This window comes from Chiloscyllium plagiosum, unplaced genomic scaffold, assembly GCF_037043375.1.
Source record: "Chiloscyllium plagiosum isolate Xiang-an unplaced genomic scaffold, Cpla_swu_hap1 HiC_scaffold_27, whole genome shotgun sequence".
Classification (NCBI taxonomy): domain Eukaryota; kingdom Metazoa; phylum Chordata; class Chondrichthyes; order Orectolobiformes; family Hemiscylliidae; genus Chiloscyllium; species Chiloscyllium plagiosum.
The window spans coordinates 41,868,850-41,940,938 of NW_028270165.1; the positions used below are offsets into that span (position 1 = coordinate 41,868,850).

General features: G+C 45.6%; 1 protein-coding gene, 2 non-coding genes and 1 pseudogene across 3 annotated transcripts; all 4 read right to left on the bottom strand.

The window, feature by feature from the left end:
* Nucleotides 1-7,680: 7,680 nt before the first annotated feature.
* On the bottom strand, nt 7,681-7,752 carry trnae-cuc (transfer RNA glutamic acid (anticodon CUC)). The gene has a single exon. It is a non-coding gene; the product is annotated as a tRNA-Glu (tRNA).
* Nucleotides 7,753-25,658: 17,906 nt separating this feature from the next.
* Nucleotides 25,659-25,730, bottom strand: trnae-cuc (transfer RNA glutamic acid (anticodon CUC)). Its single transcript has one exon. It is a non-coding gene; the product is annotated as a tRNA-Glu (tRNA).
* Nucleotides 25,731-32,432: 6,702 nt separating this feature from the next.
* LOC148143762 (uncharacterized) lies at nt 32,433-37,347 on the bottom strand (annotated as a pseudogene).
* Nucleotides 37,348-56,800: 19,453 nt separating this feature from the next.
* LOC148143763 (uncharacterized) lies at nt 56,801-57,983 on the bottom strand. The gene has a single exon (XM_087974477.1). It carries the CDS (start codon nt 57,981-57,983, stop codon nt 57,111-57,113), a length of 873 nt encoding a protein of 290 aa, XP_087830603.1. The 3' UTR covers nt 56,801-57,110.
* Nucleotides 57,984-72,089: the final 14,106 nt, after the last annotated feature.

The window sequence follows — 72,089 nt, forward strand, 5'->3', positions numbered from 1 at the left end:
ACTCTGTTGACAGCTTTCTTGTCACATTTAAACTAGGATCGATAGATTCATGAACAGTCGGGGGATGAACAGTTACAGGAAAAGGGCAGGAAAGTGGATGTGGTAAATGTCAGATCAGCCACGATCCTACTGAATGGAGGAGCAGGCTCAAGGGGCTGAATGGCGTATTCCTGTTCCTATTTCTTATGGTTCCCGAGCCCTTACCTCTGATACAGGGCCATGGTTTCAGTATGTGCCATTACTGAGAGTGCTGATGTTCCCTTGTGTAATATCAACAACTTAGCAGCTGCTGAAACCTCTTGCTCCTTTGTCACCTCTGAACGCAATATGCCAATGTGTTCAGGGGAGGCGATGGTCATCAGCCCATTCACCCAGCTAATGTTCTGGGGACTTGGGTTCAAAACCTGCCACGGCAGATGGTGGATTCTGAATTCAATGTAAATCTGAAATGAAGAATCTAATGATGAAATCGTTGTGGTTTGTTGTAAAAACTTATCTGGTTTCCTGCTGTCCAAACCCCTGTGGGGTTGTTTTCATTGGAGAAAAGAAGGTTTAGGGGTGACTTGATAGAGGTGGACAAGATGATTAGGGGTTTAGATAGGGTTGACCGTGAGAACCTTTTTCCACGTATGGAGTCAGCTATTACGAGGGGGCATAGCTTTAAATTAAGAGGTGGTAGCTATAGGACAGATGTTCGGGGTAGGTTGTTTACTCAGCGAGTCGTGAGTTCATGGAATGCCCTGCCAGTAGCAGTGGTGGACTCTCCCTCTTTATGGGCATTTAAGCGGGCAGATAGGCATATGGAGGATAGTGGGCTAGTGTAGGTTAGTTGGGCTTGGATCAGCGCAACATCGAGGGCCAAAGGGCTTGCAGTGCGCTGTATTCTTCTATGTTCTATGTTCTAAACCTGGTCAGATCGACATGTGATTCAGATCCACTGTCAGCTGGTTGAATCTTCACTGCACTTTCAATCAAAACCTCCAGGCGGAGGTTCACTATAACCTCCCTACTTTTGTACTCCGTTTAAAGGCCAATCTCCCTTTTGCATTCCCTATTACTCACTGAACTTGGATGAAGAGTTCATGTCATCCTTACCACTGGCATTCTAATCAACTGCCTCTCCTGCAGTCTTGGCAATAGTACATTCACTTTACTAATCCAAGTAATTCATATACATATTGTAAATATTTTTTGCTCCAGCACTGATCTCTGTGGCACGTTGCTAGTTATAAGTTGCGATCCTAAACATGCCCCTTATTGCTCCTGTATCATTGGTTAGCCAATCATCTATCCATACGATTAGACTATTTCCAATATCATGTGCATATCATTGGCTCTGCCAGCAAGTCTTGCCAAACTGTCCTTGAAAAAGTGGTGGTGAGCTGCCTCTTAAATTGCTTCACAAATATGATGTGGTCTATAATAAAATTTCAGGAGCGAGTTCCAGGATTTTGATCAATAACATCGAAGCAATGCGTATAAGTCACAGTCGGAATGTGGTGTTCACACTTATCTCCTCTTGCTGGTTGAAGTGATGGAGTGGAAGTTGCTCTTGAAGAGCCGCCACTCATATAATCAAGCCAGACAGATCAATTGTGGCCAGAGACTCTGCCATTTTCACTTCTCATCAATCTACATTCTTTCCATCCAAGGTTTAGTCACATCAAACTGCCGCGCAATGCTGTTATGGCCACAGTAAACTATAATAACGTGAAGATCGCTGGGATGATTTTCGACAACCGACTGCAATTATAACACAGATCATTGTTTGCAGTTTTGGTGGAACAAAAGACATTATATTGGTGGATAATTACAGTTAGTGCAAACACAGCTATCCATCGATATATATTAATCCTGATCACTTCAATGGCCAAATTTCAATTCAGAAACCAAGTGCACTCGGCTGCTTGTAACATAGACAACATGACAAAATGGCTCAGAGGAGGAGAAATGGGGCATTGAGGAGGAGTGAAATGTTTGCTTTTGGTCACCTCCACAATTGTTAGAAAAACAGGGTGAAAGGATTCTTAAAAGGTGTCTGAAGTAATAATGTGGCAGCACATTTCAGACAGCGCAAAGTGGAAGATCACTTTCTAGTGGAAGAAAAAGACATTCCTTATTTCTGAAAGAACTGGGAAACAGAAGAGGGAATGAAATCTGACTTGGGAGCTATTTCCTATTTGTTGAGGATGTTGCTTCATCACAGTCTTGGTTTAGAGCAGAAGCTCATCATCAGGAATAAAGGGTGGCCCAAGGGTGCTGAGAGATAAATGGGAAGGAAGTGGGGCTGGAGGGAAGGCAGCCGGGAGTGCAATAGATAGACAGAGGTAGGGATTGATGGTGATCGGTCAGAGATGAGGGTGGAGCAAATAGGTGAGAGGCAAGGTGGGCAGGTATGACAGGTCAAGAGGTTGGTGTCGAATTGGAAGGTTGGATCTGGGACAAGGTGGGGGAGAGGAAATGAGGAAACTGATGAAATCTGCATTGATACCATGTAGTTGGAGGGTCCCAAGTCAGAAGGTGAGGTGTTTTTCCTACAAGCGTCAGGTAGCAAGAGTTTAGCAGTGGAGGAGGCCCAGGACTTGCATGTCCTTGGCGGAATGGGAGGGGGAGTTAAAGCGTTCAGCCACAGGTCGTTTAGTTTTATTGTCCCAGAGTTGTTCCCTGAAACGTTCCGTTAGTTGGCGTCCAGTTTCCCCAATGTTGATGAGACCATATTGCGAGCAATGGACATAATCTTATAAATACATTGCATCAATCTTAGCCTGCCAGAGTTATTTTCTTTAACTAAATTAAAGAAAACGTTAATTAAATTGGGTGACTGCATGAAACGGTTTGTTGGTTAGATTTGAATCATCACTCCCAAATGAGACAATGCCATGAATATCAGTGAACTGCTCTTTTTCTTAAAAACCACAAGTTCTTGATGTATTTTCACAACTTACTGGTATTCACATCTGCACATTCAATGTCAACCTCTGACATGAGAAATGAAATTACACCATTAATTTTGACTTACAATTTTCGAAGAAACAAATTAATTGCACACAGTCAATACAAAGTCTTATTAATATGAAATGAAAATTGACCAAAAAAATATAAAATCAAGCTGGGAGATAAGAAATGGGGGAAGGGCATAAGGCAAGAAATGCAGCATCATAGAAGGTGCTCCTCCAGAGAGTGTATTTTACCAACTGCCACTGCTAAATATAAACACTCTGATATGATCCTCCGGTTTTAATGTAAAACATAGCCCCATACAGGAGGCACCATTTAAATGAGTTAAAAATACAAGCCTTGAGCAAATCCAGTCTCCAGCCTTACCCTCTGCTTCTTGGAGCTCGGACCTTCTTCCAGCTCCGGGGGATTGATGCCACTACCACTCCTCCACTGAAGAAGCTTTGGGAAGCAGATGCAAAGGCAAGATACAGAACAGAGCACCTTTGCAAATGAAAGCAGCTTATAGAGACATTGAGCAATAGCATCACACGGTTTTGACCAATTGACCTCTTGTTACGTGCACAGCACACTCACGCAGCACTACTCTGCTTCTGGGCACCCAGCAGCTGAATTGTGCATCAGTTTAAAGTAGGTCCTATATCTCTGACAACATCGGTACACAAGGCAATAGAACATAGAACATAGAACAATACAGCACAGAACAGGCCCTTCGGCCCACGATGTTGTGCCGAACATTTGTCCTAGCTTAAGCACCCATCCATGTACCTATCCAATTGCCACTTAAAGGTCACCAAGGACTCTGACTCTACCACCCCCACAGGCAGCGCATTCCATGCCCCCACCACTCTCTGGGTAAAGACCCACCCCTGACATCTCCCCTATACCTTCCACCCTTCACCTTAAATTTATGTACCCTTGTATCGCTCTGTTGTACCCGGGGAAAAAGTTTCTGACTGTCTACTCTATCTATTCCTCTGATCATCTTATAAACCTCTATCAAGTCACCCCTCATCCTTCGCCGTTCCAATGAGAAAAGGCCTAGCACTCTCAACCTATCCTCGTACGACCTATACTCCATTCCAGGCAACATCCTGGTAAATCTTCTCTGCACCCTCTCCAAAGCTTGCACATCTTTCCTAAAGTGAGGCGACCAGAACTGCACACAGTACTCCAAATGTGGCCTAACCAAAGTCCTGTACAGTTGCAACATCACTTCACGACTCTTGAATTCAATCCCTCTGCGAATGAACGCTAATACACCATAGGCCTTCTTACAAGCTCTATCCACCTGAGTGGCAACTTTCAAAGACCTATGAACATAGACCCCAAGATCCCTCTGTTCCTCCTCCTCACTAAGAACCCTACCATTAACCCTGTATTCCGCATTCTTATTTGTCTTTCCAAAATGGACAACCTCACACTTGGCAGGGTTGAACCCCATCTGCCACTCCTCAGCCCAGCTCTGCATCATATCCAAGTCCCTTTGCAGCCGACAAGAAAGGTTTCAGCACACTGGCCTTCATCAATTAGAGAACTGAGTATAGATGTTGGCAAGTTATGTTGTAGTTATACACGACGTTGATGAGGTTGCACCTGGAATATTGTGATCAGTTTTGCTCCCCTTGGTGTTCTGACTTCTGACGTCTTCAACTCTGTGTTTATCTTGAACTTGATGGGATACTTTGTCCAACTCAGCATGTTTAAACAGTATCGCTCAGATGATTCATTTGAAACTTTTCAGGAAGTGAGCTCAATAAGATTGAACTATTCAAATTTACTTGGACTCTATTTTAAAATTACATCAGGACCAGTAGTCAAAGTCATTACAGCATGGAAACAGACCCTTCGGTCCAACTTGTCCATGCTGACCTGATATCCTAAATTAATCTTGTCCCATTTGACAGCACCTGACCCATATACTCTGGCAGCTCATTTCATATGTACCACCTCCTGCATGAAGACATTGTCCCTTTAATATATTTCGCCTCTCACCCTAAACCTATGCACTCTAGTTCTGGACTCCCCCACCCCAGAGAAAAGACCTTGTCTATTTCCCTGTTCATGCCCCTCAAGATTTTGTAACCTCTATTAGGTCACTCGTCTGCCTCCGATGCTCCAGTGAAAACAGCTCCAGCCTATTCAGCCTCTCCCTGGAGCTCAAACTCTACAACCCCCAGCATCATTTCCATAAATCGTTTCTCATGGAGAAGTCAAAGTTTCAGTCCTGAAGAAGAGTTAATACCCAACGCTGACTGCTCCATATGCTGGTGCTGCCTGGCTTGCTGTATTCTCCCAACCTCCTGCTTGCAACTTCGGGTTGCAATATGTAGTGGCTCAGTGGTTACCACTGCAGCCTCACAGCGCCCGGGATCCAGGTTTGATTCCAGCCTTGGATGGCTGTCTGTGAGGAGTTTGCACTTTCTCCCAGTGTCTGCATGGGTTTTCTCTGGGTGATCCTGTCTTCCTACATAAACCAAAGATGTACAGGTCATGTGGATTGGCCATGCTTAATTGCCCATAGAGTTAGGTACATTAGTTAGAGGCAAATGGGTCTGGATGGGTAACTCTTCGGAGGGTCGGTGTGGACTTGTTGGGACAAATGGCCTGTTTCCTGTAGCTAATCTCATCTGCACTAATTTTGTCTCTAACGAATGGCAGAGTAGACTCGACGGGCCCAATAGCCTAACTTCTGCTCCGATGGTCTTGCGGTCTTCGGTTTCTTTGGATCATTTCATTGGCAATGTGCAGTCGCTGGCTCAATGAGCAGCAGTGCCCCCGCTGGTGCTTCCGCAAGTTGCAAGAAAACTTGAACCTCTTCCCACACTCGGGCCAGCTGAAGGGCCTCCCACTGCTGAAGGACACACTGGTGTTTCAGCAGGGTGGAGGAATTGCTGAAGGCCTTCCCGCACTCAGGTCAGCAGAATGGCCTCCCACCCGCGCCTGTGTGGACCAGCTGGTGCTGAAGGAGCGGATAAAGCCCTTCCCACACTCGGGGCAGGAGAACGGCTTCTCCCCGGTGTGGACGCACTGGTGTCTCAGCAGGGTTTGAGGAATTGCTGAAGGCCTTGCTGCACTTAGGGCAACTGAACGACCTCTCTCCCATGTGGACCCCGCAATGGGCCAGCAGATCGGAGGGAAGAGCAAATCCCTTCCTGCACTCGGGGCAGAAGAACGGCCTCTCCTCAGTGTGGACCCACTGGTGTCTCAACAGGTGGGAAGAACTGCTGAAGGCCATCTCGCACTTGGGGCCGGAGAACAGCCTTCCACGGAGTGGACCAACTGGTGCGTCAGCAGGGCAGAGGAATCACTGAAGGCCTTCCCATACGCAGGGCAGCAGAAGGGCCTCTTCCCCTCTGTGGACCCACTGGTGCTTCAGAACCCTTTCAATTTTCACAGTATACTTCTGATGGGAAGGAGACCAGAATTGCACACAATATTCCAATAGTGGTCTAACCAATGACCTCTAAAGCCACAACATAACTTTCCAACTCCAATACTCAGACAGAGGATTGGGAAAGCTTTCAAAACCCACAAAAACCAAACAGGAAAGAATGGAGGGACAAACCGAATTTTTGAGAGCCAGCTTGGAAGCATCAATGAGAAATCGGCAGACTGCGTTTATTGGGTACCCGTTCTCCTTAATTACACTATATACGTATTTCTCTTGTGCTCTTCGTAGTTTCTCTGTGCTGCAGTGTGTAGTGGCTCGTTGAAATAATGTCCTGATGCAGCCTCGTTTGTGGGTGTTGGGACAATTGCTTCTGTGGTTCAGTATTTGTTTTGTGTGTGTTGTTTTTCTGTCGACGCCAGTTTGAAGTTCCCCATTGACTGTTCGCTCTACTGTAACATCTAAGAATGGCACTTTGTTGTTGTTCTCCTTTTCAAACCAGGAGCCCCCCTCAGGCCCACAGTCTCACTACTTGGAACACCAATATACAGACTAGTCAAAGGCCTCCACTGAAGACTAAAACACCAAGTCGAAGATTCACGCCACTCCATTTACTCCATCCAAGAATTCCTGAACACCAAACACACTAAGATAGAAGAGGATGGAATAATGATGTCCTTTGACATAACAGCCCTGTTCACATCCATTAACATCAACGTGGCGAAAGAAAACTGGAGACACTGCTCGAAGAACCAAAGACACAAACACAGCACCAATTTCATCAGCAAAGATAGCACTATCCAGCTCGTGGAACTGTGTCTTAGCACCCATTTCATATTCAGGAACAAGCCCTACAAACAAATCAACGAAATACCCATGAAACCACCAGTATCAGGATTCCTAGCAGAAGCAAAAATGCAGAGACTCGAACAAACAGCCCTTCCAAGGATCCAACCCAAACTTTGGGTCCGCTACAGTGATGACACTTTTGTCATCAAAAAATGAAACAAATGAGAGGAAACCTACAACACCATCAACAATATCCTCGCTGACAAAAAATTCACAAAAGAGGAGAACAACAACAAAGTGCCATTTCTAGATGTCACAGTGGAGCGAACAGTCAATGGTAAATTCAAAACAGCGTCTACAGGAAAACAACCCGCACGAACCAAGAACTTAACTACAGAAGTAATCATCCCTGCACATACAAACAAATCTGAATCAGGACACTATTTCAACGAGCCACGAAACACTGCAGCACCCAGAAACTACTATAAATAATTGCATAGCGCATTTAAGAAGAATGGGTAGCCTGCACCCCTGAAAATGGCTTCCCTGACCGGGAATCGAACCCGGGCCGCGGCGGTGAGAGCGCCGAATCCTAACCACTAGACCACCAGGGAGATGCGGGTGCATGCTGTCAGCTCTACTAAAAATTATTTCCCTGCCCGGAAATCGAACCTCGACCGCGGTCGTCAGCAAGCTTTCACCTGTGCATCCAACAATGTCATTTCTTGTATCCATTGCTCCCGATGCGGTCTCCTCTACATTGGGGAGGCTGGACACTCCTCACAGTGTCAAGTCACGGCGCTTGAGGGGATATCTCCAGGACACCCGTAACAATCAACCCCATCGCTCTATGGCCCAACATTTCAACACCCCCCACCCCACCCCCCCCAACCCACTCTGCCGAGGACATGCAGGTCCTGGGCCTCCTCCATCGCCGCTCCCTCCCCACCCGATGCCTGGAGGAAGAATGCCCCATCTTCCGCCTCGGATAAATTCAATCCCAGGACATGAATGTGGACTTCACCAGTTTCCACATTTCCCCTCCCCCCACCTTGCTTCAGTTCAAACCTTCCAGCTGACCTGTCCTACCTGCCAATCTCCCTTCCCATCTATCCGCTCCACGCTCCTCTCTGACCTGTCACCTCCATCCCCACCCCATTCACCTATTTTACTCTTTGCTACCTTCGGCCCAGCACACCCCCACCCCTAATTTATCTCTCCACCCTGGAAGCGTCCTGCCTCTATTCCTGATGAAGGGCTTTTGCCCGAAAAGTCGATTTTCCTGCTCCTCGGAAGCTCTCTGACCTGCTGTGCTTTTCCAGCACCACTCTGATCTAAACTCTAGTTTCCAGCATCTGCAATCCGCACTTTTGCCGACCCAATAAACCCAGTGTGCCGATTTCACATCAACAAACTGACACAAGCAGACACAACGTGTGCAGGAACCCTAGCCACATTACTTGACATAAAAGACATCTGGGAAATGATTTCCAGATAACTCAACCCTCTCAGCATTAAACAACGGCGAATGAACGTGAAATACCCGATACAAATAACCAGCAAACGAATGTTATTCACAAAATACCATCCAAGGAAATATATACATGAACTCTGCCGCACAGTTCTCTGTGGCAAGAAATGCTGGGATGAGATAAGGAAGATTTTTTTCAGCCAAAACGAATCGGCACTGACTGGACAGCCATTTAAAATCAACGCTGTCAGGCCAGGATGGAAGACCCGAAGGGATGCTTCATCTGGATGATGCTGGAAAATGAGGCGTTGAGTTGGGGAAAGTAAAATGTGCCCGTGAGCAGCGTGTTGGGCTATTTCAGCTTCCCCTCATTTGACAGCGCTGTGACTTGACTCCGATGTTCTCAGGGTCATTGACTGACGCGAGACAGTGAAAAGATTCTCATTCCCGCAGATCGGGAATTCAAACCGTATGCTGGCTTCAGGACAATGAGAAAGATTAATTGGGGTGTGTGAAGAAGCTGTGAGCTGCATTTCAAACAGGTAGGTGGAGTCAGATGCGTCATCCATTGCGCCCCGGCCCTGTGCGTATCTAACGCCACCATGCTGCAGAGTTCTGACGTTAATACGGACATGCGCAGCAATGGGAACATTCACAAGGTGAACAGCCAAAGATAATCACCGTCACTGCTTCCCTTCCATAGTCACAACTTTGTGAAGCAGTATCTTTCATTGGGAAATAAAACACCTTTGTCCTCAGGTGCCTGCTTCATTTCGATCACGACTTCACGCCCCTCACTGTTCTAGTCTCATTTCCAAACTCTTGGCTCATAGCCTCAAAAGCAGCTCTGCGGGTGTCTGCTTGTTCCATCCTGACAGGCAGTGGGTTGCAGATTCCCGACCAGTCCCAATGTGATTGAAATATTTCAACCCCTCCACTGATTTGCATCTTTAAAAAAAACGTGGAGCATTCTCCCTTTCTTTTTGACGACAGTTCTCAACTGCAGTCGGCAGGGTTCACACCTGCGTGGGGAACCCGCAATGGATTTCATGTCCATCGCATTCGCTATTCGGCCCACCAATACAGAACCACACTGACAGCTTCATTTCCCAGGTCTCTGCCTGTGGAGCTGAGAAAGAGTAAAACATTTTCCTGACACCATTAAAAACACGCATCTTTGCAGCCTAGAAAGCCATAGGAGCGAGACCAACAAACACCCCGTCCCGGTGTGGTCTCAAACCACCAACCTCCCGGTTAATAACCGAACGCACTGACCAGTTGCGCCATAGAGACAGGCTCGGACCGCCACGCACAATCTCGTTGAGGAAGCTACTATTCAATTCATAATTCAACCTGCCCCGCCCAGAATTACCATTGTCAAAGCACTGATAAAATGGTCGTCTGGTGTCAGCTCGGATTTCAGGTCCTGATTTCTCTGTCCTTTGGTCTCCCTGTTCCAACAGAGTTAAATGTTGTCTGTTCTCAGCTCTGCTCGATTTCTGCTGAATCTTTGACCCCCTTTTAAACCTTCTGGAGCAATGAAATATTCTGAGCCTCCTGGAAATGACAACTTATCTATACCTCTCCTGATTTTAAAAATCTCGATAAAGTTATCTGTCAACTTGCTAGGCTTCGTTGGAAAAATGTCCCAGCGTCTTCTTAACTCAAACCCTCCATTCCCAGCAGCACGCTGGTAAAGTAGGGAATAGGGATTTGTAGCAAATCACATAAATGTACTGTCTGAAAAAATCTGGCTGTGTTCTTGCCTGAGATATTGAGAGTCCCTCGTGTAAGTAATTACGAATGCAATTATTTTGGTCACAGAATTGAACAATCATTTTGCAAAAAAGGGGTCTACTCTGATAAGGAGGTAGTGGTCACTTCTAGGGTAAGTGAACAGTTTGTAGATCAGGGAGATGAAGTTCCAGACACTTGGGAAAGGCAAGAAATGACTGCGATAAATAAGACAAAGAACTGTGGATGCTGGAAATCTGAAACAAAAACTGAGAACACTGGAAAAACTCAGCAGGACTGGAAGCATATGTGGAGAAAAAGCAGAGATAAGGTTTCCAGTCCAACAACTCCTCTTCAGGATTCTGAAATAGTTTGTGAGAACCTCTTAAGACTACTGCTCCGCTTTAAGACCATAATACACAGGAGCAGGATGAGGCCATTTGGCCCATCGAGTCTACTCCACCAGTCGATCATGGCTGATATATTTCTCCATCCCATTCTGCTGCCTTCTCCTCATAACCCTTGACCCCTTACTAATCAAGAACCTATCTCTGTCTTAAATGCCCTCAATGACTTGGCATCCTCAACCCTTCTCCTAGTGGAAACATCATTTCCACATCCACACTATCCGGTCATAGAGTAGCACAGCGCTGCCTGACCCACTGTGATCTTTAGCATTTGTTGTTTTCAGGAAGGATTCCAGCATCTACAACAATGCGTTTCTAAATTTTGTACCCAAGTGGTTAGCTCTCCCTGGATCGCGTGAGATTTAACCTTACTCAACAATCCACTGTCTGGTACAATTAACAAAGTTCACAGTCCCCACCTCTTTTTGCATACGTAGTTTGCACGATGGATCAGTGGTGAGCACTGCTGCCTCATAGCACCAAGGACACGCGTTCGATTCCAGCCTTAGGGCGACTGTCTGTGCGGAGTCGCCCGCACATGAGCGTTTGCACATTCTCCCTGCCATGTCTGCGTGGGTTTCCTCCGGCTGCTTTGGTTTCCTCCCAAAGTCTAACGATGTGCGGTTTCGGGAGAAGTGACCATACTAAATGGGCCCAGAGTGTGCAGTAAGTGTAGTGTAATGGGATAGGTGAAATTGTATGCATGGGTTACACTTTGGATGGTCTGTGTGGACTTGTTGGGCTGAATGGCGTGTTTCCACATTGTCGGAATTCTACGTGGCATTCCCCCAACTCCAGAGTCTCAGCACTCTTGGCTTTTCCCATGGACAGTGTTGGGGAGGGAAACATTGTTTTACACGGGAGGAAGGTTCAGCGAGTGTGAAGCTAAAAGTACACGCAGTGCATCGCTTGAGCTGTTTACCCCGGTATACCAGAGGCTGAGGGGTGACCTTACGGACGTTTATAGAGTCATGCAAGGCATGGATAGGTTAAATAGACAAGGTCATTTCCCAGGGATGAAAGAAGTCCAGAACAGGAGGGTAGTATGTTTGGCGTGAGAGAGGCAAGTGTAAGGCATGATCTGCCGGAGGAAGTAGTGGATGTAGGTCCAATTATAACATTTAAAAGGCGTCTGGATGGATATATGAATAGGAAGAGTTCAGAGGGATATGGGCCAAGTGCTGGTAAATGAGACCAGATTAATTTAGGTTATCTGGTCGGCACGGATGAGTTGAATCGAAGGACCAGTTTTTGTGTTGTGTATCTCTATGACTCTGGCTTGCCCATAATGTTTGCCATGCCTGTATGTTCAGTTTCTGTCTGGTGTCGGTGCCAATGCCTTGATATCCCATTTCCTCCACCTCCCCAGATGTTAACCATTCCGTGTCTAGTTGTTTCTCAAGAAGCTGCATTGAAGGTTCATCCTGAATTGGTACTTTTTTTGCTTCCCAAAATCAGACTTACTCACTGCTTCATATCGTGAAAGATACTAACTTTCAGGTGGAGGGATCCAAAATTCAGAGGTGTCTGTCTTGATGTTTTCACTTTTCGGTCTCTGTAAGATCCTGAATCAGTACCATCGGGAGAATTAGCTTGAGCGGGGTGAGAATAGAGGGTGAGAGGGGGTGGATGGTGCTTTCAATTTTGTGGAAAAAGAAAAGAGTGTTCTGCAGAAAGTAGAATTGCTTGTTTGGAATTTCTATCCTGGACTGACAGTGATGATTTTTGTAATCTCTTTTTACAGATTATTTGAAGATCTGAAGACGGAAGTTTCCATATCAATAGATGAAGGGCTTTGCCTGAAACATTGACTCTGCTGCTCCTCAGATGCTGCCTGATCTGCTATGATTTTCCAGCATTGCACTTTGACTCTGACTCTCCAGCATTTGCTGTCCTCAATTTCACGTCAATGTCTGACAGTCACTGAATCCATCGGGACTATAACAATTTTCGACCATGATTCTGTGAGAAGAAACCAAGCTTTTTGGTTCCTGTTTCAGTACTTTTTCAACATCAGTGAGACTGGAAGAGAGACACTACTGTTGCAGCACTCTGACTGTGGAGCCAGTAAATGTTATACAGACTGGGAGGAGGAATTCATGGCAGAGAGGTGCTGTACACGCGTTTGTGTGCAGGTGAAGCTTCGGTCATGGAGAAACCTAAGGAATCCCGTCCCGTGGAGAAACCGTGGAAGTGTGGCGACTGTGGGTAAAGCTTCCGTTTCCCATCTGACCTGGAGACTCATGGGCGCAATCACACCGGGGAGAGACTGTTCACCTGCTCTGAGTGCGGAAAGGGCTTCAGCAATTCCACCCGCCTGAATTGATACTTTTTTGCTTCCCAAAATCAGACTTACTCACTCCTAGATGTCGTGAAAGATACTAACTTTCAGGTGGAGGTATCCATAATTCAGAGGTGTCTGTCTTGATGTTTTCACTTGATGAGCCATCAGCGGGTCCACATTAGGAAGAGGCCCTTCAGCTGCCCTGAGTGCGGGAAGACCTTCAGCAATTCCTCTGCCCTGCTGAGGCACCAGCGGGTCCACACCGGGGAGAGCCCGTTCTACTGCCTCAAGTGTGAGAAGCGCTTTACCCAGGCATCCCACCTTCGGATCCATACGGGGGAGAGGCCATTCCCCTGCCCAGAGTGCGGGAAGGCCTTCAGCAATTCCTCCCACGTGCTGAGGCACCAGCGGGTCCACTCTGGGGAGAGGCCGTTCACCTGCCCCGAGTGCAGGCGGAGGTTCTCATCATTCTGCACCTTGCAGAAGCACCAGTGGGCACACCAGTGCTCCCAACAATCTGATTCTGCTGGTGAAACTGCTGTGGATCACTGCGAGGACTGAACCCCTGCCCATTCTGACAGTGCTTATAGTGGGAGAGTCGGTCGGATTTTTTTGGTTTATGCCGTCGTGCTCCCCCACCCCCGCAACTTTGCTTCCAGTGGGCGCTGCTGCTCGTTGAGACCAGGAGCTTTCTCTCTAGTGTTTTCTGTCCAGTTAAAGAATTATTGCCTCTGTCTGGGAACGGGCTCCAGTCTGTAAGAAATAGCTGAATACTTCAGGGTGTCCATTCACATTCAGCAGTGACATTGAAATTAAATTTACAGTTATGTGCCTGTGAACAACTCATCATCGAAGGATTCCCCAACGGCTTGGCAATCCATTGTTGGGAACTGTTTGCTTGAATTGATAATTTTAAAAATTCTCTTCCTTAATTTACCCCTTAATTTTGTGTCTATGGGATGGTGGAGGACTTGATCATAAGGCTTAAATCATTGCTATTAACTGGATTATCTTGTTTAACTTTGCCCTAGTAAATTTGCGGTATTCATAATTGTTTGTTCTTGTTTAAATTATAATTCTGGTGTGCAAGATCTGTTCATCAAGTGTGGTCCTCTTGATGAAACTGCTGTGGGTCACTCCCAGGACTGAACCCCTGTGCATTCTGACAGTGTGTGTGCAGTGGGAGAGTCAGTGGGCTTTTTTGTTTTATGCCCTTGCCCCACCCTGCCCCGCCGCCCACTTTGCCTCCATTGGGCGTTGCTGCTTGTTGAGCCCAGGAGCTGTTCTCTCTAGATTCTACTGTCCAGTTAAAGAATTGTTGGCTCTTTCTGAGAATGAGTCCCAGCCTGAAAGAAATGGCTGAATACTTTGGGGTGTCTATTCACATTCAGCAGTGACTTTTAAATTAGATTTACAGTTACGTGTCTGTGAAAAACTCATAGTCCAAGTATTGCACAAAGGCTTGGCAATACATTGTTGGAAACTGTTTGTTTGAATTGGTAAGTTTTAAAAATAAATTCTTTCTTAATTTGCCGCTTAAATTTCTGTCTCTGAGATGATGGGGGACTTGATCAAAGAGTTTAAATCATTGCTATTAATTAGATTATCTACTTAACTTTGCCCAAGAAAAGTTGCCGTATTTATAATTGTTGGTTTTTGTTTAAATTATAATGTTGATGGTGCAAGATCTGTTCTTCATCAAGTCTGGTTTGGAACAGTTGAGAAATTGAGGGACATTGCATGTTTTAATTTCACTGTGTTGTGAATCTGGTGAGAGTGACATTCATTTGTATTGGGTTGCTTACCATTAGTTGTAATGTCTTTCACCCCAACTATTCACTATGGTAGTGAGTTCCAGAGTCTCACCACACTCTGAGGTTTTTCATGAAATCCTTAGTACAGAATTGGAAGGGAAAATGTTGACGAGGGCAGAATATAGGGTCTTAACTGCAAAAGCCAGGAAGTCATTCGACAAAGTAAGACCATGACAATGTAGGGACAAATAAGGAACTTTGACAGCAATGAAGACGTCACACGTCAGAGTTCAAGATAATGGTCGTGACAAAAAGAAAAAGTACCCTGCTGATATTGGATATTGTAATTAAGCAAGTTTCGAGATGCTGCAGTTGGTTGAATATAATGACGTAAGAGATGAAATAACCAAAACCACGAATGTAATTTGATGTCGGTAACCATAAAGTAAGTGTATACTATTGATTGATAGAGGTCAATTGCGTGCAAGTAGGCCATTCAGCCCATCGAGTCAACATTGACTGACCGTCCCACCCAGACCCAGTTCGTTACCCTATCTCTGTAACCCTGCATCTCCCATGGTCAATCTACCCTCACCTGCACATCCTTTGGATTGTGTGAGGAGGCCAGAGCACCAGAGGAAACCAACGCAGACACAACGGGAGAAGTGCAAACTCCACACAGAGAGTCGGCCCGAGGGTAGGATCAAACCGAGGTCACTGATGCTGTGAGGCAGCAGTGCTAACCACCGTGCCACTACCACATGCTGCTCTCTAAAGAAATGAATTTCAAAGACTCGGGAACACTTGAGAGAAAAACAAAACTCTCCTATATTAAATGAGAGGCTAGTCTCTGGCTAGAAATGAGTGGATATTACATTTTCATAAAGTCCTCTCCAGATGTTATACAGCTTCATCAGATCATCTGTTTCTTCTAAACTCAAACTGATACAAGCCCAGCCTGACATCCTCCTGTCCCCGATTATAAGTTGAGTAAATCAGCGACCCTCGACCTCACTGGCATGACACAGGATGCCCCCAATCCAAGTTGACCTTAATTGTCTAACCTCTTGACGCCACCATGTGGTCAGCCGCAACTCAGCCCTGAACGAGAGCAGAGGAACTGAATAGACGGCAGTGAGGTGGACATTGTATTCCCAGAGAATATTGTTCAAGTGAGAAAGTTGTTCAGATCACATTCGGATCATTGCAGGGACCATGTCTCCTGTCATTTAAATATCATAGATCCCAATAACAGTCTACTTTTGTTGTACATTGTGTGTGTTTTACCTGATTTTCTGTTGCTGTCATTCCCATTAGGGTGTGTGAATTCAGTACCAGATAATAGTCTCAGTTCTGAATTATCCTTGAGGATTGGTGTAGAACGTACAAAGTGTCAGTCATAATGGAAGAAGCTCTACTGTTTATTTAACCCTTTGCTGCCATTGTCCTGGGACTAAATGAATGGGGAAGTGTAGAGGGAGTTTTACTCTGCATCTAACCCAATGCTGTCTTTGTCTTGGCAGTGTTTGTTGGGGACAGTGTTGAGGTAGCTTCACTTTCAATTTAAGAGTAGAGGAAGCTTTATTCTGATTGTAAACCCATGCTGTCCTTGCCCTGGGAGTGTGAGATGGCATCTGTAATTGAAGTGAATGCAGACTTGCTGTGGGAGTGGAGGGTACTTCTACCTGAGCACACCCATCTTTGAGATTGCTGTGCTAATCAAGGCAATCTCAGACACCTTCATTCACTTTTCCAACCAACCACAGGGTGGTTAAGGATGGTATAAATGCAAACATTGCCAGCGATGCCCACACCCAATGCATGAATAAATACTTTTTGTTTAAAAGTTACATTCACGTTCCAAACCCTCTAATGTATGATTACTTACATGGAAAATTCCTGTCAGTTTCGAATATCATTTTAAAACATAGGAATGTGTCAACCATGGAGAAATATAACAAGAACAACAAATGGAGAAGTTAACAGGTAATGAGCAGGACCAGAATGCTGAGTCAGTCTGACCTCCATGGCTGAGAGAGTTCTCCCAGATGTTGAAGTTACACCAATGCCTTTTACTCTTGCAGCTTCCCCAAAAGTTTGTCCCCGATGTCAGTTCATTCAATGACCTGAAGAACTAACTATTTTTATCTCCATAGCTGCTGCCAGAATTGCTGAGTAATTCCAGCCCTTCTGCTTTATTATTTTATAGGATTTGAGCTTCCCTAAGTCAGTGTAATGAAGAACTGCAGATGCTGGAGATCTGAAACACAAAAATGCACCAATTGCTGGAGAAACTCAATAGGACTGGAAGCACAAGTGGAGAGAGAAGCAGGGTTAGCATTTCAAGTGCTGTGACCCTTCTTCACAACAGTTCTGGACGAAGGCCAGGATATTGACTCTGTTTCTTTCTCTCTCTTTCTCCACCGGTGTTGCCAGACTGGCTGAGTTTCTCCAGCAATTTCTGTTCTGACACTTTCACAAGGTTGATGTTTGTTATCCATCCCTAAGTGCAAGGTGTCTTGCTTATGCCAATTCAGAGGGCAATTTAAGAGTCAACCACATTGCTGTGGATCTGGAGTCACATGTAAGCCAGACCGGGTAAGGATGGCAGTTTCCCTCCTGAAAGGACATTGGTGAACATGGGTTTTTATGACAATTGACGTCAGTGCCATCGATACCATACTGAGACTAATTTTGTGTTCCCCATTTATGATTTGAATTATTCACATCTCACCTCTTGCTGTGGTGGGATTTTAACTCATGTTCCCTGGATTACTCATCCTGTGACATTATGTTCACAGTGTTGTTTCCCATCCTTTGCTATTTTGTGTTTGCCCTTTACGTCTTTGTCCTCTGATGTTTGGGAAATTGAACCTGTTTAAAAGATTGCCCTAAACCTGCCCCTTTGACCAAGTCTTTGGTCACCTGTCCTAATCTGTGCTCCACTCTTGTGATTTTTAAAGGAATTCTCATTATGTTCACGTGAAGCACTTTGAGATAGTTCACTGCACCACATAAGTTATTTGAATGCAGTTTGTATCCCTATCTTAATATCTGAAAGTAGAGGGTCATATTTTAAAAGTAGAAGACAAAAATGAGGATGATTTTTTTTTCTTTCTGATGGTTGTGTGTCTTCCTCAAAAGGCAGTGAATTCAAAATCTTTCAGGCAGATGTAGATAGGTTCTTGATAACCAAGTGGATGACAGATTGTCGGGGATGTGTAGGAATGTAGAGTTGAGGTTGAATTCAGATCAGCCATGATCTTATTGAATGTTGCAGCAGGCTCGAAGGGCCGAGTGGCCTACTCCCGCCCATTGTATGTTTGTATCAAGCAGTCTGTGTCTCCCTTCTTATTGCTATGAACTGGGTCATTCCTTTCCAATATTGCGTCTTGTAGACAGTTAAGTGAACACCAGGTGGCCTCCTATTGGGAGCAGGCATATTGTAGGAATTGCAGTATTTCTTGTGTTAATTTTGTTACTTCTCACTCAGTGTTGCTGAGAATCATCTAAATAAAAACCAAAACACTTCTATTATTATCGCACCAATGGAAGTGTTGGTTTGGATGTAACATTGTTGAATAAGCCATTCCCAGCTTTTCCAGAATTCTGTGTTTAAAGCCCTAGAGTCTGGTTTGTACCCCTGAAACAGTTCTTATCAATGTCATATTTGACATCCTTTGTAACGGTGATAGGGATGAACATTGCCTCGTCGACCTGCGGACAGCCTCGATCAGAGTTAATGACAGTACTGACCCTCTCCAATATCGCTGTATGCTCTGGGAGGGTCTGCTTTTAGCTCTTCCATTCTTATTTATTTAACTGTAGCTGCTGGTGTTGGCATCTATACTGATGATATCCAACTGTGCCTGAACACCACTTCTCTCCCGACTCCTGTCATTTATAATTTACCAATAATTTCATCTGAATGCCTGCCCAGTTTATAACCATAAACATTCCCTTAGTTAAATATTATGAAGGGTGAAGCCATTGTTTTAATCCCCAAGTTCGACCTGACACCCCCTCCAACCCCAGTAACTCTGTTGACATCCTTCTTGTCACATTTAAACTAGGATGGATAGATTCGTGAACAGTCGGGGGATGAACAGTTACAGGAAAAGGGCAGGGAAGTGGATGTGGGGAATGTCAGATCAGCCACGATCCTACTGAATGGAGGAGCAGGCTCAAGGGGCTGAATGGCGTATTCCTGTTCCTATTTTTTATGATTCCCGAGCCCTTACCTCTGATACAGGACACTGACTTCAGTTTGTGCCATTACTGAGAGTGCTGATGTTCCCTTGTGTAATATCAACAACGTAGCAGCTGCTGCAACCTCTCGCTCCTTTGTTACCTCTAAACACAATATGCCAATGTGTCCAGGGGAGGCGATGGCCGACTTTATTGTCACCAGACTATTCAGCCAGTTAATGTTCTGGGGATTTAGGTTCAAAACCTACCACGGCAGATGGTGGAACCTGAATTCAATATAAATCTGGAATTAAGAGTCTAATGATGAAATCGTTGTGGTTTGTTTTAAAAACTTATCTGGTTTCCTGCTGTCCGAAACTGGTCTGATCTACATGTGATTCAGATCCACTGTCAGCTGGTTGAATCTTCACTGCACTTTCAATCAAAACCTCCAGGCGGAGGTTCGCTATAACCTCCCCACTTTTATACTCTATTTAAATGCCAATCTCCCTTTTGCCGTCCCTATTACTCACTGAACTTAGATGAAGAGTTCATAGATGCTTCCAAATCCTCCTATTCAGCAACTTTCTCCATTTAACATTCAACACATTTCCTGCTGTCAAAGTGCACAACCTCATTTTCCCACATTCTATTCCATCTGGCAAGGGTTTGCTCATTTGCTTAACCTGTCGATATCCCTCTCCATGTCATCCTCACCACCTGCATTCCAATCAACTGTCTCTACTGCAGTCTTGGCAATAGTACATTCACTTCATGTTTCCAAGTAATTCATATCCATATTGTAAATAATTTTGGCCCCAGCCCTGATCCCTGTGGCACATTGCTCATTACAAGTTGCGATCCTGAACATGCCCCTTATCCCTACTGCATCATTCGTTAGCCAATCATCTATCCATACGATTAGACTGTCCTCGATATCGTGCGAATATCATTGGCTCTGCCAGCAAATCTTTCCAAACTGTCCTTGAAAAAGTGGTGGTGAGCTGCCTCTTAAATTGCTTCACAAATATGATGTGGTCTATAATAAAGGTTCAGGAGTGAGTTCCAGGTTTTTGATCAATAACATCGAAGTAATGCGTATATGTCACAGTTGGAATGTTGTTTTCACACTTATCTCCTCTTGCTGGTTGAAGTGATGGAGTGGAAGTTGCTCTTGAAGAGCCGCCACTCATATAATCAAGCCAGACAGATCGATTGTGGCCAGAGACTCTGCCATTTCGACTTCTCATCAATCTACATTCTTTCCATCCAAGTTTTAGTCACATCAAACTGCCACAGAACGCTGTTATGGCCTCAGTAAACTATAATAACGTGAAGATCGCTGGGATGACTTTCTACATCCTAATATAAACACAGATCATTGTTTCCAGTTTTGGTGGAACAAAAGACATCATATTGGTGGATGATTACAGTTAGTGAAAACACAGCTAGCCATCGATAAATATTAATCCCGTTCACTTCAACGGCCAAATTTCAATTCAGAAACCAAGTGCACTCGGCTGCTTGTAACAGAGACAACATGACAAAATGGCTCATAGGAGGAGAAATGGGACATTGAAGAGGAGTGAAATGTTTGCTTTTGGTCACCTCCACAATTGTTAGAAAAACAGGTTGAAATGATTCTTTAAAGCTGGCTGAAGTAATGGTGAAAAAAGACATTTCTTATTTCTGAAAGAATGGGGAAACAGAAGAGGGAATGAAATCTGACTTGGGTGCTATTTCCTATTTGTTGAGGATGTTGCTTCATCACACTCTTGGTTTAGAGCATAAGCTCTTCATCAGGAATAAAGGGTGGCCCAAGGGGGCTGAGAGATAACTGGGAAGGAAGTGGGGCTGGAGGGAAGGCAGCTGGGAGTGCAATAGATAGATGGAGGTAGGGATTGATGGTGATACGTCAGAGATGAGGGTGGAGCAAATAGGTGAGAAGCAAGGTGGACAGGTATGACAGGTCAAGAGGTTGGTGTCGAATTGGAAGGTTGGATCTTGGACAAGGTGGGGGAGAGGGAATTAGGAAACTGATGAAATCGATATTGATCCCATGTGGTTGGAGGGTCCCAAGGCAGATGATGAGGCGTTTTTCCTACAAGCGTCGGGTTGCAAGAGCTTGGCAGTGGAGGAGATCCAGGGCTTGCATGTCCTTGGCGGAATGGGAGGGGGAGTTAAACTGTTCAGACACAGGGCCGTCGGTCGTTTGGTTTTATTGTCCCAGAGTTGTTCCCTGAAACGTTCCGATAGTTGGCGTCCAGTTTCCCCAATGTGGATGAGACCATATTGCCTGCAGTGGAAATAATCTTATAAATAGATTGCATAAATCTTAGCCTGCCAGAGTTATTTTCTTTAATTAAATGAAAGAATATTTTAATTAAATTGGGTGACTGCATGAAACGGTTTGTTGGTCAGATTTGAATCATCACTCCCAAATGAGACAATGCTATGAATATCAGTGAACTGCTGTTTTTGTTAAAATCCACAAGTTCTTGATGTATTTTCACAACTTACTGGAATTCACACCTGCACATTCAATGTCAAACTCTGACACCAGAAATGAAATTACACCATTAATTTTGACTTACAATATTCGAAGAAACAAATTAATAGCACACAGTGAATACCAAGTCTGATTAATATGAAATTAAATTTGACCAAAAAATATAAAATCAAGATGGGAGATAAGAAATGGGAGAAGTGCATTAAGGCAAGAAATGCAGCATCATAGAAGGTGCTCCTCCAGAGAGTGTATTTTACCAACTAGCACTGCTAAATATAAACACTCTGATATGATCCTCCGGTTTTAATGTAAACCATAACCCCATACAGTAGATACCATTTAAATGAGTTAAAAATACAATCCTTGATCAAACCCAGCCTCCAGCCTTACCGCCGGCTTCTTGGAGCTTGGACCTTCCTTCAGCTCCGGGGGTTCGTTGAACTCCTGGGCTCCAGCTGCCACTCCTCCACTGAAGAAGCTTTGGGAAGCAGATGCAAAGGCAAGACACAGAACAGACCACCTTTGTAAGTGAAAGCAGCTTACGGAGACATTGAGCAATAGCGTCACATGGTTTTGACCCATCGATCTCTGGTTCATCTGCCCAGCACACTCACGCAGCACTACTCTGCTTCTGTGCTCCCAGAAGCTGGATTGTGGATCAGTTTAAAGTAGGTCCTATATCTCTGACAACATCGATACACAAGGCAGTGAAGAAAGGTTTCAGCACACTGGCCTTCATCAATTAGGGAATTGAGTATAGATGTTGGCAAGTGATGTTGTAGTTGTACAGGACGTTGATGAGGCTGCACTTGGAATATTGCGATCAGTTTTGTCCCCTTGGTGTTCTGACTTCTGACTTCTTCAACTCTGGCTTTGTGTTGAACTTGATGGGATACTTTGTGCAACTCAGCATGTTTAAACAGTATCTCTCAGAGGGATTCATTTGAAACTTTTCAGGAGGTGAGCTCAACAAGATTGAACTATTCAAATTTACTTGGACTCTCTTTTAAACTTACTTCAGGACCAGTAGTCAGAGACACAAACAGCATGGAAACAGACCCTTCTGTCCAACTTGTCCATGCTGAGCTGATATCCTAAATTAATCGAGTCCCATTTGACAGCACCTGACCTATATACGCTGGCACCTTATTTCATATATATACCACCCTCTGCATGAAGACATTGTCCCTTTAATATATTTCGCCTCTTACTCTAAACCTATGCCCTCTAGTTCTGGACTCCCCCATCCCAGGGAAAAGACCTTGTCTATTACCCTGTCAATATCCCTCATAATTTTGTAACTTCTGTTGGGTCACTCCTCTGCCTCCGATGCTCCAGTGAAAACAGCCCCATCCTATTCAGCCTCTCCCTGTAGCTCAAACCCTCCAACCCTCAGCAATATTCCCGTAAATCGTTTCTCATAGAGAAGTTAGCGTTTCAGTCCTGAAGAAAGGTGAATACCCAAAACGCTGACTACTCCACATCCTGGTGCTGCCTGGCTTGCTGTATTCTCCCAACCTCCTGCTTGCCTGCTACGGGTTGCAACATGTAGTGGCTCAGTGTTACCACTGCAGCCTCACAGTGCTGGGGACCCAGGTTTGATTCCAGCCTTGGGTGGCTGTCTGTGAGGAGTTTGCACTTTCTCCCAGTGTCTGCGTGGGTTTTCTCTGGATGATCCTGTTTTCTTCCATAAACCAAAGATGTGCAGGTCATGTGGATTGGCAATGCTTAATTGCCCATAGAGCTCGGTACATTAGTCAAAGCGAAACGGGTGTGGATGGGTTAGTCTTCGGAGGGTCGGGGTGGACTTGTTGGGACAAATTGCCTGTTTCCACACTGTAGCGAATCTCATCTGCACTACTTTTGTCACTAAAGAATGGCAGAGAAGACTTGACGGGCCGAATGGACTAACTTCTGCTCCGATGGTCTTGCGGTCTTAGGTTTCTCTGGAACATTTCATTGGCAATGTGCAGTCCCGGGCTCAATGAGCAGCAGTGTCCATTGAAAGCAAAGCTCATAGTATCGTAGAACTCCTACAATGTGGAACCAGGTCCTTCAGCCCAACACATCTGCACTGATCTTCCGAAGAGTAACCTACTCAGATCCATTTTTCTACCCTCCGTATATTGCACACAGACCCACTAGGGTGGAATTGATCCTGGGTTCCGGTGCCATGAGGCAGCAGTGCTAACCATGAGGCACCATGGGGTTGTGGTTGTGGGGTGTAGGGGAGGCACTTGCAGTCCAGCAGAAAACAAAAACAGCCCACCTACTCTCCCACTGCACCCACTGTCAGAACTGGCAGAGGTTCAGTCCTGGGGTGTGACCGAAGGCAGCGTCACCGGTGGGATCTGGTTGCTGGGAGCGCTGGTGCCCCCGCTGGTGCTTCCGCAAGTTGCAGGAAAACATGAACCTCTTCCCACAGTCGTGCCAGCTGAAGGGCCTCTCCACGGTGTGGACGGACTGGTGCCTCAGCAGGGCTGAGGAATTGCTGAAGGCCTTCCTGCACTTAGGGCAACTGAACGACCTCTCCCCAATGTGGACCCACCAATGGGCCAGCAGGTCGGAGGAAAGAGCAAAGCCCTTCCTGCACTGTGACATCTGGGCAGAAGAATGGCCTCTCCTCGGTGTGGACCCACTGGTGTCTCAGCAGGTGGGAAGAACTGCTGAAGGCCATCTCGCACTTGGGGCCGGAGAACGGCCTTTCCTGGTGTGGACCAACTGGTACGTCAGCAGGGCAGAGGAATCACTGAAGGTCTTCCCGCACTCAGGGCAGCAGAAGGGCCTCTTCCCCTCTGCGGAACCATTGGTGCTTCAGAACCCTTTCAAATTTCACAATATGCTTCTGATAGGAGGGAGACCAGAATTGCACACAATATTCCAAAAGTGGTCTAACCAATGTCCTGTACAGCCACAACATAACTTCCAAACTCCAATACTCAGTCAGAGGATTGGGAAAGCTTTCGAAACCCACAAAAAACAAGCAGGAAAGAATGGAGGGACAAACCGAATTTTTGAGAGCCAGCTTGGAAGCATCAATGAGAAATCAGCGGACTGGGTTTATTGGGTATCCGTTCTCCTTAAATACACAATATACGTATTTCTCTTGTGCTCTTCGTAGTTTCTCTGTGCTGCCGTGTGTAGTGACTCGATGATATAATGTCCTGATGCAGCTTCATTTGTGGGTGTTGGGATGATTGCTTCTGTGGTTAAGCCTTGCATTGCGTGTGTTGTTTTTCTGTCGACGCTAGTTTGAAGTTCCCCATTGACTGTTCGCTCTACTGTGACATCTAAGAATGGCACTTTGTTGTTGTTCTCCTCCTCTTCAAACCAGGAGCCCCCCTCAGGCCACAGTCTCACTACTTGGAACACCAATATACAGACTAGTCAAAGGCCTCCACTGAAGACTAAAACACCAAGTCGAAGATTCACGTCACTCCATTTACTCCATCCAAGAATTCCTGAACACCAAAGACACCAAGATCGAAGAGGATGGAATAATGATGTCCTTTGACATAACAGCCCTGTTCACATCCATTAACATCAACGTGGCCAAAGAAAACTGAAGACACTACTCGAAGAACCAAAGTCACAAACACAGCACCAACTTCATCAGCAAAGATAACAGTGTCAAGCTCGTGGAACTGTGCCTTATCACCCACTTCATATTCAGTAACAAGCCCTACAAACAAATCAACGGAACACCCATGAAACCACCAGTGTCAGGATTCCCAGCAGAAGCAATAATGCAGAGACTCGAACAAACAGCCCTTCCAACGATCCAACCCAAACTTTGGGTCCGCTACAATGATGACACTTTTGTTATCAAAAAATGAAACAAATTAGAGGAAACCTACAACACCATCAACAATATCCTTACGGGCATAAAATTCACAAAAGAGGAGAACAACAACAAAGTGCCATTTCTCGATGTCACAGTAGAGCGAACAGTCAATGGTAAATTCAAAACAGCCTCTACAGGAAAACAACGCACGCGAACCAAGAACTTCGCTACAGAAGCAATCATCCCTACACATACAAACAAATCTGAATCAGGATACTATTTCAACGAGACACGACACACTGGAGCACCCAGGAACTACGAAGACCAATCAATAACTGTACAGCGCATTTAAGAAGAACGGGTGGCCAAGAAACCCCACAGAAAATTGCTTCCCTGCCTGGGAATCGAACCCGGGCCGCGGCGGTGAGAGCGCCGAATCCTAACCACTAGACCACCAGGGAGAAGTCAATGCATGGTGTCAGATCTGCTGGAAATGACTTACCTGCCCGAAAATCGAACCCGAGCTGCGGGATATCGAAGGCTTTCACCTGTGCATCCACCAATATCATTACTTGTACCCATTGCTCCCGGTGCGGTCTCCTCTACATTGGGGAGACTGGAGACTCCTCGCAGAGAAAAGTCACAGCGCTGAGGGAACATCTCCAGGACAACCGCACCAATCAACCCCATCGCCCTATGGCCCAATATTTCAACCCCCCCCCCCCCCCCACTCTGCCGAGGACATGCAGGTCCTGGGCCTTCTCCATCGCCGCTCCCTCCCCACCCGATGCATGGAGGAAGAACGCCGCACCTTCCGCCTCGGATACATTCAACCCCCAGGACATCAATGTGGACTTCACCAGTTTCCTCATTTCCCCTCCCCCCACCTTACCTCAGTTCCAACCTTACAGCTGACCTGTCCTACCTGCCAATCTCCCTGACCACCTATCCGCTCCACCCTCCTTTCTGACCTGCCACCTCCACCCCCACCCCCATTCACCTATTGTACTCTTTGCTACCTTCTGCTCAGCTCCACCCCCCCCCCCCACCAATTTATCTCTGCACCCTGGAGGCGTCCTGCCTCTATTCCTGATGAAGGGCTTTTGCCCGAAACGGCGATTTTCCTGCTCCTCGGAAGCTGTTTGACCTGCTGTGCTTTTCCAGCACCACTCTGATCTAAACTCTGGTTTCCAGCATCTTCAGTCCGCACTTTTGCCGAACCAATAAACCCAGTGTGCCGATTTCACATCAACAAATTGACACAAGCAGACGCAACGTGTGCAGAAACCCTAGCCACATTACTTTACATTAAAGACATCTGTGAAATGATGTCCAGACAACTCAACCCTCTCAGCATCATGGTAGCCCACAAACCTACCAACACACTTGAACAGCGGCTAATGAACCTGAAATACCTGATACAAACAACCAGCAAACAAATGTTATTTACAAAATACCATACAAGGAAATATATACATGAACTCTGCCGCACAGTTCTCTGTGGCAAGAAATGCTAGGATGAGATAAGGAATATTTTTTTCAGCCAAAACGAATCGGCACTGACTGGACAGCCATTTAAAATCAACGCTGTCAGCCCAGGATGGAAGATCCAAAGGGATGAACAGCTTTCTTATTTCCTGAAGATTTACTAAACTGAGACTGGGTTTTGGTGTTTGTTCCCTTTTCACTCCCAGGAGCCGCAGTGGTTGGGGCGGTGAGTTGGGGAAAGTGAAATGTGCCCGTGAGCAGCGTGTGGGGCTCTTTCAGCTTCCCCTCCTCTGACAGCGCTGTGACGTGACTCTGATGTTCTCAGGGACACTGACTGACGCGAGACAGTGAAAAGATTCCCATTCCCGCAGATCGGGAATTCAAACCGTATACCGGCTTCATGACAATGAGAAAGATTAATTGGGGTGTGTGAAGAAGCTGTGAGCTGCATTTCAAACAGGTAGGTGGAGTCAGATGCGTCATCCATTGCGCCCCGGCCCTGTGCGTAACTGACGTCGCCATGATGCAGAGTTCTGACGTTAATATGGACATGCGCAGCAATGGGAACATTCATAAGGTGAACAACCAAAGATAATCACCGTCACTGCTTCCCTTCCATAGTCCCAACTTTGTGAAGCAGTATCTTTCATTAGGAAATAAAACACCTTTGTCCTTCGGCACCTGCTTCATTTCGATCACGACTTCACGCCCATCACTGTTCTAGTCTCATTTCCAAACACTTGGCTCATTTCCTCAAAAGCAGCTCTGTGGGTATCTGCTTGTTCCACCCTGACAGGCAGTGGGTTGCAGATTCCCGACCAGTCTCAAGGTGATTGAAATATTTCAACCCCTCCACTGATTTGCATCTTTAAAAAAAACGTGGAACAATCTCCATTTCTTTTTGACGACAGTTCTCAACTGTAGTCGGCAGGGTTCACACCTGCGTGGGGAAACCGCAATGGATTTCATGTCCATCGCATTAACCACTCGGCCCACCAATGCAGAACCACACTGACAGCTTCATTTCCCATTTCTCTCTCCCTGTGGAGCTGAGAAAGAGTGAATCATTGCAGAGCTTGTTTGAATCCAATCACTTCACAGGTTTCGAAAGGGTTAAATATCTGCAAATGGCGTGTCTGGGTGTTTCATCCCGAAAGATGAAACGGACGTTCAGTTAGAAACAAAACCAGGAATTGCAGGAGCAACTCAGCAGGTCAGGCAGCATCTGTAGAAAGAGAATCAGAGACAACGTTTCAGAATTTTTTTTTCCTCATCCAGGTACAGCCAAACCTGCTGAGTTTCTCCAGCCGTTTCTCTTTCTGTCTCGGATTCTCAGCATTCGTAGTCCTTTACGTTAGAAATTCAATCAATTCAGAAACCCCTTTGTGCTTCCTCAGTGGAGAAGATTTCCGTTTGGGAAACATTTTCCTGACACCATTAAAAACTGACACCTTCGCAGCCAAGAAAGCGGGAGGAGCGAGAGCAACAAACACTCCATGCCTGGGTGGTTTCGAATTACCAACCTTCCGGTTAACAGCCGAACTGGCTGACCAATTGCGATATAGAGATACGCAAACGCACAGCTTGCACAGTCTGTTAGTGGAGGCTGTTCGTCAATGCATAATTCTGTCTGTCGTGCCCAGCATGAACATTGTCCTCTCCAATATAACTAGGAACTCGCCCTCCGACACCGGGGCCATCGCCCTTTGAGCCTTTCCGTGTCTTGCCTGTTCCCGACTTTTCACAGTGACCCGGAGCCGAGAAGGCGTTTGAATTCCTGATGTGCAGGAACGAGAATTTTATCAATGTCTCAGTTCAGTTCATGTCCCGAGAATAATAGAGTCAATCTCCCGGCCTCTTAAAAAGGGGACGGTGTCTGGACTGTCTCTGCTCAGTCGGACAGTTCATTCTTTCATTCTCCTCTAATTCCATTTCCCAAAGAGTTTCTAAAGATTCACAAAGCTGGAGACTGGGATTTCTGTTTTACTTCATGAACATTTTTCCACCTGCTAACTGACAATATTTTGCTAAAATCTCTTCCCGATTGTAACACTTGCATCATGTCCAGCCATGAGGTATTTCTATTTTGGGAATGTTCTCTTTGGAGCAAAGAAGGTTAACTGGAGATGTCCAGGGGCTGTTGGCAATGCTGGTAGAAGAAGTGGTGGGAATGGACAGGTTAATGATCAGAAGAACCTATTGCCACTGACTAGGGTCAGTTACCAGAGGACAGGGATTGAAGTTTTTTAATGGAAAGCAGCATTTGTGTAGAACAAACACAGCGAATACTGCAGAAAGCCAACGGGTCGAGCAGCATCTGTGGAAAGGTAAACAGAGCTGACGTTTTGAGTGTGCTATGGTTTTTGTTCAGAACACGAGTTTCCTGCATGGCAATCACTTCCCAGACGTGAGAAAACGGGACTTTATTGAGACGGGTTTTGTGAGGTTTGAGCGATAATGCAACCAACAGGAAGTCATTTAAAATCGCCAGCGAAGAAAGCATCGTCAGCAGGTTACCACCCTGGGCGGGGGAACCCCACAGGGTGTCTAAAGCAGCAACGTAAATGTTCGGCCACAATTAGAGGCCTAATATTTCTCATGGAATGTTTCCAACAGGAAAGGTGAGTATTGGGCTTGTCAGCCTCTTTCAGCTTCCCCTCCTCTGACAGCGCTGTGACGTGACTCTGATGTTCTCAGGGACATTTACTGACGCGAGACAGTGAAAAGAGTCTCGTTCCTGCAGATCAGGAATTCAAACCGTATGCCGGCTTCAGTATAATGAGAAAGATTAATTGGGGTGTGTGAAGACGCTGTGAGCTGTATTTCAAACATGTAGCTGGAGTCAGATGCGTCATCCATTGCGCCCCCATGCTGCAGAGTTCTGACGTTAACACGGACATGCGCAGCAATGGAACAGCCAAAGATAATCACCATCACTGCTTCTTCCATTGTCCCAAATTTGTGAAGCAGTATCTTGCATTGGGAAATAAAACACATTAATCCTCAGGTGCCTGCTTCATTTCGATCACGATTTAAAGCCCCTCACTGTTCTAGTCTCATTTTCAAACTCTTGGCTCATCGCCTCAAAAGCAGCTCTGTGGATATCTGCTTGTTCCACCCTAGCTGTATCCTTTACCTGGTCTCACCAACAGGTGACTCCAAAACCACAGCAGTCTTGTTGACTCTCTACTGCCCCAACTCTCCAACTACCCTCCCCCACAGATGGGCTGGAAGAATCTTACATGGAGACAGGGTCTATGTTGAAATTACTGACTGAGGCAACACTTCCTCTGGATTAAGGTTGTACCAAGGATCCAATTACAAAGGGACAACTTGGTGGTTACCAATAGTAAAGGAAGTGAGGTGGGATGGTATTTGCGCGCTTTGACCTAGAGTTGTTTAAAAAGCAGCCACGTTTTCCATGCCTTTTTACTGGGGGGAATCTGAAGCTGTAACAAAGTTGTCACAATAAAGGTTACCTGAACTTATCGCCGGGCTCAAGCTCTCATTAAAAGCTTTGAGCTCCAAGAGGTTTTTGTTTTAAAGCTGCTCATTTCTTTCAGCCTTCTGCACGAAGTTTCCAATGTCGTGTATCAGATGGAGCAGTGAATGAGGAGCTAGTATTGTTAGAAATTGTAAACTTTTCAGGACTGCAGGTAATGTGTTGTTACATCAGCATTTTAAAGTTTACTGGCAGCACTGGGCGATGTGGGCTTTATTCACTAGAAACAATGTGGAGTAGCTGGTATTGGACTGGGGTGTACAAAGTTAAAATTCACACAACACCAGGTTATAATCCAACAGGTTTATTTGGAAGCACTTGCTTTCGGAATGCTGCTCCTTCGTCGGTTAGCTGAGAGGTATGAATAAAAGTGACGGCTTGCATTTTCATAAAACAAGGAAGGGCAGGACTTGTACAGTTAATGGTAGGGCCCTGGATCATGTTGTGAAACAGAGAAACATTGAGGTGGAGGGGCATTCAGATACATAGTTCTTTGAAAGTTGCATCATTGGTGGACAGGGTGGTTCAGAAGGCATTTAGCACCATTGCATTTATTGTTCGCACCACTGCGTATAGGAGTTGGCCCATCATGTTGAGGTTGTACAGGATGTTGGTGAGGCCACTTCTAGAGTACTGAGTACACTTCTGGTCGCTCTGTTACTGGAGGAATACTGTGCTGTACATCTCTATGACTCTATAAAAGATCCATTACAAATTTGATGGACCAAACAATTGCCTTTTGAGAGAGATAAACGAGAGGATCAATATTTAAGTAAACTTCCAATTTTTGTTCTCCTGCAAAAGTCTCTGTTTTGTCGGGGACAGGGTAAGCCAATAGACCTTGCAACTCAACCTCATCTTGTCCTCACCCAATATGAAAGGAAAATAAGGGATGATGAAAAATACTGGCTTTGCCAGTGATGCTCACAGTCCATGAACAAATAAAACAGATTAGGGTGCTGCCATCACTGCATGTGTCAGAATTAAGTGATCAGAAAAATTCTGAACTCAGACTACACACAGTTTGCGCACAATGCCATCATGTCTACTAATTCTGATCATTTCAATTGATATTCAGTCTGTACCAAATTCAGAGCTGCCACGGTTTATGTTTCATTGGCAATTCTACATGTTGACTTTCTATTATCACAATCTCTTTGACGTTGTTATATGTATTTAATCTTTAGATTGGTTGTGTCTTTAATTGTGAAACAGACAAATTCACAACTTCACCAAATGCCAAAACGTTTTTATTTAGGATGTTTGGGCACTAGCACTGACAAATAAAATATTAAAGAAATACAAAGTTATCAAGAGAGATACATATCTTGTTTAACCAAATACATTGGCAGTGCAGAGAATTTCAGCAAAGTGCAATACATATTCACTTTGTACCCCTTATTCAACTCATTCAAGAATTTCAAATTGAGCTGGAGGTAATTCAAGAGCAAATGGCAACATTTGTTTGTTAATACACTCACCATTAACTCTGAAAGACTATTTTTATCAAAATCACAATGTTTAATCCCAAACAGAGCAATTAAGTGCAAAGTTACTTTCAACCATTTAATAAAACATTGCAAATTTTATTTCCTATGACAAACAATTTTATAGTTTTGATAAGATCTTTACAAATATATTAAACAAAATAGCTTTCCTGGGTGTTAATATTTACAACAGTTATGCAGCTATTATTTGGCAATTGACCAACTAATTGAAATAATTTCAGAATAAATTAGCTGCTTCATTATAATACATTAAGATATTTTAATAAAGTCATGAAAAGTAAATCTTTCACACAAAGTTAAATAAAATACAAAACCATCTTACAGAATTCAATTCAAATCACATCTGTTGCATCACAAAAAGATGATGTTCAATGTACCAATGACAGACAATCACTGGTAATGAAGGAAAAACATTGTAAAGAACATATATATATATATATATATCACTCAAGTATTCTCTGAAGATAAAAAATGCATCTGGATGGGAACATGAATAAGGAAGGAATCAGAGGGAGATGGGCCAAATGCTGGCAAATGGGTCACTAGAATACTTTAGGATATCTGGTTGGCCTGGACTGAAGGGTTTGTTTCTATGTGCTCATTACAGATACTCCTCTTCTGGGATCCCCAGTCCTCTCCCCATACCAGCTGTACTTTTCATGAAATAATTTGGCAATTGTTGACTTCTATCAACCTCTTCAATCCTGAGAAATTTCCTCTCTCTGCAAAATGTGGTTCACGTTGGCAAGTTCAATCCTCCTCCGGTCCTCAGGAACGCACTTTATAATGTGCAATGTTCTCAATAGCTGTTTAACATTCAATGGGGAAACTATTTTCAGTCCAACAGTTAGACAGAATTTCTCTGAAATGTTTATAGCAAATGCACTGCTCCCACGAGAGCTTGTGGGGCCACAGTTAAAATGCTTTTAACAGCCTTTTCTTTAAATTTCCCCGCCCTCCCAGAGGAGAAATTTTCTCCCAGAAATTATTTGCCCTGAAAAAAATCCAGCAGTAAAGTGATTATGGCGCTCTCAGTAAAAATGTCTCAGTTGGATTATCCAAGGTTAGAAATGGAAGAACATCTCTCTTCAAGGTTACAGCTCAATTTGCCCTTTTAGCGTTCCTTGAAATTAATGTGTTCCATCATAGTGTTTAATTATGATCCATTAAAAGCAGAACCAACTCAACTGACTGAACAAGCAAAACAACTTTTCCGTATGCACTTTAGATGTGACATCCTCTCCCTCTCTCTCTCTCTCTTGACCCAACAGGATGACAAGGGCTATCGAGTAACGATTGCTGATCTACAGTTTGCTTCTGCTGGTTAACATAAGCATTTAATAACTGCCAGCCTGGTCATCCCCAAAGTCAAAGAACAGACTGTTCACCTGTGCCTGAGCAGAGGATAAATTTCACTTGGAACAGATCACAAAATGACAACTGTTACCAGTCCCACAACTCATGAGTTTCCATGGACAAAGTTAAAAATCACACAACACCAGGTTATAATCCAACAGATTTGTTTGGAAGCACTAGCTTTTGAAGCACTGCTCCTTCATCAGGTGGTTGTGGAGAATGAGATCATGGTCACGGAATTTATAGTCAAAGGAGTCAAGTATTATGGAAATGTGATACATTAAACAATTTTAGATTAAATCTTTCATCTTTTAGATGGCTTTTTGCTCTTTGGTATGTTAATCCCAAAGTTTGGTTTTAATTAACTTCTCAAGAATGCCATTGAAATGCAGAGCTTTTCGAAGAGAGGTGTGAATTCTGTTTGTGTCCCAATGTCCAGTCAGACTGACATTTTTCTTAGAAAAGATCTGTACTTAGATTACATTCTTGAGAAGGTAAATTATAGATTAGGGTGGATTGGCAGTGCTAAATTACCCACAGTGTCCAGAGATGTACAGGTTAGGGTGGATTAGCCATGGAAAATATGGAGTAAGGGGGTGTGTATGGATGGGATGCAGTATGGAGGGCCAATGTGGAATAGATGGGCCGAATGACCTGCTTTCACATTGTCAGGATTCTGTGACCCTCCCCAACAAAGGCACATTTTATCTGCATCTATCCTGTCAAGCCCCTTTCAGAATTCTACTGGTTTCAATAAGATCACTTCTGATTCAGAGAGATATACAGCACAGAAACAGACCCTTTGGTCCAAATCATCCATGGATTCTCAAACTGAACTCGTCCCACTTGCCTGTATTTGTCCCATAATCCTCTAAACCTTTCTTTTCATGTACCCATCCAAATGTCATTTAAACACTGTAACTGTCCCTGCATCTCCCACTTCCTCAGCAAGTTCATTCCTCATGTAAACTACCCTCTGTCAAAACGTTGCTCCCCAGTTCCTTTTACACCTCTCTTTTCACCTTAAAAAAATGCCTCCTACCTTTGAGCTCCCCTACACTAAGAAGACCCTTTCTATTCACCTTACCTTCACTCCATGATTTTATAAATCTCAGTGAGTGCACCCCTCAACCTCCTGTGTTCTAGCGAAAAAAGTCCCAGCCTCTCCTTGCAACTGAAACGCTCCAGTCCTGGTAAATCTTCACCAAACCCTCTCTAATAGTATTCTTCCTCTTACAGGGTCACCCAGAGCTGTACTCAGTACCCGGAAAGTGGCCTCACCAACATTCTGTACCTCAACAAGATGTCCCAACTCAATGGTGTGAACAGTGGAGGCAATGCTGCTGAATGCCTTCTTAACCTCCCTGTCTAGCAATGATGCAACTTTCAAAGAACTATGTACCCTAACTCCCCCAATGTCTCTGTTTTACAACATGACCCAGGGCCCTACCATTAACTGTACAAGTCCTGCCCTTCCTTGTTTTAGCAAAACGCAACTGCTCGCTTTTATTCATACCTCTCTCATACACACGCTCCCTCTCTCAGTCATATACATGTACACACACCCCACCCCCCCGTACACTCTCTCAGGCTTATACTCCATCACACTCACACTCTACCAAATGTTCACACAGTCTTACGCACACTCGCATGCACAAACTGACATGCACACATATGCACAACGCTATGGGGTGAATTTGGCAGAATTATATTTGCAGATACATTCAATTTTGCTCAAAAAGCACAGAATCTTATAAATTCCTATTTTGGAAATAGAACCAGTCTGATTCAAGATTGGGATACTGATAGACTCGAAGCTCACACCTGTAATGCATTGTCTGAGCTAAAATATCACTTTTTAAAAGAAACATAAGTCATCTCAAGACTATGACTTAAAAGTAGTTCTGGGATTTACGTATTAACGAACTAAAACCTGCAACCCATTCTAAAAAGATGAATAGCTTAACAGCACTCTAGGTTTGTTCAATATATCCTATTAGTTGCATGACCCTGTGATTTTTGCAATAAAATATGTGTCTTATGATCCTGCTCCACAGCTACCTGATGAAGGAGCAGCGCTCCGAAAGTTAGTGCTTCCAAAGAAACCAGTTGGACTATAACCTGGTGTTGTGTGATTTTTAACTTTATCCACCCCAGTCCAATGCTGGCATCTCCACATCATATCTCGTTAACACAGCCCACACCTCCCGGTGCTGCCAGTAAGCTTTACAATGCTGATGAAACGACGCACTCTACACTCCTGAAAAGTTTACAATTTCTAACGATACTCATTCACTGCTCCATCTGACACACGACATTGGAAACTTAGTGCAGGAGGCTGAAAGAAATGAGCAGCTTTAAAACAAAAACCTGTTGGAGCTCAAAGCTTTCAAAGTCTGAGCCCAGCCGTAAGTTCAGGTTACCTTTATTGTGACCCAACTTTGTGACAGCTCCAGATCACCTCAGCAAAAAGGTGTTGAAAAAGTAGCTGCTTTTTAACAGCTCAAGGTCAAAGCACAGCCCCCCACCCCACTTTCTTTACTATTGGTCACCACTGACTTGTCCCTTTGTAATTGGATCCTTGGTACAGCCTTAACCCGGAGGAAGTATTGCTTCACTCAGCGATTTCAACCCAGACCCTGTCTCCAAGTAAGTTTCTCCCCGCCCAACTGCCGGGAGGGAAAGAAGTGGGGCGAAGCAGGTGGACTCAACCACACTGCTGTCGGTCTGCAGCCACGTGTAGGCTAGACCAGGTAAAGGATGCATCTGCGATGACTGAGTGAATCCTTTGCCACAACAGCAGTTTCCTTCCCTAAAAAGGACGTGACTGAATCAGAATGGGGCTTCCCCCCCCACCCCACCCGATGGTTTCATTGTTAGATTCTGACCTCCAGATTTCTGACCGAATTCCAAATCCGCTATCTGCTGCGGTGGGATTCAAACCTGGGAGTTCCAGAACTGGGTTGGTAGCCCAGTCCATAATGGTACTCGACAGTCGCTCCTTCAATCCCCCTGCGATGGCACGTGAACTCCTTGGTGCCTCCGCAGGGTGGCTGCCCGGGTAAAGCCCTTCCCACATTCGGAACAGCTGAAGGGCCTCTCCCCCGTGAGGACCCGTCGATGCTTTACCAGGGCGGAGGAATCGCTGAAGGCCTTCCCACATTCGGGACAGGAGAATGGCCTCTCCCCCGTGTGGACACGCTGATGCTTCAGCAGGTCAGAGGAATTGCTAAAGGCCTTCCCATATTCGGGACAGCTGAAGGGCCTCTCCCCCGTGTGGACCCGCTGGTGTTTCAGTCGGGTGGAGGAATCGCTGAAGGCCTTCCCGCACTTGGGACAGATGAAGGGCTTCTCCCCCATGTGGACTCGCTGGTGCTTCAGCAGGGTGGAAGAATCGCTGAAGGCCTTCCCACACTTGGGACAGATGAAGGGCTTCTCCCCCGTGTGGACCCACTGGTGCGTGCGCAAGTTGCCCTTCTGAGTGAATCCCTTCCCACACGCAGGGCAGCAGAAAGGCTTCTCACCTATGTGGATCTGCTGGTGGATCAGCAGGACCGACGCCTGGGTAAAGCCCTTCCCACACTCGGGGCAGCTGAAGGGCCTCTCCCCTGTGTGGACCCGCTGGTGCTTCAGCAGGGAGGAGGAATTGCTGAAGATCTTGCAGCACTCTGTTCAGGGGAAAGGCCTCTCCTGTGTGTGGACCCACTTGTGGGTCTGAAGGGCAGAGGAATCGTTGAAGGCCTTCCCACACTCGGGGCAGCTGAAAGGCTTCTCCCCAGTGTGGACCCGCTGGTGCGTCCGCAACTTGCTCACCAGAGTGAATCCCTTCCTGCACTCGGAACAAGGGAATGGCCTCTCCCCAGTGTGGACCCGCCAGTGGGTCAGTAGGGTGGAGGAGGTGCTGAAGGCCTTCCCACACACAGTGCAGGAGAACGGCCTCACCCCCGTGTGGACCCGTCGGTGGGTCTGCAGGTCAGAAGAATAGCTGAAGTCCTTCCCACACTCGGGGCAGCTGAAGGGCCTCTCCCCGGTGTGGACCCATCGGTGCCTCAGTAGAGCGGAGGAATTGCTGAAGGCCTTCCCACACCTGGGGCAGATGAATGGCCTCTCTCCGGTGTGACTGCGCCAATGAATCTCCAGGGCAGATGGAGCACGGAAGCCTTTCCCGCAGTTGCCACACTTCCACGATTCCTCCACAGGGTGGGATTCCTCAGGTTTCTCCATGGCCGAAGCTTCAGCTGTACACAAATGCGTGTAGAGCCCCTCCTCACCGTGAATTCCTCTTTCCAGGCTGTACAACAGTTTCTGGCTCCACACTCATTGCGCTGCCAACAGTAGGGTCACTCACCCAGACCCACCGATGCTGAAAATGTACTCAAACAGGAACCAAAAAGCTTTGCTCCTTCTCACAGAATCACAGTCAAACATTGTTGCAGTCAGACATTGACAAAAAAGTGAGGACTGTAGTTACTGGACAGTCAGTGCTGGAAAAGCACAGCTGGTCAGACAGCATCTGAGGAGCAGGAGCGTCGATGTTTCAGGCATAAGCCTTTCATCTGTTAATTTTGAAACTTCCGTCCTCAGATCGCCAAATACTCTGTAAAAAGAGATTACAAAAGTCATCAGTTTCAGTCCAGAGTAGAAATTCAGAACAAGCATTTCTACTTTCTTTTCTTTAGTTATTCCACAAAATTGAAAGCACCATCTCACTCTCTCTCTCTCGGTTCTCACATTAACGTCTCTGGGAAGTGGGGGGAAAGGAGACATCAAAGCATTAACACCGACACCAGAGAGAAACTGTACATATATTAGTAGAAAGCCAGAGTCATAGAGATACACAGCACAGAAACAGACCCTTCGGTCAATCTCTTCCGTGCCAACCAGATACCCAAAATCAATCTAGTCCCATTTGTCAGTACTTGGCCCATATCCCTCTGAACCCTTCCTATTCAAACACCCATCCAGATGCCAGAATCCACCATTTCCTCTGGCAGCTCATTCCTTACACACATGACATTCTGCATGAAAACGTTGCCCCTTCGGTCCCTTTTAAATCTTCCCCCCACCTTAAACCTATTATCTTCTGGTTCTGGACTCCCCCATCCCAAGGAAAAGCCCTTGTATATTTACCCTATCCATGCCCCTCATGCTTTTATAAAAAGTCTATAAGGTCACCCCTAAGTCTCTGGCGCGGGAGGGAAAACAGCCCCATCCCATCCCTCCTCATCCGGGTAATTAAGACACATTCCTGAGTTTGCAGAGTCTGCTCCCTCCCTGGAATCACTCCAGTTGCTCCAAGTGAACAGATTTTATCCCCACTCCCTCCCAGGATGAAGGGTTGCCCAGAGGGAGGGAGTTTCACTCTGAAACGGACAGGGCCACTTCCGCGTTATGACGTCATAGATAAAGCGACGGGGCGGGGAAAGGCCGACAACAGCTCCGCGCACTGCGCACGCGCAGCCCTGCAGTTTGCAATAGGGTAATCCTTTCCTTTCAGAGAATTCCCAGAGTGTGGAAACAGGCCACTCGGCCCAAGGAGTCCATACCGACCCTCCGAAGGGTAACCCACCTACACCCATCCCCCTATTGCCCTGACTAATGCACATCCCTGAGCACTATGAGTAATTTAGTTTGGCCAATCCAACCTAATCTGGACAAAGTTAAAAATTAAACACCCAACAGGTTGATTTGGAAGGACTGGTGTTAACAGCGCTGCTCCTTCATCAGGTGATTGTGGAGAATAAGATCATAAGGCACAGAATTCATGGAAAAACATTACAGTGCCCTGCCACTGAAATGATATATTGAACAGACCTGGATTAAGTCTTTCATCGTTTAGAATGGGTTGCAGGTATCAATAATATGTAAATCCTAGAACTTCCTGTCAGTTACGTGTGTGCATGCATGCATGAGGGAGAGAAAAGTCTCTTTCCGTGCTGTATATCTCTATGTCTGTACGATAATAAATGCTTTATTTACGTTGGTGTAAATATTGTTGTAAATCATAGCTGGGTACTAATAGTTAGATGTAAGGGAGAGAGTATTCCTCAAGTAGGGCAGTATAAGAATCCTGGGAAATCTCTATTTCTGGTTTACTTCCTAATGAACAAACATTTGGGGGTAGCATGGTGGCTCAGTGGTTAGTACTGCTAACTCACAGCACTAGGGACCTGGGTTTGATTCTGTGTGGAGTTTGCACATTCTCCCCGGGTCTGAGTGGGTTTCCACCGAGTGCTCCTGTTTCCTCCCACAGTCCAAAGTTGCGCAGGTCAGGTGAATTCGTCATGCTAAATCGCCCATAATGTTAGGTGCATTAGATAGGGGTAAATATAGGGGAATGGGTCTGGGTGGGTTACTCTTCGGAGGGTGGAAGGGCTTGTTTCCATACTATAGGAATCTAATCTAATTAAGCACGAGCACCTATATATTTAACTTTGTTTCATTTTTCTTGTTTGATTCCATGCTATGACTACACTCTTGTGTCTGATTGGTTTGAGAGACTGGGAGATTGTGGGTTGGGTCTCAATTCACAATGTTTTATTGTTCCAGAAGGTGTAAAGGGGTGGGGGTGGGGTCAAAGCTTCAGTAGAAATCCAGCAGAGCTGAGAGCAGACCCACATTTTACTCTGTTGGAACAGGAAAATCAACAGAGGACAGAGAAACCAGGACCTGAAATCCGAGCTGACACCAGATTACCCTGTGATCAGTGCTTTCATTAGCACCTCTCCCATTCTCTTACTTTCCATTTGACTACCCCCCTCAATTTTCAGGATCCAATCCTTGTCATTCTGAAGCCATGTCTCCATTAGGAGTCTCAGATCATAATTATTCTCTTCAATGTGTGCAGTCAATTCATTCGCTTTTGTTACAATGCAGCACACATTAGACAAACCATTTTTAGTTTCCATTTTTGTGATCTTTAGAATCCAGTTTTGATTGCTGGTATATTTACTCTCCTTGTCCCTTTCTATCATTCTCTGATGTTAATTCTCCAGATCACAAAATTGCTCACTGGCCTTGATTTGGATTGGCCAGGCTAAATTGCTCAAAGTGTTCAGGGATGTGCAGGTTCGGTGGGTTAGCCATGGGAAATGCAGGGTTATAGTTCCATCGTAATAGAAGCAGGAGTAGGCCATTGGCTCATCGAGCCTGCTCTGCCATTCATTCAGCTCATGACTGACCTATCCATCGTCTCAGCTACTCCGACCTCCATTGTCCCAACTACCCTTAATTCCCCTACCATTGCAAAAACCCATCCAACTGTGTCTTGAATATACTTAATGAAGCTGCCTCTCCTGATTCCTTGGCAGAAAATTCCATAGATTCACTACTCTCCAGGTAAAGCAGTTCCTCCTCATCACTGTCCTAAATCTACTCCCCCTAATCTTGAGTCCGAATCTCATCTACCAGCAGAAATGACTGGATAGGATAGGGCTTCATCCCCACAGTTCAATGAATTCTCATTTTCCAAGATGTATTCACTCATTCAGTTGCTGTCTCACAAATAAAAGATTTAATTGCAACTTCTTCTGTTCCCAGTCAAGGCAAAACATCTTTGAAAGCTGCTCTGAAAGTCCAGTCTTCACAACCACACATCTGCTTTCACTGAAGATGATTAGAGTCATACAGCACAGAAACAGACCCTTCAACCCAACTCATCTGTGCCAACAAGAAATCCTAAATTAATCTAAATCATTTGCCAGCATTTGGGCCATATCCCCCTAAACCCTTCCTCTTCATATTCCCATCCAGATGCCTTTGAAATTTTGTAGTAATTGTATCAGACTCCATCACCCTCTGTGAAAACGTTGCTCCTCTGGTCCCTTTTAAATCATTCCCTCTCACCTCAAACATATGCCGTCTAGTTTTGGACTCCCCTACCCTGGATACGCACCCTATCCTGCCCCTTATAAACATCTATAAGGTCACCCCTCAACCTCCAGTGCTCCACAGAAAATTTTCACTGGCCTATTTAGCCTCTTCCTGTGTCTTAAACACTCCAACTCTGGCAACAGCCTTAAAAAACCTTTCTGAACCCTTTCAAAGTTTCACAACATCTTTCCTGTAGCAGGGAGCCCAGAACTCAACACAGTATTCCAGAAGTGACCTAACCAATGTCCTGTACAGCCACTCCATGACCTCCTAAGACTCACTTTCAAGGAACTATGAACCTGCACTCCAAGGTCTCTTTGTTTTGCAACACTCCCCTTCACTGTGCCAGTCCTGCCTGGATTGCTTGACCAAAACGCAATACCTCACATTTCTCTAAATTAAACTCCATCTGCCAGTCCTCAGCCCATTGGCCCATCCGATCAATTCTAATTCACAGCAAACCCTTTTTCCTCTCTTATTCCCTGGAAGCTCAAAATCTCCCTCCATTCTCACTTTGTTGAACCTAATTCCTGCTGCACCTCATCTTGAAGGGTCTGGTTCATGCTGATTAACAGGTGTCACAAAACTAGACCTTTTTTGGACTGATAGCTTTTCCCTGGCTCAAGGAGACTCTGTCCATGACTTTTTTCAGAGAGGTAATAAACCGGCCGGGTTCTGATCAGTCTGGTTTGAACAGAGATGAAAAGAATTTTGAGAGGCCTTTTGTTTATATGTAAACAGATGTGACTTCAGGCCAAATTGGTCATGTTTTAGAAGTGACCTGTATAAAGAAAGGGGAGTGAGCTGAGCAGTTTTTGTTCAGTCTTGAACTGGCTGCAAGTTCAACAGGGAGCTGTGTGGAAACTCTCTCTCTCAATTTCAACCTATAAGCATGTGTTCCATTTATACTGGTTTTCAAAGGGAGTTGGCTTATTGGGACTGTTGTGTATATTCAGAACAGCATAACTGAGTCTCGTTGGATAGGCTGAGTGTTGTAGGGGTTCTTTATTCTGATCTTTGTGTTTCATTGTGTAGTTTTGAGAATAAAGTTTTGTCTGTTTTAAAATCTAGTAGTCAACTGAGCTAACTTACTCCAGATAATTTTCACTGTACACTTACCAAATCAAATTACAAAGTTATGGTCTGGGGCTGCCTGCTTAAGAATGTTTTGAGTGGTCTGGCTTAGTCCATAACACAGACCCACACTCTCACTCAGGGGAGATATAATTGAAACATACAGAACATTGAAAGGCCTAAACAAAGTGGGCATTGGGAAGATGTTTCCATTGGTGGGCGAGAACCAGGACCTGAAAGAGACTAGAAAAGGGAAGACCTTTTAGAAGGGAGATAAGGAGAAACTTTTCAGCCTGAGAGTGGTGAATCCATGGAATTCACTGCCACATGAGGCTATGGAGGCCAAGTCACTGGGGATATTTAAGACTGAGATAGATAAGTTCTTGAGTATCAAGGGTTATGGGGAAGAAGTGGGAGAATGGGGTTGAGAAACATATCAGCCACAATTGTGTGATATGAGCAGACCTGATGGGCTGAATAGCCTATTTTCTGCTCCTGTGTATTATGGTCTCTTGCTGTCTTGGACGCAGAGTGTGAGAGAATTGGGAGCAGGAGTAGGCCATTTGGTCTTTTGAGCATACGGCAGCACTGAACAGATCATAACTGGATATGAATATACCTACATCTAGGTGGATAGGCTGGAACATTTTTCACTGAGGTACAGGAAGTTGAGAGGTTACCTATGAAATTTATAAAACCAAGAGGGTGTCAATGAGGTGAGTGGCTGGTGCCGTTGCCTTCAGATGGGGGTTTCAAGATTAGGGAGCAAACTTTTAAGGAGAGAGGAGAAAGATTTAAAAAGACACGAGGAACACCTTTTTTTTGAAAGAGAGTGGTTTGTGTGTGGAATCAATGTCCTGAGGAAGTGATGGATACAGGTACAGTAATAACATTTAAAAGACATTTGGATAAGTATATGAGTAGGAAAGGTTCAAAGGGATATGAGCCAAACTACGTGGGACTAGTTTAGTTTATGACTACAGCCAGCATGGACTAGCTGGACTGAAGTGTCTATTTCTGTGCTGTATGAGTCTGTAACTGTTCTGTACTGGTCTTAAAACCATTATTTTTGCCTTCCCCCATCACCATCCACTTCTTTGTTTTTCAGAAATCAGATGAATGCAGGCTTGAATATATTCAATGACTGCCTGATCGCAGAAAGCCATCCCAACTTCTGAGTTCTTGCTAATGTACCACTTGTCTTGCTGATTGCTTGCTACACTTGTCTGACAACTGGCAGTGACTGGTGTGGAAAGTTGCCGAGACCCCATTGTACATCCACACATCATTCCTGATGAAGGTCTCGTGTCCACATCACCAACACTCCTGCTTCTCGGATGCTGCCTAACCTGCTGTACTTTACCAGCACCACACTTTTCAACTCTAATCTCCAGCATGTGTAGCCCCCACACTTTCCACATCCCAATATATAACCATTTAAACAAATGACCTTTTTTTCTGCATTTTCTTCCACAGCAAAGGCAAAATCATCACATTGTGGTAACGCGTTTGCCAATGGAGACACAGACCTGAACCAACGTGTGCAGACTCTGTTCCCCCAACCCCCGATTCACCCCATTTCCTTTCAGTTGCTGCAAGTCAACAATTGAAGCTCAGAATTTAGAAAAGAAACGGAAAATAGGGTGAGAAAAGAGAGTGCCGTGCTCACAGATGTTGGACAGAGGAAGGAGGTTGCAGTCTGGGGTGAAGCTCAATCTTTATTCAGAGAGATGGAGCAACAATAACAACTTCCGAAGCTCATGTTCCAACTTCCGCATTCAGACAATAAGGGCGCTCTGATTGGCAGGAGGACCAGTCTCTTTCCGGTCCTCCAGTGCCTCCTATTGGTCCATCAAAAGAAGGGCGCGAGCCGTGTGCGCGGACACTGAGCAGCTGGCGCAGTTTTCTTGCTGACTCCGAGGAGCATGCGCAGTGCATGCTGCCACAGAGACGCTGGAGACCCTGGGAGTTGGTATTACTGACAGATTTGAAATGTCCAATTGCCAATAGGAGAAAAAAAGGCTGGAGCCACTTTCTTTTCCCCATCTGTGGCTCGACTTCTTAGTCCTTTTGCATTTGTTTGGCTGCTCAACATTTGTATATCTTTTCCCCGGGGTTGGGGGTCCTAAACTAGAGGGCAAAAGTTTAGGGTAAGTGGGAGAAAATTTGAGGGACTTCGGATTAGAAAGAAAAACAGTGTGAAAGTTAATTGGCTTCAAGAAATGCCCTCTTTTGCACCCCAACAAAATAGATTGTTCACAGCCTATTGGTCACTCAATGGGAAGAATGTTGTGGAACTTGAAAGGATTCAGAAACGACTTATAAGGATGTTGTGAGGTTTGGAGTTACAGGGAGAGGCTGAAAAGGCTGGGACTGTTTTCTCTGGAGTATTGGAGGCTGAGGGGGTAACCTTATAGAGGTTTATAAAATCATGAGGGGCATAGATAATGTAAATAGACAAGATATTTCCCCAGGGGTGGGGAGGTCCAGAAGTAGAAGAAGTAGAAGTAGTTTAGGGTGAGAGGGGAAAACTTAAAAGTGTCCTATGGGGCAATTTGTTTCATGCAGAGAGTGGTGCGTAAATTGAATGAGCTGCCAGAGGAAGTGATACAATTACAACATTTAAAAGGTATCTGGATGGGGACATGAACAGGAAGGTTTACAGGGATATGGGCAAAGTGCTGGCAAATGAGACTAGGTTAATTTAGGATATCTGGTCGGTCGGGACCGAAGGCTTTGTTTCTGTGCTCTACAATTCTATGATTCTTTTTCGACATAGTCTGAGCCAATTTCACAAGACTAGGAATAGGCCATTCACCCATTACAGCCTGTCCTCAACTGTGGCCTAACTGGACATATTTCAATGAGAGTTTCAAAAGATGTCTGCAGCTTTTTTTATAAAATTAAACATGCTTGAATAATGTTTTCTGAATATATCATTTTAGCTATTCTTAATTTTAAAAATAAGCCATTTCCCAGGTAGAGTCATCACCATCCATTCTCTCTCCCTCTTCTTATCAGTTCCTGAATCCTGGCACCAGGCAGACTCCAATATCATCTGACCTCCAGCTGGCAACTGCAGAGAACGGAGACAATCCCTGACCCAATCAGAAGGCTGTCCTGAGGGGAATGACCGTCTCCCAGAATAAAGTGTCTGGTTAAGATCCCCCCACCCACCACCACCACAGTGTCTGCAGCCTGGCTTCCAGCTGAATCTATCTGAGCCGAAGGTCCTCCAGTGTGTGTTTACCCTGGATGATAGCATCCAGAGCCTCCCACCTTCTGCGAGATAAGTGCCACTCTGTCCTCTCCGATGTGTGTTGTGTCACTGCTTAACTGTTTCCAGTGGCTGAGTAGAGGTTGATGGCCAAGTTCAGAGCCCATGAGGATAACCTTGGGTGACCCAACTACACTCTACACTCTCTCACTCACGCAGACCCTCTCTCATACACATGGTCTCTCTCAGACACACACAAATCCACCAATGCACACACCCTCTCACTCCATCATATACACATGCAAAAACACACGCACACACTACTCTCTCATGCACATACATACAAATCCATGGGACGAATTTGCGTTTGCAGTATTATATTTGCAGATAGATTCAATGTGTGCTTTTTGTGGAAAAAATCGGCAGGCAGTTAATGAAGGCAATCAATCCATGTAATATTTTATCAACTCATACTTTGGAAATAGAACCAGTCTGATTCAAGATTGCGATACAGACAGACCGAACCTCTCACCTTTCATGCTATGTCTGAGCTGAGATGCCACCTATTTTTGTAAAAACTTAAGTCATCTTGAGAACCTGAATTAAAAGTAGTTCTGGGATTTTCATATTAATGAACAGAAACCTGCAACCCATTCTAAAAGATGGAAGACTTAACAGCAATCAAGGTTTGTTCAATATATCCTATCAGTTGCATGAAACTGTGATCTTTTGCTATAAAAGATGTGTCTTCTGATCCTGCTCCACTGCAATGCTCTGAAAGCTAGTGCTTCCAAATAAACCTGTTGGACTATAACCTGGTGTTGAGAGATTTTACCTTTGTGCACATCAGTCCAACACTGACACCTCCACAATGTTTCTAGTGATCACAGCCCACACTTCCCCCAGGAAACTTTACAATGCTGATAAAACAACGCAGTACGTGCATTCCTAAAAACTTTACAATTTCTAATGATACTAGCTACTCATTCACTGCTCCATCTGATACACGACATTGGAAACTTAGCGCAGGAGGCTGAAAGAAATGAGCAGCTTAAAACAAAAACCTCTTGGAGCTCAAAGCTTTCAATGAGAGTCTGAGCCTGGCAGTAAGTTCAGGTAACCTTTATTGCGACCCAACTTTGTTACAGCTTCAGATCCCCCCAGCAAAAAGGTGTAGAAAAAGTATCTTTTTTTAAAAAAAACAGCTCAAGGTCAAAGCGCACACACTTCTCCCCCTGCCCCCTCACCCCCACTTTCTTTACTATTTGTCAGCACAGAGTTGTCCTTTTGTAATTGGATCCTTGGTATCGCCATAAACTAGAAGTATTGCCTCATGCACCAATTTAAACCCATACCTTGTCTCCAAGTAAGTTTCTCCGCCCTCATCAGCGGGAGTTGGGGGGCGGGGGGAGGAGGGGGGGAGAAAAGGAGTGCAGAATAGTCAACCAGACTGCTGTGGGTCTGAAGTCACGTGTAAGCCAGTCCAGGTAAAGGATGCACTGGGACGAGTGAGTGAATCCGTTCCCACATCAGCAGTTTCCTTCCCATAAAAGGTTGTGAGTGAATCAGATGGGGGTTCCCCCTCCCCTCCCTGACAACTGTTTCGTTGTTAGAAATCTGGAGTTCAGAATCTAACCGAATTCCAATTCCGCCATCAGCCTTGGCAGCTCCCGGAACTGGGTTGATAGTCCAGTCGATAAAGGCACTCAGCCGTCGCTGCTTTAAACCCCCTGCGATGGCATGTGAACTCTCTGGTGCCACCGCAGGTGGGAGGAGCGGCTAAAGCTCTTTCCGCACTGAGAGCAGGTGAACGGCCTCTCCCCTGTGTGGACCCGCTGGTGCCACAGCAGGTCAGAGGCCTGGGTAAAGCCCTTCCTGCACTCTGGGCAGCTGAAGGGCCTCTCCCCCGTGTGGACCCGCTGGTGCTTCAGCCTGTGGGAGGAACTGTTGAAGGCCTTCCTGCACTTTGTGCAGGGGAATGGCCTCTCCCCTGTGAGGACCCGCTGGTGGGTCAGCAGGGCGAAGGAATTGCTGAAGCCCTTCCCGCACTCGGTGCAGAGGAACAGCCTCTCCCCAGTGTGGACCTGACGGTGGAGGCCTGGGTAAAGCCCTTCCCGCATGCGGAGCACCTGAAGGGCCGCTCCTCCGTGTGGACCCGCCGGTGCCTCAACAGGTCAGAGCAATTGCTGAAGGCCTTCCCACACTCAGAGCAGCTGAACGGCCTCTCCCTGGTGTGGACCCGCCGGTGCCTCACTCGGTCGGAGGAATTGCTGAAGGCCTTCCCGCACTCTGTGCAGGGGAATGGCCTTTCCCCGGTGTGACTGCGACAGAATCGCCAGAGCAGATGGGAAACGGAAGTCTTTCCCACAGTCGCCACACTTCCACAGTTTCTCCACGGGGCGGGATTCCTCTGGTTTCTCCATGGCCAAAGCTTCAGCTGCACACAACACGTGTAGAGCTCCTCCCCTCTGTGAATTCCTCTTCCCAGGCCTTATAACTGTTTCAGGCTCCACACTCCGTGCACTCCAACAGTAGGGTCTCTCGTACAGTCCCACTGATGCCGAGAACGGACTGAAACAGGAACCAAAACGTTTTGCTCCTTCTCACAGAATCAGTCAAAAATGGTTGTGGTCCCGATGGATTGAGTGACTGTCAGACATTGACGTCAAAGTGAGGACTGCAGACACTGGAGAGTCAGTATCGAAAAGTGCGGCACTGGAAAAGCACAGCAAGTCAGGCAGCACCTGAGGAGCAAGAGAGTCGACATTTTGGGCATAAGTTCTTCATCTGTTGATTTTGAAACTTCCGTCTTCAGATCTTCAAATACTCTGTCAAAAGAGATTACAAAATTCATTACTGTCAGTCCAGAATAAAAATTCAGAACAAGCAATTTGTTTGTGTTGTTATTCCACAAAATTGAAAGCACTATCCCACACTGTCTCTCTCTCCCGCCCTCCGCTCTAACTCATTCTCCTGAAGGTGTTGATTCAGGATCTTATAGGGGCAGAAAAGCAAAGACGTCAAGACTGACATCTCTGAGTTTTGGATAACTCCACCTGAAATTTAATATCTTTCACAACACTGGGATATTGCTGAGAGTGAGCAGGTCGGATTTTGGGAAGCAAAAAAATCTCAATTCAGGGTAAATCTGCAATGCAGCTTTTTGAAGAACAACCAGACAAAATGGTTAACATTCCCAGGAAGTGGGGAGGAAAGCAAAATGAGACATCAAGGCATTGACACCGCCACCAGAGAGAAACTGAACACAGACATGACAAACATTTGTGGAAAGCCAGAGTCATCGAGATGTACAGCACAGAAACAGACACTTCAGTCAAATTCTTCTGTGCCCAACCAGATATCCAAAATTAATCTCGTCCCATTTGCCAGCGCTTTGTCCATACCCTTTGAACCCTTCCATTTCATACACTCATGCTGATGACTTTTAAATATTGTCATTGTACCAGCCTTCACCACTTCCTTTGGCAGCTCATTCCATACACGCACCATCCTCTGCGTGAAAATGTTGTCCCTTAGGTCTCTTTGCAGTCTCCCTTCCCCTGCCCTCACCTTAAATCTATTACCCTCAAGTTCTGGACTCCCCATCCCAAGGAAAAGACCTCGTCTATTTACCCAATCCATGCCCCTCATGATTTTAAAAAAGTCTTATCAGGTTACCCCTCACACTCTGACGCACTAGGGAAAACAGCAGCACCCTATCCTTCCAACCCTCCTTCCCCGGGTAATTAAGACACATATCTGAGTTTGCAGAGTCTGCTCCCTCCCTGGGTGCACTCCAGTTGCTACAAGTGAACAAATTTCCTCCCCCCACACTCCACCCACCGCTTCCCAACTCTCGCGCCCCCCCTCCCCCCGAACAGTTAACAAAAATCCCTTCTCATCAGAGAACCCTCACTGTTCTAACAAGTCCACACCAACCTCCAAATGGCAACCTCACCACACCCATTCCCCTACTCCTATTGCTCTACAGTTACCCCTTGACTAATACATCTAACCTGCACATCCCTAAGCACTATATGTAATTTGGCCTGGCTAATCAAACCTTACCTGGACAAAGTTAAAAATCGCACAACACCAGGTCCAATGGGTTTATTTGGAAGCACTAGCATTTGGAGCGCTGCTCCTTCATCAGGTGGCTGTGGAGTGTAAGAATTTCTGGAAAGGCATTACAGTGTCCTGGCATTGAAATGATATATTGAACAAATCTGGATTGTTAAGTCTTTCATCTTTTACAATGGATTGCAGATATCATTAATATGTAAATCCCAGAACTTCCTGTAAGGCACCTTCCCAGGATAACTTTAAGGCTTTATAACAAAAGGAGACACCTCAGCTCAAACAATGCATTAAAGGTGTGAGGTCAGAATTTGTCTGTATCCCAGTCTAGAGTCAGACTGGTTCTATTTCCAATGAGAAATTTACAAAATGTTATATATATTAACTGCCTGCAGATTGTGCATTTTTTGAGGAAAATAGAATGCATATGCAAATATCATTCTGCAAACACAAATTCACCCCCATGGACTTGTGCATGTGTGTGCATGAGAGAGAGAAAAAGTCTGTTTCCATGCTGTATATCTCTATGTCAATTTGACAACAGATACTTTTTTTTCTGTTGGTATAAATATTGTTGTAAATCATAGTGGGTACTAATAGCTCGATGCAAGGGTGAGAGAATTCCTCAAACAAGGCACTGTAGGAATCCTGGGACAATAGTATTTCTGGTTTACTTCCTATTGAACAATATTAAGCACAAGCACCTACTTATTTCTAATTTTGGTTCACATTTCTTGTTTTATTCCCTGCTATGACTACACTCGGTGTCTGGATGGTTAACAGGCTGGGAGATTGTGGGTCTGGATTGACTTATTGTTCTGGAAGGTGTTAAAAAAAGGGGGTCAAATCATCAGCAGAAATCCAGGAGGGGTGAGAAATCAGGACCTGAAATCTGAGCTGACACCAGGTTACCCTGTGATCAGTCCTTTGATTACCTGTGCACCCTCTATCTTTATCTTGCTTTCCATTTGATCACCTCCTCAATATTGAGGATCCAATCCTTGTCATCCTGGTGCCATATCTCTGTAAGGAGTCCCATATTTTAATTGAAGGAGTTCCCTTCAACATGTGCAGTCAATTCATTCGCTTTTGCTGCAATGCAGCACACATTCAGACAAACCATTTTTAGTTTCAGTTTTTGTGATCTTTAGAATCCAGTTTTGATTGCTGGGACATTTACTCTCCATGTCTTTCTGTCGTTCTCGGATGTTCATTTTTCACATCACTGTATTGCTCACTGGCCTGGATTTGGATTGGCCATGCTAAATTGCCCATAGTGTCCAGAGATGTGCAGGTTAGATGGGTTAGCCATGGGAAGTGCAGGGTTAGAGTAACATAGTAATAGAAGCAGGAGTAGGTCATTTGGCCCGTCGAGCCTGCTTCGCTATTCATTTAGATCATGATTGATCTCTTCATTGTCCCAGCTTCTCCTCCCTGCATTGTCCCAACTACCCTTAATACCTTTACCATGCAAAAACCCATCTAACTGTGTCCTGAATATACTTAATAAGCTGCCTCTACTGCTTCCCTGGGCAGAGAGTTACATAGATTCACGATTCTCTGGGAAAAGCAGTTCCTCCTCATCTCTATCCTAAATCTACTCCAACTAATCTTGAGGTCTGGTCTCACCCACCAGCAAAAATGACTGGATAGGGTAGGGTTTCATCCCCACAGTGCAATGAAATCCCACTTTCCACAAAATCTCAGATGTACTCACTCACTCAGGTGCTGTCTCATAAATGAAAGATTTCATTGCAACCTCTTCTGCTCCCAGTAAGGACAAAACATCTTTGAAGGCTGCTCTGAAAGTCCAGTCTTCACAATGACACTCTGGTTTCACCAAAGACCCAGAGAGTCATACAGCACAGAAACAGACCCTTCAGTCCAACTCATATGTGCCGCCCAGTTATCCTAACTTAATCTAGTCCCATTAACCAGCATTTGGCCCATATCCCGCTAAACGCTTCCTATTCTTGTACCCATCCAGATGCCTTTTAAATGCTGTCATTGTATCAGGCTCCACCCCTTCCTGTGACAGCTCATTCAATACATGCACCATCTTCTGCGTGAAACAAGTTGCCCTTCATGTCCCTTTTAAATCACTCCCCTCTCCCCTCAAACATATGCTCTCTAGTTTTGCATTCACCCTATCCATGCCCCTTATAAATATTTATAAGGTCACCCCTGAGCGTCCGATGCTCCAGGAAAATATCCCTGACCGATTCAGCCTCTCTCTGTAGATCAAGCCCTCCAACTCTGGCAACAGCCTTTCAAGTATTTTCTAACCCCTTTCAAAGTTTCACACCATCTTTCCTGTAGCAGGGAGACCAGAACTGAATGCAGTATTTTAAAACTGGTCTAACCAATGTCTTGTACAGCCACAAGATGACCTCCCAACTCCACTACTCAATGCTCTGACTAATAAAGGAAAGCATACAAAATGCCTTCTTCACTATTCTGGCTACCTGAGACTGCACTTTCAAGGAACAATGAACCTACACTCCAAGGTCTCTTTGTTCTGAAACACTCCCTTAACTGTCCTGCCTGGATTGCCTTACCAAAATGCAAACATCACATTTCCCTAAATTAATCTCCATCTGCCACTCCCTGGCCCATTGCCCCATCCAATCAATTCTAATTTATAGCAAACTCTCTGTAATTCTTATTCCCTGGAAGTTCAAAATCTCCATCCCACACACTCCCTCCATTCTCACTTTATTGAACCTAAACCTGCTGGACCTCGTCCTGAAGGGTCTGGTTCATGCTGAATAACAGGGTCACACTCAGGGGAATCTAACTGAAACAAACAGAATACCTAATGGTCTGGACGAGTTGATGTTGGGAAGATGTTTCCATTGGAAGGAGAGACTAGCACCCGAGGGCACAGCCTTAGAGAAAAGGGAAGACCTTTGAGGACTGAGATTAGGAGAAATGTCTTTCGCCAGAGAGTGGTGAACTGCTGGAATTCATTGCCACAGAAGGCTGTGGAGGCCAGGTAACTGAGGATAGTTAATACTGAGACAGAAACAGTTGTTGAGTATCAAGGGGATCGAGGGTTACAGGGAGAAAACAGGAGAATACTGGAGAATGGGGCTGAGACACTTATCAGTCGCGATTGAATGATATGGGCAGACCCAGTGGGCTGAATGGCTTAATTTCTGCTCTTATGAATAGGAAAGGTTCAGAGATATATAGGCCAAACAAAGTAGGACTAGTTTAGTTTATGAATGTGGTCAGCATGAAATCAAGTATCTGTTTCTGTGCTGTATGATTCTGTAACTGTTCTTAAAACCATTTTTTCTGTTCCCTCATAACCATCCACTTCATTGTTGTTCAAAAATCAGATGAACTCAGCCTTGAATATATTCAATGACCCCCTAACCGCAGGAATGCCCCACCCCACTTCTGAACTCAATTCCTCTTGCTAATACACCACTTGCCCTGCTGACTGCTTAGTGCACCTGTCTGACAACGGGTATTGACTGGTGTAGAAAGACACTGAAACCTCTTTGTACATCCACATAACATTCCTATGAACGGCTCGTGTCCAAAACGTCAACTCTCCTGGTCCTCGGATGCTGTCTGACCCGCTGTTCTTTTCCAGGGCCACACTTGTCAACTCTGATCTCCAGCATCTGCACTCCTCACTTTCTCCATATCCCAACATGTCACATTAAAACAATGCACCTCCTTTCTGCTTTCTCACAGCAAAGGCTATATTATCACATTGTGGTAATGCATTTGCCATATGTTTGCCAATTGAGACACAAATCTGGACCAACATTTCGAGACAAAAAAAGTGAGTACTGCAGATGCCGGAGATTAGAGTCGAGAGTGTGGTGCTGGAAAAGGACGCAGGTCAGGCAGCATCTGAGGAGCAGGAAAACGTCGAATTTCCTGCTCATCGGACGCTGCCTGACCTGCGTGTTTTTCCAGCACCACACTCGACCAATATTTCTACACTCTATCCCCTCCCTGAATTCACTCCCTTTCCTTTCAGTTGTTGCAAGTCAACAATTGAACGTCAGAATGAAAAAAAAAAGTGGAATAGGTGGCGAGAAAAGAGAGTGCTGTACTCACAGTTGTTGGACAGAGGAAGAAAGTTGCAGTTTGGGGTAAAGCTCAATCTTCATTCAGAGAGACAGGAGCAGCAGCAAGGGATTCAGAAGCTCATTATCCAACTTCCGAATTCAGACAATAGCGGTGCTCTCATTGGCAGGAGGAAAAGACACCTTCCGGTCGTCCCGAGTTCCCTACTGGTACATCAAAAGTAGGTCATGAGTCGTGTGTGTACACAACCAGGAGCATGCACAGGCTTTTGCTGACACCAGCGAACATGCGCAGTGCTAGCTGACACCGAGGGGCATGCGCATTATGCTCTTCAGAGATGCTTACGTTCCTGACAGATTTGAAGTGTCCAAATGCCAATCGGAGGGAAAAAAAGTAGAACCACAATTTTTCCCCCCTGTGGCTCGACATTGTATTCCTTTTGCATTTTGGCTGGCTGCTCAACTTTTGTATATCTTTTCCTCGGTTAGGGGAGTCACAAACTGGAGGATTAGGTTTAGGTTGAGTGGGGAAAGTTGAGGGACCAAAGGATGAGAAAAAACGTGAGACATTTAATTTGTCTCAAGAAATGCCAGAACCAGAGGACATTAGTTTCGGGTGAGTGGGGAAAGGTTTAAAACGGATCTAAGGGGTAACTTGTTACACGCAGAGGATGGTAAATGTATTGAATGAGCTGCCGGAGTGGAGGCTGGTACAATTACAACTTTTAAAAGGCATCTGGATGGGTGTACGAATAGGAAGGTTTAAAATCATTTCTCAATATACAAATGGCTAAAGCAGTAGAATCACATAATCCCTGCAGGCCATTCAGCCCATTCACCTCACACTGACCTTCCAAACAGCATCCCACCAGACCAACCCACTTACCATACAACCCTGCAGTGCCCCATGGCTTACGCACCCAAAAATGCATATCCCTGGACACATCAGCACAGCTGATCCACCCTAAACTGCAGATCTTTGGACTGTGGGAGGAAACCGGAGCACCTGGAGGAAACCCACGCAGACACAAGGGGGACAATGTACCAAAGTCACCTGTAGCTGGAATCAAACCCAGCACTGAGGCAGCAGTACTAACCACTGAGCCACCATGCCACCCAGAGCTTTGATGTTCTGCTTTGTCTTCATAGCTTCTGACTTCTCATGCGCCCTCAGCAGAGGCTCTCGCCTCCTGAAATTTGTGGACCACACCCACTGCAGCCTCCCTTTCCCACTTATCCTGTACTGAGCACGTCGGTTCCGGAATCTGGTGTCAGACACCGATGCCATCTGGCCTCCTGCTGCTAACTGCAGAGAAAGACGACAATCACCTGTCAATATTCTGCCCCTTACCCCCAGCGCCCCCTCCCACCACTCAGCCAATTAGCTCCTCCCCGCTGCCCAATCTCAGATCCCCTTTACCTGTGTGATTCACACTCTCACCCTTCTGACCCTGTCCAATGACCTAATCAGAAGGCTCTGTCCAGAGGGGAATGACCATCTTCTGGAATAAAGTGTCTGGTTAACTTTCCCGTGACGTGTCTGCAGCCTGGCTTCCAACTCCATCTCTTTGAGCCAAAGGTCTTCCAGCGTGTGTTTACCCTGAATCACAGCATCCAGAACCTCCCACCTTCTGCAAAGTGAAAGACAAGTCTCACCCTGCCCTCTCCAATGTGTGTGCGTGTAGATTAGATTTGATTCCCTCCAGTATGGAAACTGGCCCTTTGGCCCAAAATGTCCACACTGACCCTCCAAAGAGTAACCCACCCAGACCCGTTCCCCTCCCTATATTTACCCCTGACTAATGCACCCAACACTATGTGGAATTTAGCATGGCCAATTCACCTGACCTGCACATCTTTTGGATTGTGGGAGGAAACTGGAGCACCCGGAGGAAACCTATGCAAGCATTGGGGAGAATGTGCCAACTCCACATAGACAATTGCCCAAGATGGGAATCGAACCCGGATCCCTGGTGCTGCGAGGCAGCACTGCTAACCACTGAGCCACCATGCCACCCAGTAACTGATTAATTGTTTCTACCAGCCAAGCAGAGGCCGATAGCCAGGTTTGGAACCCATGAGGACGGTCTCAACCGGGACCTTCACTACACTTAACACTGTCTCTCACTCCCACACGCACACATACACACCCAGTCACGCAGACCCTCTCTCACACACATACACCTCCCACACTCAAATCCATGCACACACCTTCTCACAGGCTTATACTCCATTGCATCGACACACTTTATCAAGCATGCACATGCAAACACACACACTGTCTCTCTCATGCGCGCGCGCGCACACACACACACACACACACACACACACACACACACACACACACAAACCTATGCAGTGAATTTGCATTTGCAGATACATTGTGCTATTTGAGCAAAACACAATCTGCAGGCAGTCAATCTATGTAATATTTTATAAATTCCTACTTTGGAAATAGAACATGTGTGACTCAGGACTGGGATACAGACAGACTTGAACCTCACACCTTTCTTGCATTGTCTGAGCTGAGATGTCACCTAATTTTATAAAATCTTAAGTCATCGGGAGAATGTGACTTAAAAGTAATTCTGGGATATACATGTTAATGAATCGAAACCTGCAACCCATTCTAAAAGATGAAAGACTGAACTGCAACTGGGCTGGTTCAGGAAATCTTATCAACTGCATGACACTGTAATGTTTTGCGATAAATTCTATGTCTTATGATCCTGCTCAACAGCTACCCGATGAAGGAGTAGCGCTTCCAAATAAATCTGTTGGGACTATAACCTGGAGTTGTGTAGATTTTAACTTTATCCACCTCAGTCCAACACCAGCAACTCCACATCATTTCTAATTAACAGCCCACACCTCCTGGTACTGCCAGTAAACTTTACAATGCCGATAAAACGACACAGTACCTGCACTCCTGAAATATTTGCAATTTCCAACGATACTAGCTACTCATTCACTGCTCCATCTGATACACGACATTGGAAACTTAGTGCAGGAGGCTGAAAGAAATCAACAGGTTTAAAACAAAAACCATTTGAAGCTCAAAGTCTTCAATGAGAGTCTGAGCCTGGCGGTAAGTTCAGGTAACCCTTTATTGTGACCCAACTTTGTGACAGCTTCAGATTCCCCCCAGCAAAAAGGCGTGGAAAAAGTAGCTTTTTATTTAAAAAGAGCTCAAAGTCAAAGCGCACACAACCCCTTTCTTAACCTGTAGGAATTATTGCCTCATTCAGCAATTTCAACATATACTCTATATCCAAGGAGGTTTCTCCCTGTTCATTTGCTGGGGAGAGGGAGGGGCCCAGTGGGGAAGAGAACAGATTGGGGGTGGGGGGGCGTGGGGGGGGGGAGGAGGATGGGTTGGGGGGGGAGGGGTGGGGGGGGAGTAAGTGTAGAGTCAACCATAGGCCAGACAGGGTAAAGGATGCAGCTGGGACGACTGAGTGAATCCTTTCCCACAACGGCAGTTTCCTTCCTGAAAAATGACGTGAGTGAATCAGATGGGGGTTTTCTTCCCCCTCCCCCCAAAAAATGGCTTCATCATTAGACTTGGAACTCCAGATTACTGACTGAATTCCAATTTCACCATCTGCCACAGCAGGATTGGAACCTGGGAGGCCCCGGAACTGGGTTAATACTCCAGTCGATAATGGCACTCAGCCGTCACTCCTTCAATGCCCCTGCTATGGCACGTGAACTTGCTGGTGCCTCTGCAGGTGGGAGGAGCAAGTGAGCATCTTACTATACCTGGGGCAACTGAAGGGCCTCTCCCCAATGTGGACCTGCTGGTGTTTCTGAAGTGTGATGGCCTGGGTAAAGCACTTTCCGCACTTGGGACAACGAAAGGGCCTCTCCCCCGTGTGGGTCCGCTGGCGGGTCTGGAGGTTGGAGGCCCGGGCAAAGCCCTTCCCACACTCGGGGCACCTGAAGGGCCTCTCCCCGGTGTGGGACTGCTGGTGTCTCAGCCGGGCACAGGCCTGGGTAAAGCACTTCCCGCATTCACAGCAGCTGAAGGGCCTCTCCCCTGTGTGGACCCGCTGGTGGGTCTGCAGGGTGGAGGAATCGCTGAAGCCTTTACCGCACTTTGGGCAGCTGAAGGGCAGCTCCCCTGTGTGGAGCCGCTGGTGGATCAGCAGGGCAGAGGCCTGGGTAAAGACCTTCCTGCACTCGGAGCAGCTGAAGGGCCTCTCCCCTGTGTGGACCCGCCGGTGGGTCAGCAGGTGGGAGGAATCACTGAAGGCCTTCCCGCACTCGGGGCAGGAGAGTGGCCTCTCCCCCTTGTGGATTCGCTGGTGCCTCAGCAGGGCGAAGGAATTGCTGAAGACCTTCCCACACTCGGGGCAGCTGAAAGGCCCCTCCCCCGTGTGGACCCGCCTGTGGGTAAGCAGGGCAGATGCCTGTGTAAAGCCCTTCCTGCACTCGGGGCAGCTGAAGGGCCTCTCACCGGTGTGACTGCGCCGATGAGTCTCCAGAGCAGACGGGGCACAGAAGCCTTTCCCACAGTCGCCACACTTCCACGGTTTCTTCACGGGGCGGGATTCCTCGGGATTCTCCATGGCTGAAGCTTCAGCCGCACATAAACGTGGGTACAGCCCCACCCTGCCGTGAATTCCTCTTTCCAGGCCGTATAACTGTTTCAGGCTCCATACTCACTGCGCTGCAACGTAGGGTCTCTCATCCAGTCCCACTGATTCTGAAAATGTATTCAAGCCGGAAGCAAACGCTTTGCTCCTTCTCACAGAATCACAGTCAAAAATCGTTGCAGTCCCGATGTCCCAGTGTCACTGTCAGACATTGATGTGAAAGTGAGGACTGCAGATGCTGGAGAGTCAAGAGTTCAAAAGTATGACGCTGGAAAAGCACTGTAGCTCAGGCAGCATCAGAGGAGCAGAAGGCGATTTTGAAATTTCCGTCTTCAGATCTTCAAATACTCTGTAAAAAGAGATTACAAAAGTCATGACACTTAGTGCAGTGTAACAATTCTGAACAAGCAATTCTACTTTCTGCAGATTATACTTTTCTTTTATTATTCCACAAAATTGAACACACCATCCCACTCTCTCACCCCCTCTGTTCTCACTCCGCTCTAATTCTCCTCAAGGTCCTGATTCAGGATCTTACAGATGCAACCAACATAGAGTCATAGAGATGTACAGCATGGAAACAGACCTGAACCCAGGGAAAAGACTGTCTATTTATCCTATACATGACCCTCATAAATTTGTAAACCTCTATAAGGTTATCCCTCAGGCTCCAAGACTCCAGGGAAAACAGCTCCGGTCTGTTCAGCCTCTCCCTAAAGCTCAAATCCTCCAACCCTGGCGACATCCTTGTAAATCGTTTCTGAACCCTTTCAAGTTTCACAACATCTTTTCGTTGGAAGGAGACCAGAATTGCACGCAATATTCCAACATTGTCCTAACCAATGTTCTGTACAGCCGCAACATGACCTCCCAAGAGTTCAAAATTAACATGAAAGAAGTCTTCGATAAGCATTTGGTACTTAAATTTTGACAAGGCACTGATGAAATGCATCCAACAATCTTGAAGGAAGGGACTTGGAGGAGGTGTCAGAAGACTGGAGAATTGCAAACATTGCAGCCTGGTTTAAGAAAGGTTGTAAAGTTAATCTCAGCAATTATAGAGTCACAGAGATGTACAGCATGGAAACAGACCCTTCGGTTCAACCCGTCCATGCCGACCAGATATCCCAACCCAATCTAGTCCCACCTGCCAGTTTAAATTTGGTGGAGAAGCTTCCAGTAATACTTATTCTGGTCAAAATTAATAATCACATGGAGAAAGGTGGATTGATTAGGAAGAGTCTGCATGGGATTTCTGACGGGGACACTGCATTTAACTAACTTGTTAGAGATTTGTGAAGACGTTCCAGGCTTGATAAGGATAACACTTCAGCTCTCCTCTTTGTTATCCATCTTGGCTATCTTGGGGAGCCTGGTACCCCTATAGCCTTGACATTATTCTGAATGGCATGCGTTTGAGGCGATTAAAACACCAAAGTGTGACTTCAGATTACTTGGCTACACGGGTGTCACGGTTTTGCTATCCTATCTTTCCCATAAAGGCTGACAGAACAGGCTGTGTACAGGAGTCTGCTGGGCACCACCTTCATTAATCAAAAGGGAAAGAGCTATTGATTCAGCACCTCAGTAAATCTTGAAACAGTCTTGGCTCCTATGCACATGTTGGGATGCATGTAAGGAGATGTTTATATTTTGCTTCTGTACTTAGAATTCATAAATTGAAGCCAGTGTACATTTTTATAATATTTAAAATTAAAAGCACAGAGGAGATCAATATTATACAACAATCCAACAACCCCGTCCCAAGACAACAGGCGCCTGACCCTCACAAAGCTGGCGGCCGGTTGCCCGGGCAACCCGAGAGCTCCTTCGCCGGTGAAGTAAACACTGGGCCTGTGGGACTTCTATTGGAGGCCTGAGGCCTCCCACTAGGAGTTTATAAACTCCCCAGTCTCCCTCCTCCCGCGGTTCCCAATCCTACCCTGTCTCACTGTCTCCTCTCCCCGGGGACAGGAGCCAGGTCTTGGCGCTCGGGACTGGCGACCTCCCCGGGATGTTCCTGAAACCTGGTCCTGTTCTGAAGGAGGATCCCCGGACCCGAAACACCTCCTCACATTCCTCCCGACACGAGCTACCGGACCTGCTCAGCTTTTCCAGCGGCTCCTGTTCTTGTTCCTTCAGCCGCCGGCGCTATTCCTCTCCCACACTCTAACACTGTCTTTGTCCGGCCGCGGGACCTACACTGCACATGCGCCAACATACAGGGGGCGTGGTCCCGACGACGTCGTCACCAACTGAGGGGGCGTGGCTGGAGAGCCCACCCACCAATAGGGGACAATGGGGGTTGGTTTTCCCCGCCCCCAGCCTGTTCAGGAATGTTACTCCAGACCTTTGGAAAGCTGAAACATCGGGAAACTTCCAGACACAAACAAAGGGATTTTCAAAGATGAATAGAAATAGGTCAGGTAAATTACGAAAGAAGCCTAGCATAAAATATCAAAAGCTTCTGTTGGTCTGCCAAAGGGAACAGTGTCGCTAAAGTAAATGTTGGTTCCTTGGAAGGTGAAGCAGGTGAGTTAATAAGGGCAACATGAAATGACAGAGCTGCTAAATCAATACTTTTCCTCAGTTTTCACGTTAGAGGACAGCAGTACCATTCGTATTGGAACGAGCAGGTCAAAGGCTACAGAAAAGGTAGAACTTAAACAATCAACGTCGATAGGTACACTGTTAGGATTGAGGGCAAACAAATCCCCTGGGCCTGATGGCCTACATCTTAGGGTACTAAAGGGAGTGGCAGTGGAGATTGTGGATTCATTAGTTACAATATTCCAAAATTCCCTGGACATGAGAAAGATTCATTGAGTTTATTTAATACAGAGATAGGTAGGTTCTTGATTGTCAAGGTGATCAAAGAAAGCGGGAGAATGGATTTGAGAAACGTTTCAGCCATGATTGAATGGCTTAGTTTCTGCTCCTATATCTTAGGATCTTATGGTTCCAGTGGATTGGAAAAATGCTAATGTAATGCCTGTATTCAGAAAGGGAGGCAGGCAATATGTGGGAAATTGCAGACCAGTTAGTTTAACATCTGTTGTTGGGAAGGTGTTAGGGTCAATTATCAAGGAAGCAATATCAGGACATTTGAAAAGTCAAAACTCTATCCATCAGAGTCAGCATGGTTTTATGATGGGCAAATCAGATTTGACTAAGTTCTTCATAGATGTAACAAGTGGATAATAAGGGTCCTGTAGATGTAATATATCTGGCTTTTCAGAAGGCATTTGCTAAAGTGCCACAGAAAGCGTTAACTCGCAAGGTTAGATCATATGCGATATGGGCTGATTTATCAGCTTGGATAGGTGGCTGGCTGATGGGCAGAAGACAGACAGTCCAAATTGATGGGTTTTTTTTTCTGGATGGCAAGAAGTAACTAGTCAGGTGCCACAGGGTTGGGTCCTTGGACCCCATCTATTTACAATCTACATTAGTGACTTGGATACACGTATAAAAGGCTCATTTGCCAAATTTGTGGATGACACATAAATAGGCGTGATGGTAGATTGCAATGAGGATATATGAACCTTACAAATGGATCTGGATAGGTTAGGAGAGTGGGCCAAAATGTGGCAGATGGAGTTTAAGGTGGATAAGTGTGAGGTCATGCATTTTGATCAAAAACAAAACCAGCAAAGCAACCTATTATCTAAGAGAGGGTTTGGGGTGATCTGGTGCAGAGGGATCTGGGTATCCTCATTAATGAGTCACAGAAAACTAGCATGCAGGTACAGTAGATAAGTAAGAAAGTGAATGCAGCATTCGCTTTTATCGCTAAAGGAATAGAACATAAAGGGAAGGAAGTGTTGTTGCAACCAAACATAGCATTGCTGAAACTGCACCTGGAGGATTGTGCCCAGTTTTAAACTCATTTCCCCTTATATGGTTATGGTAGGGGATTTAACTTTCCAACCATAGACCAGGACTGCCATAGGTTTAAGGGTTTAAATGGAGAGGAATTTATTGAGCGTGTTCAAGAAAGATTTCTGACTTAGTATGTGGATATATCTATGGAGAAGGTGCAAAACTTGACCTACTCTTGGGAAATAAGGCAGGACAGCTGACTGAGGTGTCAGTGGGGGTGCACTTTGGGGCCAGCAACCATAATTCTCTTAATTTTAAAATAGTGATGGAAAAGGTTAGACCAGATCTAAAAGTTGAAATTCTAAATTGGAGAATGTCTCATTTTGACAGTAATAGGCAAGAACTTTCAAAAGCTGTTTGGGGGCAGATGTTTGCAGGTAAAGAGACGGCTGGAAAATGGGAAGCCTTCAGAAATGAGATAACGTGAATCCAGAGACAGTATATTCCTGTTAGGGTGAAAGGAATGTCTGGTAGGTGTAGGGAATGTTGGATGACTGGAGAAATTGATTGTTTGGGTCAGAAAAAGAAGGAAGCATATGTCAGGTATAGACAGGATAGATTGAGTGAATCCTTAGAGTATAAAGGTAGTAGGAGTATACTTAAAAGGGAAACCAGGAGGGCAAAAACTGGACATGAGATAACTTTGGCAAATAGGGTTAAGGAGAATCCAAAGTGTTTTTACAAATACATTAAGGACAAAAGGGTCACTGGGGAGAGAATAGGGCACATCAAAGATGAGCAAGGCAGCCAATGTGTGGAACTACAGGAGATGGGGGAGATACTAAACAAGTATTTTGCATCAATGTTTACTCTGGAGAAGGACATGAAAAATATAGAGTGTAGGGAAATAGATTATAACATCTTTAAAAATGTCCATATTACAGAGGTGGTGATGCTGGATGTCTTGAAACACGAAGGTGGATAAACCTCCAGGACCTGATCAGGCGTACCCGAGAACTCTGTGGGAGGCTACGGGAAGTGATTGTGTGGCCCCTTGCTGAGATATTTGTATCATTGATAGTCACAGGAGAGGTGCCAGAAAACTGGAGGTTGGTTAACGTGGTACCACTATTGAAGAAAGTTGATAAGGAAAAGCCAGAGAACCTGACATCGGTGGTGGGCAGGTTGTCGGAGTGAAACCTGAGAGACAGGGTTTATACATATTTGGAAAGGCAAGGACTGATTAGGGATCGTCGGCATGGCTTTGTGCATGGGAAATCATGTCTCACAAACTTGATTGAGTGCTTTGAAGAAGTAACAAAGAAGATTAATGAGGGCAGAGCAATGGACATGATCTATATGGACTTCAGTAAGGTGTTTGACAAGGTTCCCCAAGGGAGACTGGTTAGCAAGGTTAGATCTTATGGAATACAGAGAGAACTAGCCCTTTGTATACAGAACTGGCTCAAAGGTAGAAGGTGGTGGTGGAGAGTTGTTTTTCAGACTGGAGGCTTATGACCACTGGAGTGCCACAAGGATCGGTGCTAGGTCCACTCCTTTCTGTATTTTTTTATGCAAATGACTTGGATGTGAACATAGATGTATAGTTAGTAGGTTTGCTGATGACACCAAAATTGGAGGTGTAGTGAACAACGAGGAAGGTTACCTCAGATTACAATGGGATCTTGATCAGATGTGCCAATGGGCTGAAGAGTGGCAGATGGAGTTTAATTTAGATGAATGCGAGGTGCTGCATTTTGGAAAAACAAATCAGAGCAGCACATCTACACTCAATGGTAAGGTTCTAGGGAGTGTTGTTGAACAAAGAGACCTTGGATAGTAGGTTCACAGTTTCTTGAAAGTGGAGTTGCAGGTAGATAGGATAGTGAAGGTGGTGTTTGGTATACTTTCCTTTATTGGTCAGAGTATTGAGTATAGGATTTGAGAGGTTATGGTGTGGCTGTACAGGAGAATGTTTAGGACCCTTTTGGAATAAGTGTACAATTCCGGCATCCTTCGTCTTGGAAGGATGTTGTGAAACTTGAAAGGGTTCAGAAAAGATTTACAAGGATGTTCCCAGGGTTGGAGGATTTGAGCTATAGGGAGAAGTTGACTAGGCTGAGGCTGTTCCCCCTGGAGTGGAGGCGGCTGAGGGGTGACCTGAGAGGTTTAAAAAATCATGAAAATCACGGATAGGGCGAATAGCCAAGGTCTTTTACCCCCCGAAATGGAGGAGTCCAAATCTAGAAGGTATAAATTTAAGATGAGAGGGGGAAAGATTTAAAAAGGAACCATGGGGCAACGTTTTCACGCAGAAGGTAGAGCGTGTATGGAATGAGTAGCCAGAGGTAGTGGTGGAGGTGGGTACAATTACAACATTTAAAAGGTTGAATAGTTCGGATTTAGAGGAATATGGAGCAAATGCTGGAACTTGGGACTGGGCCAGATTGGAACATCTGGTCGGCATGGATGAGTTGAACTGAAGTGTCTGTTTTTGTGCGGTGTGACTCTGAGTCTATAACTGCTATGACCGAAACGAGACCTTTTTACTGATAATCTTCCTGCTGGATTTTTTTAGTGCACCCAGTTTCAGTCGATTTCTGGTGGGGAAAATTGGCATATGTCCTGTATCCTGGAAATTCTGAAAAATAAAAATAAATAATTCTCCCTGTGAATGGTATAATCCACACCCCGTGATGTGAATAGTACAATCCTCCCCGCCCCTTTTCCTCCTCCACACCCCTCCACCTTCGAATGATGCAATCGTCCCCCTCTGAATGGTATAATCCATTACTCCCCCACAGCCATTAAGGGTACAATCCTCCAAGGTCTCAATGGTACGATCCTTTCTACACCACCCCGAATGAATGGTACAATCCTCCCCCTGAGCTGGGATTCCCCAATCCCTTTCTGTTTCACATTTCCGAAGCCTTTCCCATTTTGAGAAGAGTCTCTGTTTCTGGTCTTCCCACCAAAGTGCATAACCTCAGACTTTACCACATTGTATTCCATCTGCCCCTTCTCTGACCATTCTCCTGGCCTGTCCAAGCATTCTCAGCATGGACCCCTTTGGAACTCCAAAGACCCCTTTATGCCAACTCTCTGCTTTCTGCCAGTCAGCCAATCCTCTATCCGTGCCAGTACCTTGCTCCTACACCAGGGACTCATCTTACTTAGAAGCCTCCTGCACGGCACCTTGTCAAAGGCCTTCTGGAAATCCAAATCGCTCACGTCCACTGGCTCTCCCTTTGTCTAACTTACTCATTACCTGCTCAAAGAATCCTAATAGATTTGTCAGACATGACCTCCTGTTGTCAAAGCCATGCAGACTCGGTCCTGTTTTAACATGCACCTCCACATACTTCCCACTTTCACCCTTCATAAAACCTGTTAAGTTTACCCATTTTTACCATAAATACGTTGTTGTGCTCTTTAAAATGAATTCAAGTTTAAAGATTTCATATTATGTATGTACACTACCTTTGCCCCTCATAATATTTTATCCTTCTGAAGAAGACCTTCAAAAGAGATTAGCACAAGGTATGAAACTGATTGTGACTGCATCAAGTAAAGGAGTTAGTAAGAATGAGAAAGGAGTGGCTAAATATCTAAACCTACCCATGCAACGGTCAAGAAGGCACAACTACACCTTTTCTTCCTCAGGATGCTCAAGAAATTCAGCATGTCCATAATGACACTCACCAACATTTACAGATGCACCACAGAAAGCATTGAATCTGGGTGCATCACGTCCTGCTATGGCAACTGCTCTGCCCAGGACCGGAAGAAACTACAGAAGGTGGTGTGCACAGCACAGTCCATCACGGAAGCCAACCTCCCACCCATGAAATCCATCTACACTTCTCGTTGTCGTGGAAAGGCTACCAACCTCAAAGACCCCTCCCACCCCGGGAATGATCTCCTGCACCATCTTCTGTCAGGCAGAAGATACAGAAGCTTGAACACATGTACCAACAGGTTCAAGAATAGCTTCTTCCCTGCCATTATTAGACTGCTGAATGGAGCTCTCCAATTTGAAATCTAATGTTGACCTTGCTTCTGCGCACCTCTTGTGCAGCTGTAACCCTGAATGCCTCACTCTGTCTAAGCGCAGTGTGACCTGCATGTCCTTGGTTTGCTCGGATCTGACTGGACTGCTGATAAAACAAAACTCTGGACTCTACTTAGGTACATAGCACAGTACAGGTCCTTCGGCAATCGATGCAGTACCGGTCCTTTATCCTACTCTAAGATCAGACTGACCTACATACCATTTATTGTACTAACTTTCATGTACCTATCCAAGAGTCGATTAAATGTCCCTAATGTATCTGACTCTACTACCACTGTTGACAGTGCATTTCACACAGCCACCACTATCTGAGTAGAGAACCTACTCTGACATCTCCCCGAAACCTTCCTCCAATTACCTTGAAATTATGCCGGGAGTGTGGTGCTGGAAAACCAAAGCAGGTCAGGCAGCAGCTAAGGAGCAGGAGAATTTACGTTTTGGGCATAAGCCTTTCATCACGAACGAGGCTTGTGGGCCGGGGGTGATGAGAGATAAATGGTAAGAGGGTGGGGTAGGGGGACAAGGTCGCTGAGAATGCCACAGGTAGATGAAGGTAGGTGTGTGTGTGTGTGTATATATGTGTGTGTGAGGTGGGGGTTGGGGTGGCAAGATGATGGTTCAAAGGGGATTATGGTGCAGATAGATAGGAAAAAATGATGGACAGGTCAGAAGGGGCAGCGCCACGTTGGAGGCTTGAGACTGGGATAAAGTGGGGGAGGTGAGGAAACTGTTGAAATCCACATTTGTCCTGTGTGGTTGCAGGGTTGCAAGGCAGAGTATGAGGTGTTCCTCCTCCAGGCATCGGGTAGTAACGGTTTGGCGATGGATAGGTTGGAGAAGTGGGTGGAGCTGATAGATTGAAAAGTTGATGGACAGGTCAAGAGGGCGTGCTGAGTTGAAGGCACGGGACTGGGATAAAGTGGTGGGGGGGGGAGGGGGGGGCGGTGGAAAATGATGTCTGGCATTTGCAGTCCTCATTTTCTCCTCAAAATTATAGACATTTGTAAGGGGCATGGATAGGGTGAATACCCAAGGTCCAGTACTAAAGGGGCATAGGTTGAAGGTGAGTGGGGAAAGGGACCTGAGGGGCAACATTTTCACTCAGAGGGTGGTGCGTGTATGGAATGAACTGCCAGCAGAAGTGGTGGAGGCTGGTACAATTACAACATTTAAAAGGCATCTGGATGGGGATATGCATAGGAAGGGTACAGATGAACATAGGCCAAATGCTGGCAAATGGGCCACTAGATTCATTTAAGGTATGGACTGAAGGGTTTGTTTCAGGCTCTACAACTCTATAACTATGTCTACATAGTTGAAACCAATTTCACAAAATGAGGAATAGGTCATTCACACCTTACAGCCTGTCCTGAGCTGTGGCCTAACTGCACATATTCCAGTGCAAGTTTCAGAAAGATTTCAGCAGCTCTTTTAAAAAATTGAAATGCGTTTAGACTTCAATGATGTTTCTGAATATATCATTTTAGCTATTCTCAATTTTAAAGATAAGAGTTTCGAGTGAACACAGCCCACACCTCCCAGTGCAGCCAGTAACCTTTACAATGTTGATGAAACGATGCAGTACCTGTTTTCTCTCCCCTCCCCCCCCACCCACCCCCCCCACCCCACAGAAAATGGTTTCATCGTTAGATTCTGACCATATTCCAATTCCGCCATCTGCCGCGGTGGTATTCAAACCCAACAGATCCCAGAACTGGGTTAATAGTCCAGTCGATAACGGCACTCGGCAGTCGCTTTGTCAATCCCCCTGCGATGGTACGTGAAGTCGCTGGTGGCTCCGGAGGTGGGAGGAACGGGTGAAAGCCTTCCCACACTCAGGGCAGCTGAAGTCCCTCTCCCCCGTATGGACTCGCCGGTGAGTCAGCAGGGAGGAGGAATCGCTGAAGGCCTTTCCACACTCGGAGCATTTGAAGGGCTTTTCCCCCCGTGTGGACCCGCTGGTGTCTCAGCAGGGAGTAGGAATAGCTGAAGGCCTTCCCGCAATCAGGACAGCTGAAGGGCCTCTCCCCCGTGTGGACCTGCTGGTGGGTCAGCAAATTGGAGGAACGGCTGAAGGCCTTCCCGCTGGTGCCTCAGTAGGGTGGAGGAATTGCTGAAGGCCTTCCCGCACTCGGGGCAGCTGAAGGGCCTCTCTCCCGTATGGACTCGCCGGTGGGTCAGTAGGGAGGATGAATCGCTGAAGGCCTTCCCACACTCAGGGCAGCTGAAAGGCCTCTCCTCCGTGTGGATCCACTGGTGCCTAAGCAGGGCAGAGACCTGGGTAAAGCCCTTCCCGCACTTGGGACAGGAGAACGGCCTCTCCCCGGTGTGATTGCGCCGATGAATCTCCAGGTCAGACGGAGTACGGAAGCCTTTCCCACAGTTACCACACTTCCACGGTTTCTCCATGTCCGAAGCTTCAGCCACAAGTAAACGCATGTACTGCCCCTTACTGCTGTGAGTTCCTCTTTCCAGGCCGGATAACAGTTTCAGGCTCCACACTCAGTGCGCAGCAACAGTAGGGTCTCTCATCCAGACCCACTGATAATGAAAATGTACTGAAATAGGAACCAAAAAGCTTTGCTCCTTCTCACAGAATTGTAATAAAAAAATCGTGGCTGCCCCAATTGATTGAGTGACTGTCAGATATTGACGTGAAAGTGAGGACCGCAGATGGGGGAGAGTCAGTGTTGAACAGTGCGGCGCTGGAAAAGCACAGCAGGTCAGGCAGCATCCAAGGAGCAGGAGAGTCAATATTTCGGGCATAAGGCCTTCATCTGTTCATTTTGAAACTTCTGTCTTCGGATCTTCAAATACTCTGGAAAAAAGAGATTATAAAAGTCATCACTGTCAATGCAGGGTAGAAATTCAGAACAAGCTATGGAGCATTCTTTTCTTTTGTTATTCCACAAAATTGAAAGCAACATCCTTCTCCCCCTTTCCCTCTCCCTCCTCACTCCGCTCCAAGTAATTCTCCTGAAGGTGCTGATTCAGGATCAGAACAGCAAAAACGTCAAGACTTACATATTGGATAACTCCACCTGAAAGTTAACATCTTTCACAACATTGGGATACTACTGAGAGTGAGCAGGTCTGATTTTGGGAAGCAAAACAAAATGTGTCAATTCAGGATGAATCGGGAATGCAGCTTGAGGAATAACCAGACACATCAAGGTATTAACACAGACACCAGAGAGAAACTGAACAGAAGAGACGTGGCAAACCTTAGTAGAAAGCCAGAGTCATTAAGGTATACCGCACAGTAACAGACCTTTTGGTCCAATTCGTCTATGCTGACCAGATATTGTAAATCAATTTAGTCCCATTTGCCAGCACTTGGCCCATATCCCTTGGCCAATCCACCCTACCTTGCACATCCCTGGACACTATGTGTAAGTTAGCATGGCTAACCCACACAAACCTGCACCTCCTTGGGCACGATGGGTACTTTAACATGGTCAATCCACCCTCACCTGCACATCCCTGGGCACTATGCATAATTTAGCATAATCCACCCTAACCTGGGCAAAGTTAAAAATCACACAAACGCGCGTTATAGTCCAACAGGTTTATTTGGATGAACAATCGTTCAGAGCACTGCTCCTTCATCAGGTGGTTGTGGAGAATAAGACCATAAGGCACAGAATTTATGGAAAGACATTTGTGGCCTGCCACTGAAATGATATATCGGTCAAATCTGGATTGTTAAGTCTTTCATCTTTTAGAATGGATTGCAGGTATCATTAATATGTAAATCCCAGAACTTCCTGTAAGGCACCCTCTCAAGATAACATAAGGCTTTACAACAAAAGGTGGCATCTCAGCTCAGACAATGCACTAAAGGTATGAGGTCAGAGTGTGCCTGTATCTCAGTCTTGACTCAGACTGTTTCTATTTCCAAAGCAGGAATTTATAAAATATTATCTGGATTGACTGCCTGCATGAACTGCCGAGTCTCATCCACCAGCTGAAATGACTGGATAAGGAGGGCTTGATCCCCACAGTGCAATGAATTCCCACTTTCCACCAAAATCCCAAATGTCCACGCTCACTCAGTTGCTCTCTCACAAATCAAATATTTCATTGTAATTTCTTCTGCTCCCAGTAAGGGCAAAAAAATCTTTGAAAGTTGCTCTGAAAGTCCAGTTTTCACAACCACACTTCTGCTTTCACCGAAGACAATTAGTCATACAGCACGGAAACAGACCCTTTGGTCAAACTCGTCTGTGCCAAACCGATATCCGAAATTAATCTAGTCCCATTTGCCAGCATATGGCTCTTATGGTTCTAAACCATTCCTATTCATGTATCCAGCCAGGTGCATTTTAAAGATAATTGTACCAGCCTCACCACCTCCTCTGGCAGCTCGTTCCATACATGCACAACCCTCTGCGTGAAAAAGTTGCCCCTCAGGGCCCTTTTAAATCATTCCCCTCTCACCTCAAACATATGCCCTCTAGTTTTGGACTCTCCTACCTTGGGGAAAAGACCTTGGATATTCACCCTATCCATGCTCGTTATAAACCTCTATATGGCTGCCCCTCAGCCTCCGATTCTCCAGGGTACTTCAAACCCTCCAAGTCTAGCAACATCCTCGCAAATCTTTTCCGACCCCTCTCAAAGTTTCACAAGTTCTTTCCGAAAGCAGGGAGACCGGAACTGGAAGCACTATTCCAAAAGTCGCCTTACCAATGTACAGCCACAACATGATCTCCCAATGCCTATACACAATGCTCTGACCAATAAAGGAAAGCATACCAAACACATTCTTCACTATCCTGTCTACCTGCGACTCCACTTTCAAGGAGCTATGAACCTGCACTCCAAGGTCTCTTTGTTCTGCAACACTCCCCTTCACTGTGCCAGTCCTGCCTGGATTGCTTGACCAAAATGGAAAACCTCATTTCTCTAAATTAAACTCCATCTGCCACTCCTTGGCCTATTGGACCATCCGATCAATTCTAATTTATAGTGAATTCTGCTTCCTCTCTTATTCTCTCAAAGCTGAAAATCTCCATCCCACACACTCTCCCTCCCTTCTCACTTTGTAGAACCTAATCCCTGCTGTATCCCATCCTCAAGGGTCTGGTTCATGCTGTTTAACAGGCCCACACTCAGGGGAGATCTAATTGAAACATTCAGAATACTGAACGGCCTGGACAGAGTGGACGTTGGGAAGATCTTTCCATTGGGAGGAGAGACTAGGGCTCTAGGCACAGTCTTAGAGTAAAGGGAAGAGCCTTTACATTGGAAATAAGGAGTAACGTCTTCAGCCAGAGAGTAATGAATCTATGGAATTAACTGCCACAGAAGGCTGTGGAGGCCAGGTCACTGAGGATATTTAAGACTGAGATAGATAGGTTCTTGAGTATCAAGGGGATCGAGGGTTACGGGGAAAAAGCAGGAGAATGTGGATAAGAAACTTAACAGCCACGATTGAATGGTATGAGCAAACCCAATGGGCTGAATGGACTAATTGCTGTTCCTATATCTGACGGTCTCTTGCTGTCCCGGACACAAACTGCATGAATCCAAGTAAGATTCTGTTAATCCATTTTTTAAGATTAGAATCAATATATCCATTGTGGTACAGACAGCCTCACACAGGGAAACTCACACCTTCAATACGTTATCTGAGACAACATGATACCAATTGGGAATGTAACTTTTAAAAAAGGTTTTGCTATTTACATATGAAAGAACTAAAACCAACATGGTTATTCTAAAAGAGGAGAGACTTAACAATAACCCAGGTCTTTTTCAATATATAATTTCAGTTACATCCCACTGTAAACTTTTGCTATAAATTCAGTGTCTTACAATCTTATTCTTCACAACCACCCGATGAAGGAGCAGCAGTCTGAAAGCTAGTGCTTCCAAATAAACCTGTTGGACCATAATCCTGTGTTTTTGATTTTTAACTTTGGACACAGAGCGTGAGAATTGGGAGCAGGAGTTGGTCATTTGGTCTTTGGAGCCTGAACCAGCATTGAACAGACCATAACTGGATATGAATATTCCTACATCTCGGTGGATAGGCTGGGACTTTCTTCACTGGAGCACAGGAGGTTGAGAAGTGACCTTATAGAGGTTTATAAAATCATGAGAAGTATACATGAGGTGATTGGCAGGTGTCATTTCCCTCAGGTGGGGGTTTCAGGATTAGGCAGCAAATTTTGAAAGGA

Excerpts from the sequence above, each read along its gene's own strand:
- LOC148143763 (XM_087974477.1), bottom strand. The coding sequence starts at position 57,983 with ATGGAGAATCCCGAGGAATCCCGCCCCGTGAAGAAACCGTGGAAGTGT.